Source organism: Enhydra lutris, unplaced genomic scaffold, assembly GCF_002288905.1.
Source record: "Enhydra lutris kenyoni isolate GAN:26980312 unplaced genomic scaffold, ASM228890v2 scaffoldscaffold37, whole genome shotgun sequence".
In the NCBI taxonomy this organism is placed as follows: Eukaryota; Metazoa; Chordata; class Mammalia; order Carnivora; family Mustelidae; genus Enhydra; species Enhydra lutris.
In genome coordinates, this window is record NW_019154121.1 from 1,236,890 (window position 1) to 1,308,978 (window position 72,089).

A 72,089-nucleotide genomic window follows, 5' to 3' on the forward strand; every position below is an offset into this window, starting at 1 on the left:
ATGCTTTCTCTCCACCTATTGAGAGGATCATAGGGTTCTTATCATTTGTTTTATTAATATGGTTTATCATGTTGATTGATTTGTGAATATTGAACCAACCTTGCAGCCCAAGAATAAGTCCCACCTGATTGTGGGGAATGATTCAATTTCTAGGTTTTGTGGAGAATATTTGCATCCATGTTGATCAGGGATATTATCCTATAGTTCTTTTCTTTTAGTGGAGTCTTCAGTTTTGGAATCAGGGTAATGTTGGTCTCATAGAATGAGTTTGGAGGTTTTCCTTTCATTCCTATTTTTCAGAAGAGTTTGAGAAGAATAAGTATGAACTCTTCTTTAAATGTTTGGTGGAATTCCTGTAGGAAACCATCTGGCCTTGGACTTTTGTTTGTTGGGAGATTTTTTTATTATTAATTAATTTCATCTGCTGGTTACCAATCTGTTCAAATTTTCTATTTCTTCCTGTTCCAATTTTGGTAGTTTATGTTTCTAAGAATTTGTTCATTTCTTCCAGATTGCACAGTTTGTTGACATATAATTTTTCATAATATTCTCTTATAATTATATGTACTTTGTGATGCTGGCTGTTATTTCTCCTCTTTCATTTATGATTTTATTTATTTGTGTCCTTTCTCTTCTCTTTTTGATAAGACTGGCTAGGGGTTTATCAGTTTTATTAAGTTTTTCAAAGAACCACCTCCTGATTTCATTGATCTATTCTACTGTTTTCTTAGTTTCTCTGTCATCTATTTCTGCTGTAATCTTTATTATTTCCTTTCTTCTGCTGGTTTTCTGGTTTCATCTGTTCTTTTTTCTTTTCTTTTTTTTTTTCTAGCTGCCATAGGTGTAAGGATAGATTATTTGAGATTTTTCTTGCCTGTTGAGGTAGGCCTTTATTGTTATATACTTCCCTCTTAGAACTGCTTTTGCTACATCCCAGAGGTTTTAGACTTTTGTGTTTTCATTTTCATTTGTTTCCATGTATTTTTTTTTCATACTTTCATCTTCTGGTAGCCCATTCATTATTTAATAGCATGTTCTTTCATCTTAGAGCACTTGTAGTCTCTCACATTTTTTCTTGTGGTTCATTTCAAGTTTCATAGTGTTGTGGTCAGAAAAGATGCATGGTATAATCTCAATCTTTTTGTACTTGTTGAAGCCTGATTTGTGACCTAGTATGTGATCTATTCTGGAGAGGGTCCCTTTTGCACTTTAAAAGAATGTATATTCTGCTGCATTAGAATGAAATATTCTGAATATACTTGTTAAGTCCATCTGGTCTGGTGTGTCATTTAAAGTCATTGTTTCTTTGTTGATTTTCTGCTTAGATGATGTGTCCAGTGCTGGAAGTGGGGTGTTAAAGTCCTCAGCTATTATTGTATTATTATTATCAATGAGTTCCTTTATTTACTATTAACTGTTTTATGTATTTGGATGCTCCCAAGTTGGGGGCATAAATATTTGCAATTGTTAGATCTTTTTTGTTGGATAGTCTCCTTTATTATGATGTAGTGCTCTTCTTCATCTCTTGTAACAGTCTTTGGTTTAAAATTTAGCTTATCTGATATAAATATTGCTAATTCAGCTTTTTATTTTAACCTCCATTTGCATGACAAATATTTCTAAATCCCCTCACTTTCAATCTGCTGGTGTCTTTAGGTATAAAATGAATTTCTTATAGACAGTGTATAGATGGATCTTGTTTTTTATCCATTCTAGCACCTTGTGTCTTTTTATTGGAGCTTTTAGTCCATTTACATTCAGAGTAATTATTGATAGGCATGAATTTAATGCCATTTTATTACTTGTTTTGGCATTTCTGGAGATTTTCTTCATTTCTTTCTAGTCTTTGTCACTTTTGGTCTTTCCTTCCCACTCAAAGAGCCCCCTTTAATATATCTCATAGGGCTGGTTTAGTGGTTATAAACTCCTTTAGTTTTGTTTGTCTAGGAAACTCTTAATCTTTGCTTCTGTTCTGAATGATAGTCTTGCTGGGTAGAGTATTTTTGGCTGAAGATTCTTCCCATTCAGCATGTTGACTATATCATGCTACTCCCTTTGGCTTGCCAAATTTTTGTGGAGAGATCTGCTGCTAACCTTATAGGTCTTCCCTCGTATGTTAGGGACTTCTTTTGTATTGCTGCTTTCAGAATTTTTTCTTTTTCACTATATTTTGCAAATTTAACTATAATATGTCTTGGTGTTGATTTATTTTTGTTGATTTTGATGGGAAATCTTCATGCTTCCTGGATTTGAATGTCTATTTCCTTCCCCAGATTAAGGAAGTTTTCAGCTATTATTTCCTCAAATAAACCTTCTGCCCTCTTTTTCTCTCTCTTTTCTGTGACTCCTATGGAATGAATGTTTTTACATTTGATGTAAAATGAGTTACCCAAGTCTGCTCTCGTGATCCATAATTTTTCTTTCTGTCTTTTGCTCAGCTTCCTTATTTTCCATAATTCTATCTTCTATAACACTTATTCCTTCCATCCTTGTCATCATTACATACAGTCAGTTTCAAATCTCAGATATTACATTTTTCATTTCTGCCTGATTGTTTTTTAGCTCTTTATCTTTGTGGTAAGGGTCTCACTGATGTCTTTCATGCTTTTTTCCAAACCCAGTAAGTATCCTTATAATTGTTATTTTAAATTCTGCATCAGGCATATTATATCTGTTTTGTTTAGATCTCTGGCCATGACCTTTTCTTGTTCTTTCTTTTGGGATGAATTCTTCCATCTTGGCATTTTGTCTAGGTGTCTGTCTTCTCTGTGTTAGATAAGCCTGTTATGTCTCCGTTATAGATAGTAATGGCTTTATGAAGAATAAGTCATATAGTGTCCAGGGCCTGGCACTTCAAGGAATGTCTCTGGTGTGCACTTAGGTTAGTCATCTGCAGAGGTTCTACTTGCCTAAAGTGGGTAGTGTTTGGACTTTGGCTAGTGTGTGGTGAGTTTTAACCAGTCCTGCTCTGGTATGCTTATTAAATAAAACCTCATGCTACTTCTGCTAGAACTGAAACCTTGTAGAGCTCTGTGGTTGGTAGATGTGGTGTGTGCAGAAGGTTCTGTTGGTCTTCTGGGGAAGGTTCCTGCTTCACTGTTCCATAGGCATACTTTTTTTGGGGGAAAAAAAGCAGTATCAGCACAGCACAGGGAGGCAGGACTTGGTATAATTAAGTTAGGCATCCAATGTTGGTGCTGTGCTATTTACTGAAATTGGTTTATGTTGAAGGGTGGGAGCTGGGAAATGGCATCAGCCAACTCCTTTGTCCCCTGAGAGGGGACTCAGTATTTGTTGCTCTCAGTGCTTGCTGCTTCACACTCCCAGGAGAGCAAATAATTTTCCCTTGTGCATTCTGGGCATTTTTCAGATTGTTGTTTTCATGCTGTCTGCCACTGGGTTGCTTGGCTGCCTGGAGGAGCACACTGCACTTTGGGCTCTATCCCAGAGAAGCCAGCTGACTTTTAATATTCCAAACTTTAGGGGTCTAGTGTGGCAAGTAGCTGCACTGATTCCCTGGGGGAGGGTCTTGCCACATTGGGACAGATGAAGATTTGAGAAGGCAGATGTCCCAGAGTGCAGGGAAATGGGATTTGGAGCAAAGCAGGCTAAACAGCCAGTTTCTGATTTAGTGGTTGTCTGCAGGTGTCTCTGCATATATGCTGTGTGACAGGGAAGGGAAATGGTGCCTGCTGGCTCCTTTGTCCCCTGAGAGGTGACTCTGTGAAGGTCACATCTCATAGATGCACTCCCAAAGGAGGGAACAATCTCTCCTTGTGCACCTTAAGTGATCCTCAGATAGTGCCTTTGGCCCCTCAGTTGCTTGCCTGCCTTCTTTCCAGGGCAATGCCTTCAGGGCTGTATCCTTGCCAAGTCTCAGACTTCTAAAACTCCAGTGTTTGAGCCCGGCTGACTGCAAAATCTCACAAAAATCAGTCTCATTTTCCCAGCCAGTGGCTTTGGGAAAGTGCTCTCATTGTGCATTTCCTTGTACAGTCCTCTCTCTCTCCCCTTCTCTGTGACCAGGGCTCCCTCCCATCCATAACATCTGTGATCAATTTCTCCTTCAAACCATGTCTCCACACTTCTTACCTTCAGTTTGTTCTGTCAGTCCTCAGGTTGATTTCTTGGGTATTCAGAATGATTTGATAGTTATCTAGCTGTATTCAAAGGATGAGGCATGCCTCGGATCCTCCTATTATCCCACTAACTTAGCTCCAAGTTTTTGGTTTCTAATGATCCTAGTTTTGATTTTTTTTTAAATAATTTTCATGGGCCACTGAGATCTGATCAAAGGAAAAGATGAGGCTAGTCTGTTTGTAAATGAAGATAAAAGAAGATGTAGGGAAGATGATGAAGAACTAGAAAGGTGGTAGGCAAATGGACCTGGGAAACCAATTTCATGGAAGCTTTGTTCCTTTGGTGAGTCAGGCGAATAAACCTTGAAGACCTCTTCCAGGGCCATCGTTCATGTGCCTAGGAAGCTCAGGTTTCTGAATCATTAGCAGTGATATCACCCAGAGCACCAGCATTCAGGCTTATCTGCTACTCTTTAGTCTCCTTGCAGAAGACCACCATCCTTAGGTTATGGTGCCACACAGCAGCCTGCCTAGAGCTGTGAAGTTTTGCCCGGGCTCATACAACAAATGTTCACGTTTTATGCCCCAAGAAACTCACAAACCCCCAAAAGAGGACCTCATCTAATAGGGATATGGTGGAGATACATTCCTGCACTTGTTAGACAAGAGAGGGAGGCAACTGTTGCACACAGTGGATTGGAGACATATGAGCTGGGACATTCAGTGACACCCTTGTCATGATACTGTGAAATAAGCATGAGGTCAGAAAGGGGTTCCTGTAGATGTTGTGGGGAAACAAGAAGGCAAGTATGGATTGGAGATAGATTATGAAGGAAGAACAGGACATTATGACTGCTAAGGCATGTAGGCTAAGGGAGAGAGGCCTCTAAGAGCACTTCTAGGTTTTAATCCTGTGTGATAAGAAAAATATTTTAGAAACACTGGGAAATTTCTTTTTGTGCATCCTCTTTGGGATGTATGTTGTCAGGGCCAAAGAGGAAATTTGAGCTCCCCTGGAACTCAACTATCTGGAGCATCCTTCCTGTTAGCTAGTAATAGGACATTCTCAGCAGTGTAAGCCTTAACATTTGTTTTTACTACCCTTTGCTCACCAATTGTTTCTGAAAAGAGATCAATACAGGCTTCTAGCATCTACTTGCATACTTACATACTTTTTGTTAATGAAGTAACTTGGTACCTGTTTGCACAAGGACAGCCAGATTCTGAAACCCTAGTGATGATACAACAACCCATATTTTAGAGACAGAATAAGATAGTGAGCAGTAGTAGTTAAGAGTGTGGCTTCCTCAGCAGACTTAAACTCAGACCCCAGCCATGTGGTTTAACTGGTTTGATGCCTCCAAAAGCAATTCAATGTCTCTATGACTCTGTTTCTTCATTTGCAAATAAGTTTCTTGGGAGGGTTAAATATGATACTCTATGAGGTGTTGAGCACTCTATCTGGCTTATGGAGAAGGTTTAATAAATATTGTTATTAATTATGGAGCTGCTTTAATACAGTATATATTAAAAGTAAAGGGGCCCCCATGCCATTAAAATCTCCAAGCTCATCATGCTACTAGTACTTGGTTTTGGGTTTCCCACTATCTTCTCTCTTTTCTTGACTTACATATTCAATATGTATATACATTTTAAATTACATATTCAATAATATTCATTGAGCAATTATTATGCTTAAACTAAAACTAGATAATGTAGTGAAGAATAGTTTATAATCCTATATTTACTTTATCTCCGTCAAGCTTCAAACTACTCTTGGCAGTTGACAATATCTTGAGCATTTTATACCTGATAACCGTAAAAACTTAGAGAAATTAAGTGGCTTGACTAAGGTTATACAGAGAGTAAGTGTCAGAGCTGGGATTCAATATAATTTGTCTGATGCCAAGTCCCACTATACCAACTTGACTTTCCTGATGTCACTGTAGGAGGTTTGACTAGATGATGGTTTGAATACTTCGAAAAAAAGTTCATTATTTTGATGTCATGTGGCAATAGTGTACATCATAAAGAGATGTGCTCGAAAACAGTTTTCAAATTTTGACTTTGGTTCTTTAGAATTGGTTACTATAGTGAGAATAGCTTTTTGTCCATTTTATTTCCCGTGGATACTTAATTTTTTCCCAGATATTTATCCTGGATACACAAAGCCACGTGTTTTGGGGGAAGTGGACTCTGTTCCATCTCCAGAGGTTTGCCTGGTTGATCTTAGAGGGGAAACCTTATTGCATTTGCTAGTAACTAGTTCAGCACTGAATAAAGGTGACCTAATGAAGGCTCAGACTTGAGGAGACATTTGGCTCTCCAAGACCCAGAAGATAATAATAAAACATCATGAAGAAAATAGTGCAGGGGCACCTGGGTGGCTCAGGGGTTAAAACCTCTGCCTTCGGCTCAGGTCATGATCCCAGAGTCCTGGGATCGAGCCCTGCATCGGACTCTCTGCTCAGCAGGGAGCCTGCTTCTCTCTCTCTCTCTGCCTGCCTCTCTGCCTACTTGTGATCTCTGTCTAATAAATAAATAAAATAAATCTTAAAAAAAAAGAAAAAAGAAAATAGCGCATAGAGCAAAATTTGGCAAAAATTATAAATGACAATTTATAAAAATGTTTTTAAGGTGTTTCTTATGGATCATATTTTTTATCTAACCTCCTTTAATGGAGTAAGTTACTGATATCCTTTTAAAGTTAAAATTGACTTGTTGAATATGAATCTATTACAAAAAAATAATTCCAAACTTTGCCATCAGTTTGGAATTTGTTTTTTATTTTTCTCCTTTTATTTTTATTTATTTGTTTTTTAAAAAAGATTTTATTTACTTATTTGACAGAGATCACAAGTAGGCAGAGAGGCAGGCAGAGAGAGAGGGGGAAGCAGGCTCCCTGCTGAGCAGAAAGCCTGATGCAGGGCTTGATTCTAAGACCCTGAGATCATGACCTGAGCCAAAGACAGAGGCTTTAACCCACTGAGCTACCCAGGTGCCCCTAGTTTTGTCCTTTTAATGAAAACTTGTTGAAAGGTTATGGTAAAGTTCTTGCTCCCTCATCTCTGCTGGACTGTGCTATCAGCTTTTACATCAAGCATGGCCACTGTTTGGGCCCATAGAGATGAAAACCCTTTTGTCAGATGTAAACTGTCTTCTGGTCCAGGGAATAATAACTGTGTGGGTTCTGTTAATAAAAGTCTCTAGTTTAGTCTGTTATTGTGGAATGGTGTTTTCATGGAGTACTTATTTTCAACACCCAAGAAATCAGTAATAATGTCATTTTAATAGCTTCTTTTTATGGCAGATGCCATAAGCATATTTCCTTCCTCTTCTAGCACACTGCCTATTATGCAGATACAGCTTTAACCAAACAAAGTTGTAAGAGGAATAAATAAATAATTTTACATTTTTCTCATAGGACAAATGACTAAATGTTAATTTGGAACCTGGCAAACTTGGCTCGCTTGTTAGAAAATTTTAGAATAATGTGCCCCCTTACTGCAATTCACTCCATATATTCTATTTTATATGGCAAATCCCCAAGTGAATAAATGAATTGTGCTTCCCCTAATGCTATTTTCTGGAAGACAGGAAATTTAAGCATGGCAGAGGTAGAAATTTAGTGCTGCTTTCACTTACTGAATCCCATTTTTCATTTATATATTCCTACCATCATAGGTTGAAATGATGTTATTTCTACAAGTTTGTCTATATGATGACCTAAGATATCACCTCTGATGTTTCATGAGCCACTTTATTCCATGAGATTTAATGTGTCTCTATTTTATTAAGTAGAGATAGACCTGGATACTGGTAGTTGTTGAGAATTTTGGGGGCATATTGGCATACTTGCATTAAATTTACTCTTTTCCAAAATGGAATTGTGTTATTTTCTGATTCATATAAAAATATTTCAAATAATGAGGAAATAATTCACATTCAAATGCTAAATGGGACAAAGTAGAAGTCTGGTAATTTCACCACTAATGCTCCTATATGGGCTCAGAATTCTTTTTCTTTTTTATTATGTTCAGTTAGCCAGCATTTGGTTCATCATAAGTTTTGTTGTAGTGTTCAACAATTCATTAGTTGCATATAACACCCAGTGTTCATCTCAACATGTGAAAAATTATTTTTCAGTGAAGATTTATTGAAAATCAATTGTGTCAGGCTGTTCTCTAGGCACTGGGATAACAACTGTGGAGGGGAAAAAAGCCCATGTTCTCAGGTAGCTTATATTCTAGTTAGAAGAGAAAAATGATACATTATTAGGGGTGACTGGGTGGCTCAGTTGGTTAAGTGTCTGACTTTGGCCAGGTCATGATCTCCAGGTCCTGGGATCAAGCCCTGTGTCCTGTTCCATGCTCAATGGAGAGTCTGCTTGTTCCTCTCTTTCTGCTCTTTCCCTTGCTCATTGTGCTCTGTCTCTCAAATAAATAAATAATTAAAAAAGAGAGAGAAAGAGGGTATATTAGTAAACTCAAAAATATATTACATGGCACCTATGCTTTGGAAAAGGTAAACAATTGAAAAATGGTTATTTGTGGGAAGGTGTGGTTAATTTATATGGACTAATTGGAGAAGGCCTCTCTGGTAAGGGGACACATAAAATGAGCAATAAGAAGTAGATTTGACAACTGAGGGGGACTGATAGTTAGTATACGCAGGTGTAGCCTACCACTTTTTTAGTCCTGATTGGTCCCTGTTTCATACTTGTTAAATATTTTGAAAATTCGTCCTGAGCATGATGGTATTAAAAAAAGGAGCAAAAGTTACTAAAATTTTTTGACAAGAATATTTCTTTAGAAGAACAAGTGAGCAGTTGCTAAATTATTTAAGGAACAAGGGGAATTTGTTAGATATGTGGGTATGAATGTAACAAGGAAATACAATGATGGTATGGTTTAATAGCTTGACCTTCATAATAACTAAAGTGTTTTATAGAGGTGGCCAAGACAACAATGCTTGAGCGGCAATGGAGAATAGACAGCCTCACCACCTCTAGACCCAGTGAAACAAGTGGTGTGGGAGAGAGAAGATGGCACTTGAGTTGGCTACATGCAAAGAAGTATCCTTAGAGGACAGCATATTTTGTTAGGATTGGAGAATCTTACTCAATCTTCTACTGTTTGTAGAAGTTAAAGATAAAAGGGGTTTTGTCAGTGACAGGTAGAGAGACCTAGAGAGCATAGTAGATGGTCAGAGAGGTCAGTGAGAGGTAGAACCTTCAGTCAGATTAAGGAGATATACAGATCCATGTGAATAAGAGCCCAGGTAATGGGGCATCAACTAAGGAGTGCTCAGGGTTGGGTTTGAGGTTTCCTGAAGGCTTATCACCCTGAAGGTGGGGAAGATGGAAAATCATAGTTTCTCGGCAAGGCATAGTTCTCCTGGATTCCTGGTTCAGTTATGGTAATGGTGGAATGGAGGGAGAATATGCACTGTGGCATCTGTAGAATTCATGACTGTGGGCCACTCTCTGTGAACTCTGTTCAGTGCCATATAGTGGGTACCCCACAACCAATTTATCAGAAAGATTCCATATTTCTGCTTCAACCATCCACATAATACCAAAATATCTGAATCAAAATGGAAAATTTCAACTAATTATCCAGATGGTTTTCAAATATTCAGATGGTTTCTTTATTTTGGACAAATCTTTTGTATAACTATTACTTTTGATCTAATGTGCTTGATTTTTTTTTTTTTTAAAAGACATGCCTTTGCCTGTTTTGGCTAGAATTATATATGCCTGGTATTCTGTAGATATTAAATACCATTTTAAAAAGGAAGAGAGGCAGATCTTACATGAACTTAATTCTTAGATGTGATTAAATCTCTTCAATTTATATAAACTTGTTCAAATGGATCAACATAGACATTGTGAAAGAGTTGATCATGAGGAACCACCCTTGCTGGACAAGTGAAGTTAATTATTTAACACCTTTGCTTGATATATTAGGTTCAAGAGCATTTGGGGAAAAGAAGAAAGAGCATTATATAGTAGAAGAGTCCCTGGAATGGATTTTAATCCCAATGATGCAGGGTGGTGGTTTCTCAGATTAACCAATGATTGTATAAATGGAGAAACAGATGTGGCCAAGGCCACAAATCACATAGTGGCAAACATGGGACCAGATTCTGCAGATATAGAATCTTGAGTTTTGTGTTCTTTTGATATTCAGAGCAACAATTTCTCTAAAGCTTTGTCAAATATCTTCCATTTGTTCATTGTTTTGTTACCTGGTGAAATTTGAACTGGCCCCTGACATGAAAGGCAAGGAGAGACTGAAGAAAGAAGCAGACCATTCTAGATTGGTAAATTGCAGATTTAAAAAGCAAGGGAATTTAAAAGACAGTCTGGAGTGCCCACATGACAAGTAGATCTCTGCACCCATCTGTTGGAAACTTAAAATTTGACACCGAGGTCTTAACTGTATTCATTGATGTGTACCATCCAGGTGGTTTCAAGAACATATTGCTCTTTCAAGGCTGTATCCTGGAAAAGAGCTCCCACTGTGAGAAAGTGAGTGGAACATATATTGTAAGGACAGGAGATGGGATGAGGAGCTTCTGATTGCCTAGATCATATAATGGTGATCAATCAAAGGTCATGTCCTCTCGATGACCTTCTCCAACCTTATCTTCAAATTATTTCTATTACAACAGTAAGACAAAACCACAGAGGTTGAGAAGGCTAAGCCTCAGGGTATTTTGTAGAGAGCCTTGCCAACAGATTTGAGTCCCTCTCCTAACAAACTCTGTTCTGAAAACTGGAGTGAAAATCAGCAAATTGAAGATTAAGTTGACACTTGCTTAGTAGATACTATATTTCTTTCCTTCTTAGTTGCCTCAAGTGCCAAATGAATGGATGAGAGCAAATAGTCTCCAAAATTTCTTTAACCTGAACTGTAGATAACCCTAAAAATCCTAGGAATCCAGAAAAAGATCTTCAGCCTTGCAGATGATGGGCCAATAAGCATCTCTGAAGTGTTTTACTGAAAGTGGGCCTTAAGTTGCAGTCTGTGAGTAAATGAATTATTAAATAGTTATACCCTTTGCTGGAATTTTATTCATGCATATGTATTCACACAAGTGGTTCATATACACCTTAAGAATAAGAAAGAACACATTCCCTATAGGTTTAACTTTTTTTAGTGTTATTCCACGAAGGAGACAAAGGCAGATTACTTATTCTGCAATTACCATAGGTGGAAAGCTATCAATAAAATTCTGTGCTTTCCCCAGTGGTTATGCAATCCTAATAATTAAATCTACACATCTGCTAAATAACAGCAGATTCAAAGTCTAGCAATTTACATAGAAGAAAACAGATGCCATTCTGGTATAATCTCTTCACTTTCACCATGAGTGCTGTGAATGCTGCACACCCCACAGTGATTAATCTATCAAAATACTCTACTCCATTTACTCCATTTTATTACATCCTGTGTCACAGGAGATGGAGCAGCTGTTTCTGGATAGAAAGCAAAGAACTGCCACAAAATAAAGCATCCTCTGAATAGGTGCAGCAAACCAATGTTCTTGAATTCTTAGAAAAGAGAGATCAAGTGTTTACAATAGGGTGATTTTTCTGAAACTGCAGTGGAACTACTATCTCAATCAATAGCATAAGCAGTGAATGACCTGATACATACAATGGATAGGTGCATTTTTCCATTCACTAAAAAATACTTCTCAATGGAATCTTCTCTTTTGGAGTTGAAAACCCAAGTTCATATCCTTTCTTAAACACAGAAATTTGGTTTAAAAAGAATTTTTTTTCCTAATTAACTTGCCATCAAGTAAAACCTCATCTTAAAGAAAAAATGCAATATGTAAGATTATTCAAAATTCTGGAAACCTATGTTGAGAGGTTTGGGGAAGAAAAAAGTGTTTATCATTCCAGCAAAATTTACTTAGCTATAAAAATTGTTGTGAAAGAGATCATTGAAAATTTTTTGGGATGAATTACCAAATGGATTTTCATTCCTGCAAATGAGATATAGAAAAGGTAGAAGGTGGAGAAATTTTTAAAATTATGCATATTTTAAATTCATTCTTAGGAGAAAAAAACATATCTCATGAGAGGAACAACTCTTAAAATTTGGTGGGAGTAAGAATCTCTTGGAATGCTAAACCCTCCAGGGATTCTAATTCAGAGGATCTGTGATAAAGTTCAGGAATCTAAATTTTTAAGATCCTGCTGGTTAATTCTGATGCAGGTCATCTTTGCACTATTCTGAGAAACACTGTCTAGATAATTGCTCAGATAAACATTTAACAGTACTATGTATCATGTAGTGTATACACATAGTAAGCACTCACCATATGTTTGAAGAATGAATGGAACAAGTAAGAACTCGATCTTTTAAGTTAGACATCTGTATTTAGGTCCCGGTTCTTCTTTTTGCTAGCTTTTTCACTTTAGGTTGAATCTTTTTTCTCTCTTAGTCTGATTTCTCCTCCAGTTCCCCAAACCTACTCCATCTTCATTTCAGCTGATGATAACTTTATCTTCAGAATTGTTAAAGACAAAAAGTCTTGGAGCTGTAGTTGATTCCTTTCTTTATCTCAAACCAAAACCAGATCCATCAGGACATCTGTATCTTATTTCATTTTTTACCACTTCCACTGTTACCATTTTGATGTGAACTACCATACAGTAAAAGCCTATCTGATTTCCCTATTTCCACCTTTATCTCCTTATTTATCTATTCTTTATAAGGCAGGAAGAGCGATTCTTTTAAAATATGGGTCTGGTCATATTATTCCTTTGGCCAAAACCATTGAGTGGCTTTCCATCTCACTCAATGAAAACTTGGAAAAAGCCAAGTTTTCATGATCTACGAGACCTATGATATGGTCTCCATTTCTCCTCTAATCTTATTTCCTTGTCTCTATTCCCATCCATCCCAATTGGTCTCTTTGTTATTCATAAAATTAACATGACTGCACTGACTATTCCATCTACCTGAAACACCCTTCCTCTAGGTATTCTTTTTGATTTCTCCATGAACTTAATCAAGTATTTTCTCAAAAGTCACCTGTTTAATGAGACCTCCCCTGACCATCCTACTTCAAACTACAACCTCTACTTTTTCCCTTACTCTCCCTATCTCCCTTCCCATTTTATTTTTATATAAAGCATGTATAATTCCCTATGCTATATACTTTACTTATTATTTCTATTGTTAATAAAGACAACTGGAAAATAATTTCATATAATATATAACTGATTTTTCTCTTTCTTCAAATTGATTATAATAGGTAACATGTAGAAAGGGCTTATAATGTGCTAAGCTTTGTGCTTTATATACCACCTTTTAAAATATTTATGAATGACCACAGTGAAGGTATAATTATTATCACCCCTATTTTACAAGTGAAGAATAAGAGAGGCCAAGTGAGTTGCTCAAAGTCACACAGTTATTCAGTTTTAGAATTGGGACTCAAGAACAAGGAGCATTCTGCAGACTCTGCTTTCTCAATGCCTTGGGCAAAAAATCACTTGGAGTCACATAATTCCTCAGTGACTGGTTGTGTTCAAAATACTGGTTGTTTGATAGCTTAAAATTACTTTTAAACACATGTGTGTCAGATATGGTTGGCCCTTGATTCACTTTACAGATAGTCCATATCATCTTCTATTTTCTCTGTTCCTATATCCTATCTTTTAAATTGCTAAGTATTTATCTCTATTTCTTATGTTTTGACTGTTAGAGGCTAATCAAGTGCATGCCCTATCTGAGAAAAATTTTCATAAGTATATTATAGGCCTATTGAGTGCTTCCAGCTTGGTCCATTTTCTTTTCTTCTATAGAAATAACAGCTTGGCATCAGATAAGCTTTCAAGGAGACCCAAATGGTGAATAGTAATTTTAATAGATACATTGTTCAGTTTTAAGAAGATATAAGTCTGGTCATTAGTGAAAATCAGGAAATTGCTTTACTGTAGTGAAGTACTATCAAAAGACCACTTATGAATTTTAAGGATATTACTTTTTCAATTAAATTTAAGTATTATAATGAATGAAGAGAAAGGCACACCCACTCATAATTGTAAGAACTTATGTAAAGACAAAGATGAAAAAAACCCATAAAGATTATCAAAGTATTTGTAATTGCTATAAGTAGAAAACTTAAGAGCTCAATGTAAAGGGTCAGTACTAAACGACTGCCATTATATTTTAACCTAGTTTGCCTGGGTTATTTTTAATCTTTTGACTTATATTGTGGAGGTGTGTTATATACTTAAGATCAAATCTTTTATTGAGTTCAAATTCTAATTGAGTTCATCAGCGATTATGGGAGTACTCATAAATAATATTCCCTATTTTCTGGGTTGAGGTTAGGATTTTGAGAGTCCATTAATAATTTTTTTTTTATATTCACTATAGTTGGATAGAATCAAGGTTAGATTGTCCTGAGGAAGAGAGGAAAAAATGTGAACTGACTTTGGGATAACTGGAAGAAAGTTAACTGAAAGACTATTGTCATAGCTCTGAAAACTGAATAATTGACTACTAAAAACTATAGACTTCTTTTGATTTTCACCTTTGATTTTAATAATTATTTTGGAACTTGAAGTCACCTCTGTGAGTATGTAATTATATTCTACGGTATGAGATGTGACACCTGATGGGTCTTTTTAATCCATGTATGAATATATGTAAATTTTTTCAGCATTTTCTTTTTTTTTTGGTAGATTACTCAGTATTATCTACAAAATGGAAGTTATATTGAACCCCAGAATATGAATTTACATTTAAAGCTGGGTTCAAATGAGTTATGAATATTACTGTGCAATGGATAATCTTTTTGCCCACCTGACATTCATTTATTCCTGTTTTCCTTCTTCTAATGGAAACTTAGTTTGAATATCAACCTCATTCTTCTATAACAGGGAAAGCTTACTCTGTTACAGGGAAGGTAGATTCTCATTAGTATAAACTATATAGTATTTGATCTTCCTCTGAAGACTGATAGCAGCTCAAGGGTTGATATATGACTTATTTTGACCACTCGGGTTGTAGAAAGGGATGGGTATTCTCCAAGTGTGAGGGAGGCCTTTCTTTTTCTTGTTTAATATGAAGAAGAAAGCATGAAGTTCTAATGGTAAATATAGCCAATTTGGAATCATGAGAGCTAACTCAGGATGAAGCTGGCACTTATGGTCGTTGAGTAGAGGGAAAGACACAACCTTTATCTTTGATAACAGAACTGATCTGTCTGATTGAACTGGACAAAGGGAAACATACCTGTTGCTTCCATTAATTTATATAATCAATATCCTAATTGTTTTAACCAGTTTGAGGTTATACTACATGTTATCTTTGCAACTTATCTTAGTCAGTTTGTTATAGGCTGCTATAATAAAACATCACAGACTAGGTGGCTTAAATAACAGATTATTTCTTTCTCACAGTTCTGGAGGTTGGGAAGTCCAAGATTAGGATGGGATGATAGTAGACTGGGTTCTCAAGAAGAGCACCCTCTTTCTGGCTAGCACATGCTTCCTTCTTACTGTATCCTCACATGCTGGCAGAAGAAGAGCTCGTGCCTCCTTCTTTTTCCATAAAGGATGTTATTCCCATCATGGGGGATCCAATCTTTATGACTTCATCTAAATCTAAATACTTCCCAAAGGCCCTTCTTCTTAATAACATCACAATGGGGTCTAGGGCTTTGATATAAATTTTGGAGAGGCACATTCAGTCTATCACATTCTGTTTCTGGCTCCCCAAATTCATTTTCTTCTCAGGTACAAAATACATTCAATCCATTCAATAGCCCTAAAAATCTGTACTTGTTCCACTATCAACTCTAAAGTCCAAAGTCCAAAGTCCAGAGTTTTATTTAAATACACCTAAATTAGATCTGAGTACAACTCTGTGACATCTATCTGACTCAGTTGGTAGAGCATGCAACTCTAGAGCTCAGGGTCATGAGTTTGAGCCCCACATTGGGAGTGGAGCCTACTTTTTTTTTTTAATGAAAAGAATAAAAAAAGATATAAGTGCAGCTCAAGGGATGATTGATCTGAGGGAAATATCCTCTCCAGCAATTAATCTGTGAGATCAAATGAGTTTTGATCCCAAATATAATGATAAGACAAGGATAGGTTAGGCATTATTACTTCAAAAAGGAGAACTCAAGGCTGGAGAACATACCTCTTTGGTTTAGTGCTCTTCCTTCAGGACCCACTGAAGTGGTAGTCTTGCCCCTGTATTTCTGCCTGATGGGGGGCCATGCCTCCAAGTTTCTGCTGGACTGGGTTCAGTCCCCCAAGGCTCCTTGCAGCTGTGTCCCCACAGCTACAGGGAAGTTGCCTTCTGGCCTGTTGAAATTGAGTTGATAGCCCTACACTTAGAAACCCAGGAGGGAGTTCTGATAATCTTTGAAATGCCTCAGGGGTCATTCTTTCCTTGTCTTGAAGAATAGAGCTTGTTTACAGCTGAATAGCTTTATAATCTGGTCCTGTAGTATCTAAAGAAGTCTGACAGTTTTCCTTCATGCTGTAGACTATTTGTGTATCTTTAAAATTTATATGGGACACCTGAGTGGCTCAGTCAGTTAAGAATCTGCCCTTGGCTCAGGGTCCTTGGATTGGATTGAGTCCCGTTTCATGTTCCCTGCTCAGTAGGGAGTCTCTTTCTCCCTCTGCCCCTACTCCTTCCTCTGCTCATACTGGCACTCTCTTCCATGCTCTTTCTCTATCAAATAAATAAATAAATAAATAAATAAGTCATTTTAAAAATTATATGTTGGGAGTCAGGAGGGAAGATGGTGGCATAGTAGGAGCCCCTTGTTTCATCTGGTCCCTTGAATTCAGCTAGATATCTATCAAATAATTCTGAACACCTGTGAATTCAACCTGAAATCTAAGAAAAGAATTGCTACAACTCTAGAAATAAAAAAGCAACCACTTTTTGCAAGGTGAGAGGTGCAGAGGTATGAATCTGAGGACTATATGAGAAGATAAACCATGGGGGAGGAAGCCTCCTTAAGCTGGTTATTAGAAAGTGATGTAGCAGCTGAGCACAAAATCAGAACTTTTAGAAGTCTGCTCCAGTGAGAGACATCCCTGCCTGAAAAGTGATCAGGTGGCAAAGTGGGACAGAGTCCTAGGTGGGACAGTGTGGTCTCAGGATCCTTAGGTTCACAGGAAGAATGAGGGTGCCTGAGTGTGACAGAGTCCCCAAGCATTGGAGTGGGGAAGCTGACTACATTTAGTAAGCCCCAGAGTGGTCTCTCAGCTAGGAGTTGCCTTAAAACACAAACTGCTGTGCCACTGGGTGACTACTCTCCAAGCAGGGGCCTAGCAAGTGACAAGTGCTAGGAAACCCTGCTCCTTCCCCTAGGAGGAGTGGCACAAGTGCCCATAGGATTGGGCAAACGATCTCAGAGCAGGTTCTCAAGAAGCAGTGGGGCTCTATGAGACACTTCTCCCTCCCCTGGGAGGATTGGTGTGGGTGTACACTGTAGGAGTCTATGGAGTTTGGTGCACATAAAAAGGATTGGCTACCTTTCCCTGAGGATGAACTGAAGAGTGGGGTTCATGATCATTCAGCTCCACAGCTAGAGATCTGGGGGGGGGGAGGGCTACCATTTTTTTTTTTAATCCTCTAAAGCAGTGCAAAAAACCTTCAGGGAACAAAAGCCACATAGAGTGACTCAAAGCAGCCTACACTGAGCCCAGTCCCCTGGAAAGGTGTGGTGAAACTCTGCCCAGACAAAGACACCTGAGAATCAGTGCAATAGGCCCCAGAAGACCAGCAGGCTCCTCAGGCAAATACCAAGTTTATAGACCACTGAGAAACAAAAAAAATCTCCTGCACTAGGGAAAGTGGTATATAGAATTAGAGATTTTTTTTTCTCATGAGTCTTTAATCTTTCAGTTTAAAATTTTCTTTATCTTTTTTCTTTTTTTCTTTCAACTAGTTTATGATTTTATTAACTCTTTGTTTTAAAATCATTTTGTGAGTTTTGTTTTTACATTTACATTTCATAGATATATTCTTCATTTTTTACTTCCTTTCATTGTATTCAATTTTATTGAATATTTATTTATTGAATTTTATTGAGAAAGCTTTGCTTTCTTTGCAATTTGCAGACTTAGTGTCTTCTAACAAACAGAGGAAAATACACCCATGATGGAGTGGATCACCATTTGTCCACCTGTGAGATTATATTCTTTCCCCACCTTTTTTTTTTTTTACCATTTTCTTTTTCTTTTCTTTTCTTTTTTTTTTTATTTCTGACCTCTTCCAATTTGTCTAGCGTGTATTTTACTTGGGTCTTGGTTGATATTGTTGATTTTATCCTCTCCTTCATCCATTCTTCTCTGGACAAAATGACTAGAAGGAATAATTCACAACAAAAGAAAGAACTAGAGCTAATACTGTCTGCTACAGACCTAATGGATATGGATATAATATGTCATAGCCAGAATTCAGGATAACAATTATAAAGTTATCAGCTGGGGTGAAAAACAAAAACAAAAACATAAAAGACAATAGAGAATCTCTTAGTATAGAAATAAAATTAATCAGGCCAAAATTAAAAATGTTTTACCTGAGATGCAGTCTAAAATGGATGTTCTAATGGCTAGGGTAAATGAGGCAGAAGAGAGAGTCAGTGACATAGAAGACAGGATGATGGAAAAGAGGGAAGCTGAGGAAAAGAGAGCAAAACAACTAACAGACCATGAGGGGTGGCTTCAAGAAATCAGTATTACCATAAAGTGAAATGATATTAGAATTATTGGGGTCTCAGAGAGAAGAGAAAGAGAGAGAGGGGCAGATGACATATTTGAGAAAATCATAGCTGAGAACTTTCCTAATTTGGGGAAGGAAACAGGCATTCAAGTTCATGAGGCACAGAGAACCTCCCTCAAAATCAATAAAAATAGATCAACACCTGGACATATAATAGTGAAGCTTGCAAATTTCAGAGACAAAGATAAAATCCTGAAAGCACTTGAGACAGGAGGTCCTTAATCTACAGGAGTAGGAACACTAGAATGGCATCAGACTTATCCACAGGGACCTGGCAGGCCAGAAAGAGCTGGCGTGATATATTCAGGGTACTAAATGAGAAAACCATGCATCCAAGAATACTTTATTTAGCAAGGCCATCATTCAGAATGGAAGAGAGATAAAGAGTTTCTAGGACAAGCAGAAACTAAAAGAATTTGTGACCACTAGACCAGACCTAAAGAAATATTAAAGGCAATCCTATAAGCAAAGAGAGAGCCTGAAAGTAACATAGACCAGAAAGAAACAGAGGCAATCTACAGAAACAGGGACTTTGTAGGCAGTACACTGGCAGTAAATTCATATCTTTCAATAGTTACTGTGAATGTAAATGGGCTAAATGCTGCAGTCAAGACAAAGGGTATCAAATTGGATTAAAATAAAAAGCAATACCCATCCTTATGCTATCTAAAAGATACTTATTTTAGACCAAAACACACCTCCAGATTGAAAGTGAGGGTGGTCATAACAAATAGCATGGAGGACAAGGGGAGATGGAGAGGAGAAGGGAGTTGAGGAAAATTGGAAGGGGAGGTGACCACGAGAGACTATGGACTCTGAAAAACAATCTGAGGGTTTTGAAGGGGCAGGGAGTGGGAGGTTGGGGGAACCAGGTGGTGGGTATTAGAGAGGGCACGGATTGCATGGAGCACTGGGTGTGGTGCAAAAACAATGAATACTGTTACGCTGAAAAGAAATAAAAAATTAAAAAATTAAAAAAAAAAAGAATTATCATGGACTGTTTGTGAGACCACAAGTTGGTGCAACCACCATAGAAAACAGATTGGAGGTTTCTCAAAAAATTAAAAATGAAAATACCTTGCAATTCAGTAATTCCATTAGTGGATATTTACCCAAATAAAACAATAATTCAAAAAGATTAAAAAAAAAAAAAGAAAGTGGGGATGGTGGTGGAGAACCATTTATCACGCAATGAACCTCAAAAGAAAGCTAGGGAGCAATCCTCATTAGATAAATTAGATTTTAAGCCAAAGACTATAGTAAGGGATGAAGAGGGACACTATATAATATTTAAAGGGCCTATCCAACAAGAAGAATTAACAATTATAAATATTTATGCTCCTAACATGGGAGCAGTCCATTATATAAACCAATTAATAACTAAGTTAAAGAAACACATTGATAATAATACAATAATAGTAGGGGAATTCAACACCTCACTTATAACAATAGACATATAATGTAAGCTGAATATCAACAAGGAAACAAGGACATCAAATGACATACTGGACCAGATAAACTTCACAGATATATATACAGAACATTCCATCTGAAAGCAACAGAATATACATTCGTCTCCAGTGCACATGGAACTTTCTCTAGAATAGATATCTATTGGATCACAAATCAGGTCCCAACTCATACCAGAAGATTGGTATCATTCCCTGCATGTTTTCAGAACACAATGCTTTGAAACTTGAACTCAATCACAAGAGGAAAGGATCTGTGCCCTAAAACTACAGAACACTTGTGAAAGAATTTGAGGAAGACACAAAGAAATGGAAAAACATTCCATGTTCATGGATAGGAAGAAAAAATATTGTGAAAATGTCTATGCTACCTAGAACAAGCTACACACTCAAAGCAATCCCTATACAAAATACCATTGACATTTTTCACAGAGCTGGAACAAATAATCCTAAAATTTGTTCAACCAGAAAAGCCCCCAAGTCACCAGGGGAATGTTGAGAAAGAAAACCAAAGCTGGTGGCATCACAATGCCGACTTCAAGCCATATTACAAAGCTGTGATCATCAAGACAGCATGGTACTGGCACAAAAACAGATACATAGATCAGTGGAACCAAATACAAAACTCTGAAATGGACCCCCAGTTCTATGGTCAACTAATCTTTCACAAAGCAGGAAAGAGTATCCAATGGAAAAAGAACTGTCTCTTCAACAAATGGTGCTGGGAAAATTGAATAGCCACATGTAGAAGGATGACTCTCAACTATTTTCTTCCACTATACACAAAGATAAATTCAAAATGGATGAAAGACTTCAATGTGAGACAGGAATCCATCAAAATCCTTGAGGAGAACACAGGTAGCAACCTCTTCAACTTTGGCCACAACAACTTCTTGGTAGACATGTCTCCAAAGGCAGAGGAAACAAAGGCAAAAATGAACTTTTGGGACTTCATTAAGATAAAAAGCTTTTGTACAGCAAAGGAAACAGTTAACAAAACTAAAAGGCAACCTACAGAAAAAGAGAAGATATTTGCAAATGATATATCAGATAAAGACCCAAGTTCTATAAAGAACTTATCAAACTCAACACCCAAAAAACAAATAACTCAGCCAAGAAAAGAACAGAAGATATGAACAGACATTTCTCCAAAGAAGACATCCAAATGGCCGACAGACACATGAAAAAATGCTCCAAATCATTTGCCATCAGGGAAATACAAATCAAAACCATAGTGAGATACCACTTCACACCAGTCAGAATGGCCAAAATGAACAAAACAGGAAACAAGAGATGTTGGTGAAAATGTGGAGAAAGAACACTTTTACACCAATGGAGAATGCAAGCTGTTATAGCCACTCTGGAAAACAGTGTGGAATTTCCTCAGGAAGTTAAAAATAGAGATACCCTATTACCCAGCAACTGTACTACTAGGTATTTACCCCAAAGATAGAAATGTACTGATACAAAGGGGCACCTGAACCCCAAGTTTTATAGTAGCAATGTCCATAATAGCCACACTGTGGAAAGAGCCAAGATGTCTATCAACAGATGAATGGATAAAGATGGTGTGGTACATATTTATAATGGAATATTACTCAACCATCAGAAAGGATGAATACTTACCATTTACATTGATGTGGATGGAACTGGAGAGTATTATGCTGAGTGACATAAGTCAATTAGAGAAAGACAGTTATATGGTTTTGCTCATATATGGAATATAAGAAATAGTGCATAATGTCATAGGGGAAGGGAAGAAAACTCAATGGAAGTTATCAGAGAGGGAGAAAAACCATGAGAGACTCTTAACTATAGGAAACAAAGGATTTCTGGAAGGGAAGTGTGTGGGGAGATGGGGTAGGTGGGTGATGGGCATTAAAGAGGGCACACGATGTGATGAGCACTGGTGTTATACACAACCGACTAGTTATTGAACACTACATCTGAAAGTAATGATGTATTATGTGTTGGCTCATTGAATTTAAATAAAAAATAAAATAAAATTTATAAGTTGAAATGTAATCCTCAATGTGATAGTATTTGGAAGTGGGGGCCTTTGAGGGGTGATCATGACTTTGAAGTCCTCATGATGAGATTAGTGTCCTTATGAAAGGGACCCCACAGAGAGTTCTCTCTCCTCTTTTGCCATGGGAAGTTACAGTGAAAAGGCAGATGTGTATGAACTAGGAAGAAGGCCCTCATGAGACACCAAATCTGTGGGTGACTTGATCTTAGACTTCTCACCCTCCAGAATGAAGAAATAAATTTGTATTGTTTTTAAGACAGCAAGACTATGGTATTCTGTTCTAGCAGTCCAAACTAAGACACTTCACTTTGTCTCATTTATTTCCCCTTCAGTTCAAACTGGCAGTGTTTCCCCTGGGATGACTGATTAGGTCTGTGGTTTACATCTATGCTAATCTTATGAAATGCTTGTTCAGCCACACTCTTGGTATTCTCTGAAATACAGATAGGTTGAGACTTTTCTAAATCTTTAAGTTCTGGTTTCTTTTTGCTTAGCAATTCTTTCTCAAATTTCTTTTTCTTCTTGAAATTTACTGTAAGCAATCAGGAAGAAACAAGCAAGTCCTTCAATACTCTGCTTAAAAATTTCCTCACTAAATATATAGTTTTATCAAAAGTGCCACCCTCTACAAAAGACTAGAACACGAACACAGTTCAGCCAAGTCTTTCACTACTTTATATAAGGATCAGCTTTTCTCCATTGTCAAGTAACACGTTCCTCATTTCTATCCAAGACCTCACCAGAATGACTTACTATCCATATGTCTCCCAACATTCTGTTCATGATTATTTATGTATTCTCTAAGAAGATGGAAACTTTCTGTATAGCTCTCTTTTCTTTCCGAGGTCTCACCAGAATCACTTTAACAGTCTCTTCACAACAATCTCTACTTTTTCTAGCATGTCTCACAAAACTCTTCTAGCCTCTATCCATTACCCAAAGCCACTTCTACATTTTTAGGTACTTATTAGAGTAGCACATCATTTCTCAAAACTGATTTCTGCCTTTGTTTGGGCTGCTTTAACAAAATAACATAGACTGCGTGTCTTTGACAACAGACATGTATTTTGTCGAAATTCTGGAGACTGGAAGCCCAAGATCAGAGTACCAGCATAGTTGGGTTCTGGTGTGAGCCTTCTTCCTGACTCGCGGATGCCACTTTCACACTATGTGCCACATGGCCTTTACTCAATATATGCACATGGAAAAAGAGAGGAAGATGTAGAAGAAGAGGGAAAGGAAAAGAGTGGAGGGGGGAGAAAGAATAGGAGGGAGGAAAGAAGAGGGGGAGAGAGAGAGAAAGAGAAAGGGAAGGAGAGAGAAAGAGGGCTTGCTCTTCTTATAAGGCACTAATCCCATCATGGAGATTCCATTCTCATTATTCTTCTAAACCTAATTACCTCCCAAAGACTCTACCTCCCAATATAATTACATTGGGGGCTAGGACTTCAAAATACAAATTTTGGGAACATGCAATTCAGTCCGTAATACAACCAAAACATCATAATAATTTTTAATTTACCAAATTAAAGATTACATGTTAAAGTTATAATTAATATCTCCCTGGCCAACAAAGATCATTTCATAGTTGGTTTGGATTCTTATTCTGCAGTTTTTGGTGGCCTAAAATCTCCCCTCAAGATTTCTGCAAATATCTCAGAGGCCTAATAATGTTGCTTTTATCTCAGAGGCCTAATAGTGTTGCTTTTCTGGCTAAACAGCCTTCTGGTTAAGCAAATGCATAATGTTTACCACCCCATATTGATCCACATGAAATGTCGTATCTTTTTGGTCTTTTCACAAAAGAATTCATTTACTATTAATTATAGACTTTAATGAGCTTATATAGACTTTGATAAAGCTTTCATAGAAGAGATGGAAAAGGAGATTGCATTGCAGCCATGCAACCAGCTTAACAAATATTTTATAACTTTTGACAAGTAGTTTTTGTCTTTGGGAGATGTATGGTAATTACATGCAAGTGTAATGTTTGAGAGTGTGTGTGTGTGTGTGTGTGTGTGTGTTTGTGTGTGTAAGTATGTGTTAGTATGCAGTGCTTGGTCCATTAGTTACCTACTAGAAAAGATTGGTCAGATTAAATACATTCATATGCAGTTCATTAACAAAGTTTGAGAGTGTGACCTTATTTGTAGGGTGCCTTCATCAGTGTGGATTGCCATAACAAAATAAAACAGACTGGGTAGCTTAAAAACAGACATTTATTTCTCAGAGTTCTGGAGGCTAGGAAACCCAAGATCCCAAGATGCAAACTGATTCAGTTCTTGGCAAGAACACTTTTCCCGGCTTCTCTCTTTATTTTCACATGGTAGAGAGAAAGAGAGATTTTTTTCTCTTTTCCTCGTCTAATAAAGACACTAATCCCACTTGCATGACCTCATCTAAACCCAATTACCTTCCAAAGGCCCAAACTCCAAGTGCCATCACATTAGGAATTAGGGCTTTACCATATGAATTTTCTGGGGACATAAATATTCAGTCCAAGACAGGAGGCTTATGATTGAATTTGAATCTTGGATTTTCAAAGCCACCTACCATTGTCTGCATGACCTGCTATGTCATGGCCATATCATCACTCATCTTGTTGGAATTCCCTCTACTACCTCCCACCCCTCTAATTATTACAGACTGCATTCAAAAGAATTGGAGAAGAGGGGTATCTGGGTGGCTCAATGGGTTAAAGCTTCTGCCTTCAGCTCAGGTCATGATCCCAGGATCCTGGGACTGAGCCCTGCATCAGGCTCTCTGCTCAGCAGGGAGCCTGCTTCCCTTCTTCTCTCTGCCTACTTGTGATCTCTGTCAGATGAATAAATAAAATCTTAAAAAAAAAAAAAGAACCGGAGAAGAGTTCTGCACAGTTTAGGGGAAGGGGACAGGGAATGGATTCTACAGTAAGATAAATTCTTGTTTGCAAGCAGTAGAGTTTTCTGGAAGGTAGGAGGTCTGCCTGGGGAAGTTTAGATGAAGAAGCACTTGGAGGAGAAAGAGCTAGGAGGAGAAAATAATTTTTATCTTTGTAGGCTTAGCTAGAGGTTTTTCAGAGAACAAAAGGTAAGAGTGCTACACACTGTACTCTCCAGCTAATATTTGCAGAGAGGAGATGGTGTCCAAATAAGAGTCAGTGTCAAAGAGTGCCAGATGAAGAGCAACAGCAGAGAGGTGGCCCGTAGCTAACCTAGGAGAAACTGTTGCCCCAGAGGAGTTTCTGAGTAGACAGCTCGGGAGAGCCTTAAAGAAAGCTTTCACTTTTTAGGGTATTTTAAAGAAAGATGGACCTTGAAATGAGGGGTGGGGTTGGGGATGGATATCAGTGCTTGTGTTACATTTATATGTAAGCTAGGTGTGTCAGAAGTCCCCCCCATTTTAGGTCCTGAAGCAGAGAGTCTTTGTAAACTTATGAGGCAAGTTTTACTGTGACCAACATTCAGATATTTTGCAACCTTCAAAGAAATGAAGGAAAGGATACTTTAAATCATTCTAAACTGTAATGCAAGTCTTTCCCTGGGAAAACTTCCCATCTCCTCACAGGAGGTATTGCAAACTTGAATGCCACCTGAGCTTTGCTGAGAAGCACACTGAGGATATCTCTACTAGATCGTTTCAGTACACCTTTTTTTGAAAGATCTAAATAGTAAGTTTTTTTAGGCTTTATGAGCCATACTCTCTCCTACACAATACAACTCTGCTGATGTAGCAGAAAATAGTTATAGACAATTTATTAAAAAAATGAGTATGGTTGTGTTCCAATAAAACTTTATTTATGGGCACCGGCATCTGAATTTCATGTAATTTTCATGTCACACGACATTGTTTTTAAAAAATATATTTTGGGGATGCCTGGGTAGCTCAATTGGTTAAGCATCTGCCTTCAGCTCAGGTCATGATCTTAGGGTCCTGGGATTGAGCCCCGCATAGAACTCTACACATTGAGCCTTGCATGGGACTCCATGCTCAGTGGGAAGTCTGTTTCTCCATTTCCCCTTGCTCCTGCTTTCTTTCAAATACATAAATAAGATCTTTCATATATGTATGTGTGTATATATATACACACATATATATTTCAACATTAAAAAATATAAAAACAACTTTTAGCCTGTGTGCCACCCAAAAATAGATTGCAGAATGGAGTTGGCCCCTAGGCCATAGTTTGCTGATTCTTGTATTAGACATAATAGATAACAGAGGACAGTGGACCTTTTTCCTGTGAAGAAGTGTGAATACCAATCTTGTAATACAATTTCAGCCTCTTCGTATTTGAAAACAGCTTCTCTTAACTAAATGACCTGTAGAGTATATCCTTCTCACAAAGACAGGCTGAGAAAACACAGGCTAAATAATTTTCCTCTGAGAAAACACAGGATAGTCTGGTAATGAGGAAAGGACCTTTTTCCTTGTTTTCTTTCCTTTTTTTTTTTTTTTTTAAATTTTGTCCTTTGTGAAACAGAAGACCCCATTATTATGCTGAGAAGCATTTTGCTGTTTCTCACCAGACCTGAAACTTGGCTGAATCATAAGAAAAACCATGCTGATTGTCAATGGTTGTTCTTTTTGGCACTAGGAGGAATGGTGCCAACTATGATTAAATTATTTTGATTATTGGCTTCCAATTGGTGAAGACAATGAGAGGTGATTCTTGCCAATTCATCCTATTGCATATAAAATTGTTTTTGCAAAATTAGCATTATATTGAACATGTTTTGTAGCCTGTTTAAGATAAAAAACACTTGACAATATAGCCAACATTTCCTCATATCATTGATAACATTATTTTAAATGGCCATGCACTATTTCATAGGTGCTAAATAATTTGCCTTTTAAGTAGTTGCCAATCTTGTAACATTATAAAAAATTATATAATGAAATTTATTTTAGATAAATCCTTGTGCAGCTTCATGGTTATTTTTTTTAGGATGAGTTCCCAGAAATGGATTTGCTTGAGTAAGCATATATTGAAATCTTTTGAGAAGTGCCACAAAAATACACTCTAAAAAGAATCACCTCAATTAATTTATATTCCCCTCAGCAATACATGAAAGTATGAAATTCTCTGTACTCTTGCCATTAAAATTTTAATTTTGGAGGAAACATAAACACTTAAATAAAACTTTCTATCTATGTATTTTTCAATATTGAGAACATTTAATGGGATAGGGACACTGTCTTCTTGATTTTTTATTTTCAGCTCCTAGCACAACACTTGGCATATAGTAAATAGTCAATAAATACTGAAAACAGACAATATTGTCAATATCTAGGCATATACTTTACATACTTCCTTCAATTTTTCGGAATGGTTACTTTGTTACAAAATATGATTTTGTTAAATTTGTAAGATCTGCTTTTTCTTTTTCTTTTTTTTTTAAGATTTATTTTTTATTTATTTGACAGAAAGAGAGCTCACAAGTAGGCAGAGAGGCAGGCAGAGAGAGAGAGAGAGTGGCAGAAGCAGGCTCCATGCCGAGCAGAAAGCCTGATGCGGGGCTCAATCCCAGGACCCTGAGATCATGACCTGAGCCGAAGGCAGAGGCTTAACCCACTGAGCCACCCAGGCGCCCCAAGATCTGCTGTTTCAAAGCTATCATTGTTAGTATACTTTTTCCTAAATATGGCTTAAAATGTAGAAGAAAAATGAAATAAAATAGTATATGGTTTCAATTCCCTCTTTAGAGAGAATATTTTGCTTCTATGACCTTTAAAATCCAATTATGCAGATTATTGGATCAAGGAAATATATCTTTTATTTGGGATATGTGTATATCCAAAGACTTAGAAATCTTTTCATTTTTTGGATACTTAACACATGTTGGATAACAGCAAAATAAATGACCTTGAACAGATCATAAATAGAAATATCTTTGTTGTTGATTGAGTGTAATTAAGAATTTGCTATTGTAATAGTAGTTGCAGCTGTGCATTCAAATGAAGAAATGTCTCCAAGGGTACGATTCTCTCTCTGGTTTGATACCCTATTGCTACTTGATTGTCTCAGTTGACTTACAGACCCTGTAGTGTTGAGTAAAATAATTGTCTATTTACGCAGGCAAAGCAATTTCTGACTCCAAGGTCACTTGCGGTTTATAGAGAAGAGAACTTTTGAAGTTTTACAGAAGCAGCAATAAGGTGAGAGCCATGGGAAGGAATAATTGATTCTCTAGACAGAACACTTCCATGAGATTCTCCAAATCTGTTAGGAGTTTTGTAGACTTAAAATGTTTATCTCATCTCACTGAAGAAGGCATTATTGTTTTGTTAACTGATGTTTGGCAAGCATAAGAAGAAACAAAAAACAAACAAAAAAACCAAAAACCAGTACATGGTCTTTTCTGACCACAGTGGTATGAAACTAGAATCAATAGCAGGAAGAAAGCTGAAAAATTTACAAATATATGGAAATTAAATAACAAATTCCTGAACAAGTGTGTCAAAGAAGAGATCAAAAGGGAAATTTAAAAAATACCTTGAAATGCGGGGCGCCTGGGTGGCTCAGTGGGTTGGAGCCTCTGTCTTCGGGATCCTGGGATCGAGCCCCACATCGAGCTCTCTGATCAGCGGAGAGCCTGCTTCCCTTCCTCTCTCTCCGCCTGCCTCTCTGCCTACTTGTGATCTCTGTCTGTCAAATAAATAAATAAAATCTTAAAAATAAATAAATAAATAAATAAATAATATCTTGAAACAAATGAAAATGGAAACACAAAGTTGCAAGCTTATGGGATGCTGCAGAAACAGTACTAAGAGGGAAGTTTGTAGCTATAAAAGCCTACATTCAGAAAAAAAAAAAAATCTCAAAAGAAATCCAAGTCTACCTTTATACCTCAAGGAACTAGAAATTAAGAACAAACTAAGTCCAAAGTTAGCAGAAGAAAGGAAATAACAAAGACCAGAAGTCACTCTTTCTAGCAGCCAGCCTTATTTAGGAAGCTCGATATTCTAATACTGGTCTCCTGGAGGTTGTAACTTTCTAGGCGATCACTTTGGTTTTAGCCTCAAGGAATAGTGGGCGAGGTCCAGAATTCAAATAAAAAAACCAAAGTTTTTTCTTAAGTGTGTATCAAGTTCATTTTATGTCAAAACTATTTCATTCTGATGTGATACTATTTATAGTTTTTATCATTCCACTTTGCTAGATATATTTCATATACCTTGCTGCAAAGATATTCATGTGTTTTGTTATGGGGTTCCCTAGACCCTACAGGGGATGTTACATAATTACAACAAAAGCATAAATTATAAAAAAGGCATAAATTTTGTTTCTTATATTTGAAAAAAAATATGAACTCTGAAAAACATGTTGTCTTAGGTTTTAGGACTCCAGATTGGATGTTTGTTGGCTTTCTTGGAATATCATCTCTTACCTTAAAGTTCAAGACTGAGAATTAGAATCTTAAGAAGATAGGAAGATATAAATTTTAAGAATAGAAAAGGCTTATTTGCTTTCCCACTCTAACTTACTCCCATCATCCAAATGTGGATATACTAAACTGTCCATGATAATAATAGGACTTTTAGAACATATGGTTGGTATTGGCTTCTTCTGAACTAAAACTGTGCTTGACATCAGTTGTTGCTGGGGGAAGTGAGGTTAGGTTTAAGGCATCATCCAGAAGCAATTCTGTCATTGGAACAAAACACTGTATCTCTGGAGCCTATCCAAGACTATTTTTATGTAGTCTTTTTTTTCTTTTCCTACTTTCAGAAGCAGGGGCATGCTGCTTTCTAGTCCACCTAGGAAAAATCCCTTGCATTCATTTACTTTGGTAGCTCATGCATTAGAAATTTAGACTCACTTTGGATTGGCTGTACTATTAATTCAGCTCTTGAAACCAAAACTAGTATCTGGGCAATATCTAATTCAATGACTTAAAATCAAACATAGGAAACATTATCAGCTTAATACCTGGTATTTCAAAAGGATCAAGACACCATTCTTTGGAAAGGTATTTTAACTTTTGAACCTCAATTTTCTTATCTGTAAATGGTATGAATAATTATAATCCACCTTTAAGTTGCTGTAAAGATTAAATGAATTAATATATACTAAGACGTTGGAATAATGCTTGGCACATATGAGAGATGATGAATCACATTTCTTACAACTTCCAAACTTGTCAGATTTGCCTTTAGCATAAAGTTACTTCTACCTTCTCCTTATATCATGGGATAGCCCTCCATCATTGTAGCAAATGAGTCCTTCCTTTTTTTTTTTTTTTTAAGATTTTGTTTTATTTATTTGTCAGAGAGAGAGAGAGAGCAAGCACAGACAGACAGAGTGGCAGGCAGAGGCAGAGGGAGAAGCAGGCTCCCTGCCGAGCAAGGAGCCCGATGCGGGACTCGATCCCAGGATGCTGGGATCATGACCTGAGCCGAAGGCAGCTGCTTAACCAACTGAGCCACCCAGGCGTCCCTGAGTCCTTCCTTTTGTCCAACCAAACTTTCTCACGTTCTGAGATAATTTTCTCTTGCTTTATTAGTTCAGTTTTTCTTGAATTTAAATGCACTTACCTTGTCTTTTCCACATGTCCTGGATTCAACTTTATTACCAAAAATATTTCAATTTTGAATATTTAATTATAGAATAGAGGCTTTTTGTTCTTATTTAAAAAAAAAATAAAGGATCGTAAGGGTGCCTGGGTGACTCAGATCCTGATTCCAGAGTCCTGGGATTGAGCCCTGCATTGGGCTGCCTGCTACGGGAAGCCTGCTTCTCCCTCTGCCTCTGCCCCTCCCTTTGGTTGTGCTGTCTCCTGCTCTCTCTCTCACTCTCAAAAAAATAAATAAAATCTTAAAAAAATAATCATATATCGTTAGTAAGCAGCAACTTGTTGATAATATTTTGGAGGAAATAGGACTTTTTTGATGTCTTAATGTGCTGATGAGTTAAGGTTGGCTCTGACTACGGGATTGCACTGTGTTTTTGACCATACATCTCAGATGATTCCTCCTTATATTTGTGTACTGATATTCTGTATACAGGGTTTCATGGTATACAGGTCTACATGGTAAAATGGATCTTTACTTCTCAGATGAAGGAATTGAGGGCTGGACCAGCTGAGTAATTTGTCTAACTGAGTCATTATAATACAGAATCTGAACTCCCTAGCCTTATGACTCCAAGTCCTGGGGCATGCATTTCTTTATCAATTTTTTCTTTTCATAGAAGAATGAAAGTTGATAAATGCTAATTACCTAAAAACTAAGGAGGTTGTGGTATACTATGTACTTTGAAATAAAATTCTAAGTATTTTTCCCAGTAATCATCCCAAGTACATTCCTGTATTTGAAAGCTATAGTAATTTCCATCCCATATTAAGACATCGTAGGAGGGAAGAGTTTGTTTATGTTATAGAAAATGTAGAAAAGTGAACACCTGCAAGACAGTATAAACACAAATCTGATAGCTCTATTCATCAATACCAGTCTTTTGGTAAACTCTTCAATCTGAAGGGGAGAAAAGTTTTATTTTTCTTAGAGAACTATTTTTTGGAATTTATATTATTGATTTTTCCTCTATCCACAAAATGAGCCTAAGTAGCATCTCATAAAACATAATTTATGTATGTAGATACATTGCGGGGTTTTGCCTCTTATACCTGTGCTCAGAGGCAAAGGTACCTTAAAATTATTAACAAGAATTTATGAACTTCCTGCCCTGAGCACCTCCATCAAATGGCCCAGCACAGCAGTGCATCACACTGATGAAATAAGGTAGCTGACCAAATGAATGTTTTGCTTTACACTGTTTTCCTAAGGATGGCTGAAATAGACTACTTTTTCTATTGCTGTGTTATAAAATCTTTACTGAAGGACACTCAAAATTCCATTTAAGGTGTAGCTGTGGAAACAGAGAATGGAGGTTTTACTAATATAGAGAGACTTGATGTTGTTAAATGTAATGTCAAAATGAACTAATTTTGAAAAGTAAAACTCATGTTTTTCAGGGTCATTCTGCTGTCAATTCTGCTTACTAAACTATATTCCCAGCCCAAAATATAGATTATTTGAGGACAAGTATTAGGTCTTATTGATCTCTGTATTCACAGGTCCTAGCACAAAACTTGTCACAGAGTGAGTATTTAGGAAACACTTGCGAATGGATATAGTCCAAAATCAAAACAAAACAAAACAAAAAAACTCCAGGATTTGATAAAGCTTCTTATTTTAAAAAGTGATTATAGGGATGCTTGGATGGCTCAGTTGGTTAAGTGTCTGCCCTCAGCTCAGGTCATGATATCTGGGTCCTGGGGTTGAGCCCTGCCATTGGGCTTCTCTCTCTCCCTCTGCCCCTCCTACTGCTCCTTCTCTCTCTCTCTTTCTCACATAAATAAATAAAATCTTCTAGAAAAGTGATTATAATAATATTTCTTTGTACAGCAAAGAATGCAAAGTAAGGTTCTGAGGAGGCAAGGATAAGAGGGAAATATTGATCCAAAATACATGCAGTATTCTGTTAAATCACAGAGAAGTATTTAACCCAGTTTGGGTAGAAAGATGTGTGGTGTGTGTTTGTATGTGTGTGTGTATGTGTTGTCTCCTGAAGAAAGTGATACTCAAGTTTTGAAGGATATAGAGTCACTAGCTAGATATAGAAGGTAGAAAGGTGTATATCATTGTAGGAACAGCAAAAACAAAGAGGGGCAACTTAGCACAATGAAGGAAACCCTCTGCTTTCTTGTCATTTCTCTCTCTCCACACTCCTATATATTATTTCCTCATCTATTCATCTAATCTTCAAGCATTTTGTATGTGTTTTAATCTCAAACATTTCTACATTATTTCTTATTCTTAGTTTTATTTTTGTCATAATTCATACTTTTAATCCTTAATTCGCTCTGTTACATTTTGGTTTTTATTTAATGGGTTTTAGCTTTTAACAATAACCTTTTATGTCCTTTACTCTTATGGCTTTGATCCATTAATCCCATTGACCTTTATCTTTAATTTAATCTGTTTTATCTATTATTTAAAAATTCTTAATCTCTTTATTTATGTTCACGTGCTCATTCTTCATTTCTAATTTCTATTTCTCTCCTAGCTCACTCAAAATTTCAGTTTTAATCTTTCCTAATTTCGTCATCCACTCTTTATTTTTTTTAATACTATTTTTCCATATCTCTTAACAACCTGTTTTAGTTTTGTTTGCTTTCACAGTAGCAGCAGGAAGCATGGCCATGACGGTGACAGCAAGAACATACCCAATTACTGGGGAGGCTGGCAGCTTCCTCACCAGCTGTGGTGACCCCACTCTAAACTCAATGAACTATCATTCCCACTCTCATACACCTCTTCTTGCAATCCCAGCTGTCTCACATATCAACAAATGCTAGACTGGAGCCCCAAACTACCTTATGTTTATCCACTGATTACCTCACTTTAAACAATCATTTTTCTATGAACTGAAATGTCTGTGAACACTGTTCAGGTTAACATCTCTAAATGCAGAGTTCTCTGTCATCTGGCCAGCAGTAGAACTCTCATGTATTGTAAGCAGTAGACTCACCCTCAGGTCCTTTCAGGTGTGAAAGTGTGAAGTCTAATGTTCAGTGGGAGAAATGAAATTGTGCATTAGGGATGTGCTCTTTGGGCTGCAGAGTTTAACTGGAAAAAGATGCCCAGAGTAGACTGTAGTGGTGTCATCCTGAGAGTTGCAGAATGAAGTCTTCCACCTGAAACCATGCCCTAGAGGGTTAATGAGGTTCAAAATAGTAGAAAATTTAAAGCTTGTTTTTCAGAGATCTCTTTCTCTGTAATCAGCTATTGTTTCTTCACAGACTCCATTCATAAATCCATTAGCTCTGTCTACACAAGCCTGGACTCCAGGTCAACTGATGTGTTTTGGTCTGTGAGCAAATAAAACTTGACATTCCTTGCTCGAGATAAGAGCCCAAGACCCCACCTATTTTATACCCATAGCCCATTTTCCTTGTCCTAAGATAACCTCCTGATGTTAGAGACTAAATTTTGCTTTGTTCTGATGTTAAGGCTCTCCCCAAAGTGAACATGGCATTTATGTTATACATATTTACTCAATGTATATGTTCCATCTTTTCTCATGAATAGACATACGTTTCCTAGCACTTTTTCGTCAATATGTATGTAACCTCAACTCTTACACTTATTAAAAAAACTTATTCCTAACCTCAGTTAGGAAGACAGGTTTGGGAATACCCCCTTTTCTTCTTATTGAGCTGCCCTTATGATTATAAAATTTTCTCTGCTTCAAACCTGGTGACTTAGAGATTGGCTTACTGTGCATCAGACACATAACTCTGATTTCAGCGTTAGGAAACACACCCACTGCTTGATGCCATGCTTTTGTTCATTGTCTCCAGGCACTGCCCTCCTGTGTGTTGGGATTGGAACAGAGAGGAATGGAATGAAAGAGAAAATAATAGACTCTTACCTACATGAGTCTGACTTCCTATGCCTCTCCTAGATTTGTCATTTTTGCTTTTATAAAAGCTCTTTTCTTCATAAAGTTAATTTTCTTTGAGTTCCTTCAGGCTTGTGTGTGTGTGTGTTTATGTGTCTTATTTAACATACCCACATCTACTCCAAAGTTATAGAGATAACCTATATTTTCTTCTGAAAGTTCTAAATGCGTAAAGTCACAGAAGTTCAGAGAAGACTCTTTTATCAAAACTAGCACCCTCATAGGGAAAAAGTAGAACCTGACACATAAGATATCTGAGTAGATGTACTTAAAATCTTGAATTTCTAAATTTTCCTGAATCCTTTTGGTCTACAAAAGTGGCCCCTTCATCCTTTTGGAAGATACAGCCCCCACTCCTTACTTGGAGACTATGCAAAGTCCTCCAAAGAGGCCAATGCTTTGTCAGTTCTTCTTGGGAACTGACTTCACTTCTCTTGATCACCATATCACTCATAATGTAAAATCTTAGCATAAATTGACTAAGGAAATGTTAGGACTGCTAAGAGCAAGATTACATACTAAAAGAGCTATAGTACCTGGTTAGCATAAACTGGCAACAAGGAGAATTAATTCTGAGGATACTGAACACAGGGGGCAATTATAAAGCTGGTTAAGAGAACAATGTCTATCTAGGGCACTCTATGCATTGAATTCCTGGCTTGGACTATGGGGGATTGCTATAACGCGTTGCTGGGATGGCTCTTGAATACTTGGGAAAAAAAACAATAACTCTCAAAAATAAAATAAAGATGCCAAAACTGCTATGGATAACTGTGAAGGAAGCAATGAAAAATCTCAGAACACTGGATATGCTCAATTGGGCCCTTTTGCCGGTAGTTTTCCTTGGGAGGGCCCAAAGATTACTCCCTTTTTCAAGGTGGTAAGGAATGTACTAGTGAGGGGACAAACATGGTGAAAAGCTCAGGAGTGGTTCATGTGGTTGGAAATGATATTATAGTAAAGAGCTCCTTAGTAATAAAGGGTGGGGGGTGATAGGAACCTGGAATAATTGAGGACAGGTAGCAACACTTCATTTTCATAATCAAGGTGGGCAGCAAGGTTGGAGTGGCAATTAGGGGGTTTTGATTTGAGGGTTACATGAAGATGACTCAAAGAACGTTGTTTTCCTAGAATCAGGATAGATGGGCAGTCAACAAGGGCACTGCTTAATGAATAGAATCAAAAGAAATCAAGAAGGAATAAATAGACAGCTGAGGTGAGGCTTCCCAATGGCAAGTCAATGATTCCTTGAACAGTTTCCAGATACGAGCCAGTTTTCATACTCATAATTATAATGAGTGATCATATCCTTTGAGAAAGGACTCTGCAATATCAAGGCAAACTTTCCCAGGAAACCCAAAGGGATTTAGTCATCTACGAAGGTAATTGTTCATTGGGGAAAGTTTTGAGAGCTGCTGTATGCAGGGTCATAGTTGATGCAAAGGCCTGGGAATGTAAATCATTCTCATGGCATTCCTGTTAGAGTAAGAGCACTATGTCTTGTTTCTCATAAAGAGGTTTTAGATAGATATTAAACATACCAGTCTCACAATTTTGTGTTTTAACTGTTCAGTCTAGTACATTTATATAATAAATCATAACAAATTATTACTCATATACTTGTATTCATTTTTACTATTTTATTTTGCATGATTTAGTTCTGCTTTTCCCCTTAATTTTTAATTCTTTTCTTCTTTTGCCTATTTCTCAATCAAGTAGTTTCTACCTTGTTCCTTTTTTCCCTATACTATTTCAGAAACCATAAAACCTTTGTATTTTCTCAATAGTTTGCCTATACTTTTTAGTATGCATATGCTAAAATGTTTAAATAATTTTACCTTCATCTTAAAACAACTTAAAACATTTTAACTCATCTTGCTTTCCCCAACTGTACATTTTCTCTCCTAGGATTTTAGTTCTTTCTGTTTTTTAAGTTCACTATTAATGCTCATTTAGATTTATCCACACATTTAAAATTTTCTTTCTTCAACATTGTTCTTCTATCTTAGACCTCCATTCTAGAATGTTCTTTCTTAGGGGTACATAATTAAAAAGTTTCTTTAGGGAGGATCTGTTGGTAGTAAATTCTTGGTTTTGTAGAGAAATGTTAATTCTTGTTCTTGAGCCATATATTTGCTGAGCATTCCATGCTATGCATGTATATGTGCACACATACAGTTTTTAATTCCAGATTTTCACTGAGGAGAATAGTGTGATATGAACATTATATTTGCTCCCAAATAATCTCAAAAATGATTTAGTGGCTACTTAATATTCTATTTTATGGAGAAACTATGATTTATTTAAATCATCTCCAAATATTTATTATGTAAGTAGTTTCCAACCTTTTACTACTATAATTAATACTGTAGCAAACATTCTTGTACATAAATCTTTGTCTTTATTTCTGAATGTTTTCATAGGGAATATTACTAGAAGTAGAATTTATGGCTCAGAATATCTCAGCCTTATCAATTCAATTTAATTTTATTCCTCCTCCCATCATACATCTCCAATGTGGCTTCAGAATTACTGTTTAAATTAAAATTCTTACATCAAAGTAAAACCTGCATATGATTAAAACATCAAATAGTGTAGAAGGATTTAAAATGAGAAGAAACAGACCTCTAGTCTATTTCTCTCCTGGAACGGCTTTTAATTTTTTTTGGTGATAATTCTAGTTACATCAACACTTCAAAATAGTTTGTATGTTCTAGTTCAGCACTAGTGCATATCTTTCCACGTTCTAAATGAAGATTTTAGCACCTTTACACTTTGTTCCTTCTTTCCTTTTCCAAATCATCTCCCAGTTTTTGCTTGCCATAAATTTACATTTATGCTTTCAAGATTAATAAGCTATGCATTCTGTTTTGTAACCACAGCCAAAATATTCTTGACACTGATTCTAAATGTTGAAAACATGGTCATGACTGTATAAATGTTGCTTGCTGTAGAGCTAAGCAGTGTGCTATGATATATTGATTCCCCTTGGGTTTCCATCTCTTCTGCTATGCCTTTCTTCTCAGGGTTTTTTTTTTTTTAATTGCCCTTATCCTGGTTTTAAATATTGAGGGACCCCAGAGTTTATTCCTTAGTCTTCCGTCTATTCTCCTCTTCACCTGACTTTCTTCCTAGGTTATTCCATCCAGCACCATAGATTTAATTATGTCCAAAGGCTAATGAATCTCAAGAGCTAAATGAATCCCTTTAGTCTTTACCTCCTCCTGAGCTCTTGGCTTGACATATTGACGTATTCATTTTTACTGGTCATTTTCAACTTAATGTGTCTACATGCAGTTTTAATTTTATTCTGAAACTATTCCTCAACTTCTCTTTCCCTCTTCAGTGAATGGCATCACTCTTTACTTAGCTGATCAAGATGAAACACAGTAGTAGTTATTTTTGATGTCTCCTTTTTTTTTTTCCTACATATCTGTTACAGCAATAAAATATACATGGTCTGTGTATATCTCTCTCTGTCCATTGCTACCAACTATCATTTATTGCCTTAACAATTGCAATAGCCTGTAACTGGTAAAGACCTTTAAAAATCTGATTTAAAATATAAATCAGATCATTTAACTCTCTTGAATTAAGACTTTTTTCCTCAAGACTATTTATTTGTTTGAGAGAGAGAGAATACAAATGGGGGAGAGAGGTAGCAGGGAGAAGGAGTGGGAGAGAAGGAATCTCAAGCAAATTCCACACTGAGCTCTGAGACTGATGCAGAGCTTGATGTGGGGCTTGATGAAGGCCTCCATCCCACAACCTGAGATCATGACCTGAGCTGAAATCAAGAGTCGGAAACTTAACTGACTAGCCATTCAGGCACCCCTGGAATTAAGACTCCTGCTAGTTTCTTAGGCTAATACCCCCATTATTAATGATTGTGTAAAAGATTTTCCTTCCCTCCCTATCTCTCTAGCTTCATCTCTTGCCAACTTCCCTAGGTTGTTTTTCCTATCTGAACATTCCTCTAAAGAAATGCAGCTGAAAATTGTAAGAAAAACTATTTGAGATATTTCTTCCAGAAAGACAAAGATATGATGGGAATTATTTAATAGGAAACTAGTCAACTCAACTCAACCGTTTACTTCAATATTTATCCATTATTATTTGTTATGTTCGGTTCCTCTAAAGATAAATTGGGCAGAACCTTAGGAAGTTCATTATCTGGTGTGGAAGACAGATCTTTTAATAAACAATGCTAAATAAAAGGTTTCCAGAATATTGTGAAAGTTGCTAGAACTGGTTATAAATGTCTAAAAAATATGAAGAAAATACTATTTTTTTCTATTTATTAGTTTCAAAGAAAAACGGAATAGAAAGAATAAAGGGTAAAATCAGTAGGCATATTTTCAGCATTGACTCCTTATGCTGTTTATGAAATTCCTATGTTTGAGAGGAGGAGAATTTGAGGTGGGCCCTGAAGCATAGATAGGAGTTTATTGGCAAGGCAAGGAAGGGAATCTCATTTCATGGGGAAGACATAGCAGGTGTCATGGTATCAAGGGGAAGAAATCTGAATTTTTTTTATATATTAGGCTTTTTGTTTATTCATTTGTCAGAGAGAGAGAGAAAGAGAACACAAGCGGGGGGTGGTGGACAGAGAGAAACAGGCTCCCCACTGAGCAAGGAGGCTGATGTGGGGTTCTATCCCAGGATCTGGGGATCATGACCTGAGCTGATGGCATACACTTAACTGAATGAGCCACCAGGCATCCTGAAATCTGAATATTTTTTGGAGTACTAGAAATTGTTGGTAATGCTGAGTTAGTTTAGAAACTCAGAATTCTGGGGGCGCCTGGGTGGCTCAGTGGGTTAAAGACCCTGCCTTCTGCTCAGGTCATGATCCCAAGGTCCTGGGATCGAACCACGCATCGACCTCTCTGCTTGGCAGGGAGCCTGCTTCCTCCTCTCTCTCCCTGCCTCTCTGCCTGCTTGCGATCTCTGTCTGTCAAATAAATAAATAAATAAAATCTTTAAAGAAAAGAAACTCAGAATTCTGTTCCTTAAATAACTAACTGGCTGGATATTAAAGTCATCAAATGGGATAAAGAAGTCAAGAGAAAGTGTAGGTTTGGTGGGGAAAATAGTTTTTAACATATAATTTGAGGTAGTTGAGTGCCAGGTATACATATTTGGGGATGTGTGATAGAGGGTGCTTCTTTAAATTTTTACAATTTTTAAAAGATTTTATTTATTTATTTGAAAGGGAGAGAGATAGAGAGAGAAAACAAACATAAGCAGGGGGAGAGGCAGGCAGAGGGAGAGGGAGAAGCAGACTCCCTGCTGAGCAGAGAGCCTGACTTGGGGCTCCAACGAGCACCCTGGGATCATGACCTGAGCCTAAGGCAGGCAGTTAACTGACTGAGCCACCCAGCCATTGCCCTCTCCCCCACCCCCAGGGTACTATTTTTAAACTAACACAGAGAGATTTTAGGAAGAAATTCTATTTTTCACTGCTAAGACTAGCATTTAGCTTCTCGCAGAATAAAGGGTTTAATTACATCAAATACTAAGTGAACTTGAACCAGTCCTGGAGATCATTACATTTGTAGTTTTAAAGAAAGTTTATTATTAGAAGTAATGATTTGTAGATAATTTTCTGAATACTTAGATATGTTTCTCAGGTTTCAACACACTCAAAAAGTCATTACCTATTTTTAACTCTTTATCTCTGCTATAATCATATGCTATGGTTTATTAATGGAAAATTTTAGCTATTAAATAAGAATCACTCAAAAAGGAGTTGCTAATAAATTTATATTATGTATTTATATTTGGAAAGATCATAAATATATTTTCAATTTTTTAAATTAGTAAATTTCCTTTTTTTTTTAGATGAAAAAATCTCAAATCAGATAAAATCTACAATTACTATTGAGATAATTTCATTGCTTGGGAAGTATTGAATCCTCCCTCACAGTGAATGTTTAAGCTTTGGTGGGTGTGACAGTTATTGATTTATTGCCTTTCAGCTCCACATTCATTCTCACATTTTGCTCTTCAACTTGCTCTGCTCGAATGGATGGAATTACTTAAACCACTTCTCCTTTACTGTGAACACAATGTTAAGCTTCCTCAGTAGAGGGTGCTACCGGGATATTGCAGGAGAATGGGACATCTCATGGGATCCAGAGGCTATACATTTGGTCAGCCATGTGAATGTGAGGATATCCAGTGATGCCTTGCCCAGCCATGCAGATGAACCACATGACTTCTCTGAGATCGTAGTCCTGATCCAGCAGCCTGTCAGTCACCTTTCTGCAACTTTCCCAACAGAGACAACACCTTCTCCAGGCCTCCTGCCCATAGTGGCACCTTGACTTCTTCCATATGCAAGCTAGCCCACAGACTGGAGCTCCTCTGTGTCTCAGAAGATTGTTTCATTTGCCCAGTATGTGGACCAGCTCTGGTTTGGGCAACACAGAGAATTTTTCCACCATCTAATGGATTGCCACCAAAACTCTTCTGAAAAGGTCTGAATCCTCTCCTTGGGGGTGGGTACCTTCATCCAGGTTTGTCTTTATTTGGATATTTTCTGTCAGCCCTAGTGTATCCTACAGAGTTTTCCTTATATCTTATAGTATCTATTTTATTATTGCTTAATGATTCTTTATAATAAAATTATTTTTGTATTATTTATGGTTTCTGCCTCCTATATGGACCAAGATTGAAACAGTTGGGAAACAAAATTTGGGGGCCAATAAAGAAAATATTTAAGCATTAGATTCTTTGAGAAAAGAATTGATTTGAATGATTGTTTCTACCTTCTTCTCATACTAAGCCCATGTGTTTTTCTGAGTTTCCTTTTTAAAATAATGGAATCAAATATTGCTTTGAGAGAAGCATGGTTGGCAATTGATAATAGCTTTATTTACTATGGCCACAGAAATCATCTGCACTAATGAAAATTAATTTGAGAGAATTAGAGGATTGACTTATTTAATGAAGCTACAGGTAATTGTGAATTTCTTTAATGAAATTCATGTTTCATTAAATTCATGTAATGATGTTAGGGAAGTGAGGCCTGTTAATATTTAAAATTGTATGTAATGGACATGTATGTCCTTTAAAAGAAGAAAATCTTACATTCTCATCAATTCCCTTACATCTGAAATGAATGTTTTAGTTTATACTTTTCCTAATTACTAGAGCCTTGTTTACAGATGTGATGTGAGTAAATTCACATAGGATTTATTTGTTTACTCTGGCCTCCTTCAAAACATATGAGAAGTGTGTAAGCTGAATTTAAATAATTGAGCTGCTACTATGTGCCAGATGACTATATTTTATTTGATGCTTATATCAATTATGTATTGCTGTAATAATGTTGAACAAAATGCTCCCTACAAAACAGTGTTTTAAAACAATAATAAAACATTTAGGTCATAGGTCTATTGTTTTGGCTGGACAGAACAGGATATGGTTTTGGCTAATTTTGGTGATCTATCTGGGAGTTGACTAGGTGTTGGATGACCTAAGATAGATTTAGCAATGGTTACTCAACTCTGTTCCATTTGTTTTTAATTCTTCTAGAAGATACTGAGCATGCTCTTAGGGCGATGGCAGAGAATAAAAGATACAAATGCTTTTTAAGATTCTGTTTGTGTCACATGTACCAACATCCTACTGGGCAAAGCAAGTTGCATGATTTATTTGTGTGCTAGGGCTGATTAGGGGACTTAAAAACAAAAATTTATTTTTTACAGTTCTGGAGTCCAAGATCAAGGTGTTGGCAGTTTTGTTGCTGTTGTTGTTGTTTGTTTGTTTGTTCCTGAGGTATCTCTCATTAACTTGCAGGTGGCCACTCACTTTTCCACTGCCCTCGTGTAGTCTTTCCTCTGTATGTTGGTATTCCTGGTGTCTGTGTGTCCAAATTTCCTCTTATATGGACACAGGTCAGTTGGATAAGGCCAACTCTAATGACCTCATTTAACTTAGTTACCTCTTCACAGGCCCTATCCCCAAATATAGTCATACTTTGAGGTATAGGACTTAGGGATCCAGCAGATGCATTTTTAGGGGAAGACACCATGTAACCCAAAGTATATGAACAAGCCCAGAAACAAGAGTGGGAAGTCCTAGATACAAGGCAATGCAAAGAACTGGAGGTGTTATATCCCTTAACTTACCACAATGCTAACAAAAGCCCCTTAGTGACATGGTTATTACAGATGAGGGAAAATGAAGTCTAACTGATATAAGTCTCCACATGTTTATATTTTTTATCATGTAGAAGCATTGATTAACAGAAATAAGATACCCAAAGAAATAGTTGTACTTTTAATTTTCACTTATTCATAGTAGTATAGTGGCTAGGAATGTGAATTCTTGGCAATAGACTGCCTGAATTCAAATCTCACTTTCTACATTTACTGGCTATCACCCCTTGGATGAGTTATTTAACTCTTGTGTATCTTACTGACCTGCAAACTAAGAATAAGAGTATTACCTACTGCATAGTATTATTAAGGGATTAATTCTTTTAATATATATAAAGCTAGAATGCTGCCTGTTATATAGTAAATGCTATAAACTGTTTGCTACCAGAAAACAACAATTATAATAACTTTTTCTTGTTTAATGTATGAGTTTTATTAAACATTTTTTCCAGTTTTATTAAGAAATAACTGGCATCCATGTCTGCATAAACTTAATGTATACAGCACGATGGTTTGACTTACATGCAATGTGAAATGATTGTGCAATATGTTCAGCTAACATCCATTATCTCATACAGATGTAATATAAATGAAAGAAGAAAATTAAAAAAAGATTTTGTCCTTGTGATGAGCCCTCTTCAGATTTAATCTTTCAATAATTCTCCTATATATCATACAGCAGTATTAACTAGCAGTATTAACTAGATGTTCTGTTGTTGGGCTCATAAATATTTACAGTTGTCATATCTTCTTGATGGACTGACCCTTTATCATTGTGTAATGACCTTCTTGGTCACTTTTCACCATTTTTAGTAAAGTGTATTTTGTCTGATAGAACTATAGCTACCCTTGCTTTTTTTTTGGTTACTGTTTGATCGAAATGACTTTTTCCATCCCTTCACTCTCAGGGACTCTCTACATGTACCCTTAAGGCTATAATGAGTCTCTTGTAGGCAGCATACTATTGGATCTTGTTGCTGTTATTATTTAAATCTATTTAGCCATTCTCTGTCTTTTGATTAGATAATTTAATCTGTTTATATTTAAAGTATTATTGATAGGTAAGGACTTAATATTTCCATTTTGTTAATTGCTTTGTAGTTGTTTTGTAGATCCATTTTTCTTTGTTTCTTATTCTGCTGTCTTGTGTGTGTGTGTGTGTGTGTGTGTGTGTGTGGTGCGTGTGTGTGTGTTTTGATGTCTTTGGTTATATGTAAGCCTTGAATTTTTTATCGTGTTCATTTGTATAATTGCTACAGGTTTTTTCCTTATAGTTACCATGAAACTTACATAAAATATCTTAAACTTGTAACATCCTATTTTAAACTGATAACAACTTAACTTCAATAGAATTCCAAAACTTTATACTTTTATTTCTTTTCCTCCTCACAATTTTTGGTTATTGCTGTTATAATTCATATATTTTTATATTACATAACTAATAACAGATTAGTATAATATGGTTATTTTTACTATGTTCATTTTTTTAAACTTTTAAACTAGAGTTGTAAATGAATTATATACCATCATTACCAAATTACAGAATTCAATTTGACTATATATTTACCATTATTAGTGAGTTTTACTCTACCTTTTTATGTCACTATGACATTATTTAGGATTCTTTCACCTCCACTCAAAGAACTCCCTTTAGCATGTCTTGTAAGGCAGATTCAGTGGTCCTGAAATCCCTCAGTTTTGTTTGGGAAAATATTCCCTCCTTTATTTTTAAAGGAGAGCCTCACTGGGAATAATATTCTTGGATAACCATTCTTTTCTTTCAATATAATGAAAAAATTATCCCATTCTCTTCTGACCTGACCTCTCCTGATCAATTTTTGTTGCAAAATCTACCAATAGTCTTATGGGGGTTCCCTTGTACATAACTTCTCTCTTTTCCCTTGCTCTTCTTACAGTTATTTGTCTTTGATTTTGGATTGATTATAATTCGTCTCAGTGTAGCCCTAATCAGATTCACTATTTGGAATCCTTTGGGACTTAAGGAGCTGAATGCCCATTTCTTTCCCTAGGAGAGAACTCAGGAAGTTTTCAGCCATTATTGCTTTAAATATACTTTCTGCCCCTTTCTTTTTCTCTTTCTTCTGGAGTGACTTCAGTGTGAACATTATTTCTTTTCATTGTGTCCTATAAGTTTCATAGGCTTTCTTTACTTTTTCATTCTTTTTTTTCTTTTGGCTTCTCTGACTGTATAATTTTTAATGTCCTATCCTCCTTAATTTTTAATATCCTCCATTGATTCTTACTTCTACATCATCAAGTCTACTTTTGAAACTCTGTATTGAATTCTTATTCAATTATTGTATTTTTCACCTATAGGATTTCTGTTTGGCATTTTTTGATGGTCTCCATGGCTTTCTTGAATTTCTCACTTTGTTCATGCATTGTTTTTCTAATTTAATTTAGCTTTTAATGATACCTCATTCCTTATATTAGTTTCTGTGCATTTGAATAATTAGGTTCCTCTTCCAGACTTTACATTGCTTTGGCAGAGATGACTCTTCACCAGTCAGGCCAGTTTGCGTTTCTGGGCATATCTTTTGGTAATGTTCTTGGGCAGGTGTGGCCTGCTATTATGTTCTATTTTTGGGGTGAGGCAACTGTTTGAGGTCTGAGGATGGTAATGAGAAGGGTGTGTCACTAGGTGAGAACAGTTGGATAGGACTTCTGGCTTAGTTCTCCACCTAAGTGAGGTATAGGATGGGCTCCGTGGTTGTCTGACTTCTCTACTCAGGCCTGGCAGGAAGGAGCAGGATGGAACCAAGGCCTGTATAGCTCATTATTTGGGGAGCTAAATCAGTCAAGAGTGTGCACTGAATTCCCTGGTCTTGTGAGACTACTGATTTTGTTTTGCAGATGGGGAAAACCAAAGGCTATGTTCTCTGTTTAAGTGCCTCTGTAAAGCAGAATTATAACAATGTACTCTGGTTAGGTTCCCTGGTTGGGCAGGTGGGAGGTGGTATTTAGTAATGAGGTGGGCTGCACATTAACCCCAAGAAACAAAGGGAGGCAAAGAAAGACCCTTCCAACCCCAACCCACACAAGGTGAAAAGGGGACACAGGAAGCCAGGAGAGGTGAGGACATTTTCTGTCAAACCAGGTGAAGCCAAGGAAAGGTGCCAAAAAAAGGTGACCAGACCAAAGACCAAGAGGCAAGACTGAGCAAGGCCAGGAAGGTCTTCCAATAGCCAGAAAAGGCCACACAGGCCCTTCACAGTGCCTCTGGCTCCAGTGGGAAATCAAAGGTCAAAGGCAGAAGAAGCAGCCAAGATGGCGAGGCCCACAGAAAACAAAAACTGGATGTCAGAGTTCAAAATCCATGGTTCCAAGAGCAAGAATCGTGTTTCTTCTCCAGACTAAAAGAAGGAAAACAAGGTCCCTAAAGAGGTAGTGGCCCGAGCCCAAGACTGCTTTTCCTCCTGGGATGGTGATTCTAAGATGGTGCCTGAACCCCTGGCCAGGTAGACAGAAATCTCCAAGCCCCTGAGAAACCTGTCATTCCTACCAAGGCCTTTCATCCACGTTGACTAGTAAGAAGGCAGAAACTGAAAGCTAGAGTTGGGGTGGAGAGAGACTGAGATTCTGCTTGAGTTTTTATTCTCTAACAAACCGTCACTCTATTTCATTATAACCTATTTATCAATAAAGCACCCTCCCCCAAAAAAGATAAGCATCTCTAAGGCTGGTAAAGCTCCTTCATTCATTATCTTAACTCAGGCTAACTTGTGCCCCAAGTTCTCTAGCTGAACAAGTCCACTGGCTTTGCTCTGCAAACTGTCAGCTCTCCTGCTCCTTTCTTGGCAGAAGCACCACTGGACCCTATAGCTCCCAGGTGTTCTTGCCAGCCCTTCTGGTCAGATGGGTCTGGGAACCACACTCTGAGTGGGTGAGGCTATATCTCAGCCCCCTTGTCTGAGTTTGAAGGGGACGGCTACTCCAAGCAGCTCCCAATTTCCCAGACAGCTCTCCAGTTGGGGTGAGGGGCTGAGAGCTATCCATCCTTAACAATGAATTGATGACTCTGCCTGTGCATACCATGGAAATCCTCCACACCTGCTACTGGCTTTGTTCTGGGGATGATCATGTCTACCCACCCACTTTTCAGCTTGAGCATTGAGTTACATGGCTTCCAGGAGCTCCCACCTGCCCCTATGGTAAGATATACCCAGGAGACATTTTCCACAGCTGGTGAGGCTGTGCCTTAGCTCCTTGACTATGTACACTGGGTTCTAAGGCTTGAAAAACCACTTATTTAAGTTCTAAATTGAAGAGATCTGCATCTTGCCAAGTTCCTTGTCAGAGAGTTCTTCCAAAGTGGTTCTCAGGGGAGAACCAAAGTGGTTGGGATTACTAGTTGGGTCAGCAGGCATAAATGCAGTCTCCTAAGATCCTCTCCACTTCTTCATTGTAGTCAGATTTCCAGTGGTTAAGCCCCATAGATTCCCCTGCAATCCCCATGTGGTCTGAAAGTGTAGTGACTTCTACAAAGCAATCCACAATGCTGAGGCCAGGTTGTCCCCCTGGGTTCAGGGGAGACCTCTCCTCAGGGTGCTGCACTGGTCTGGGGGGAGGGGCAATGTGTTCAACTTGTAGCTGCTTCTCTTACCCTTCTAATTCAGTCTGCCTGGGTCTCTGGGGGTGAGGGCTACGATTCAGCTTACCCTCATGTTCTCGGATCCTCTCAGGGGTATCTTGTTCTTGAATAGTTGTTAGTTTTTCTTGTGAGGTGCAAAATCAGGAACCCTGCCTATTTTGCCAACTTGGTCAGAAGGTATACAATATAATTCTTCTATATATATATATATATATATATATATACATAGAGAGAGAGAGAGAGAGAGAGAGAGAGAGATTTTATTTATTTATTTGAGACAGAAAGAGAGAGCACAAGGAAGGGCAGAGGGAGAAGCAGATTCCCCCTCCAAGCAGGGAACCTGATGAGGGCTTGATCCCAGACCCCTGAGATCATTATCTGAGCTGAAGGCAGATGCTTAACTGACTGAGTCACCCAAGGCTTCCCTGGACTATTTTCTAAGCGGCAAACTGATTTTTCAATTTATAGTTTCTCTCCTTCCCAAACCCACTTGACGTACTGAGGACAATTTTATCATGTTACTCCACTGTTAGCCTTCATTAGCTCTCTGTGGCCTCAATGGCAATATTCCAACTCCTTGTATTTTAGCATACAAAATGGTACACAGAATGATTGCCTCATTTCCAACTTCTTTTATTTTTTAATCATGACTTACATATTCCTAGCACCATTATTTTGCTCACATATATTTCCCTACATGAATTTCTCCTTCCATTTTGTCCACTTAGAAATCTTTCTTTATGTTAGGATTTGGTGCCTGTGGATATATGTCTGTTTTTTTGATTCATCACTTTTCCATGTTATCTATTGATTTTTTGTTAGAGATGATAAAAACTTGCTTTTAATATAGTTTAATATAGTTTTGTTTTATTGCAATTATTGTAAAATAATAATTAGTTGTTAAGTCTTTATAATATGCTTATACATATGTTACTCACTGTTGAATGTTACCATGGTTATGCTTCCTTTCCCTGAAGATAAGAATAATTTCCTTGCTTATTCATTTACATAGTTTTCTTTGTACCCATCACTAATTCTTCTCATACCCTTCAGGAGCTTTATGGTGTAATTTCCCAAAATCCATTTCTTATCTTCAATCAGTTTCAATTACTCTTCCTTCTAAACAAGTTCTAGACAGTTCTCTGGTCTAGGTGGAATTTTCCCTATGCCTGCTGAACAGCTTTTACCTTAGACCTCTCTTTGCTGTCTTCCTTTAAATTCCCTCTGCTCTTCTTCTAGATAGGGCCCTGGTCACTAAGACTCTAAGTAAATTGTTTCTATATGCTTCTTTAGCATGAAGTTTGAGGGTGAATAAAATCTCCTGTAACTTTGAAGATTTTTGGTTGCTAAGTTCTGTTAAAGGAAGATTTTACTGCATAAATTTAGTATGCTTCAAAAATTGTGAACACAGTTTTCATTTAACAAAAAGACATTAGCTGAAACTGAGTTTTAGACATTTCATTAAAAAAGGAATTTAGAACTTGTAATCCTTCAGAATTTTTAGGTGAAGGAGATAACTTTTGATTTCTATAACCCTTTGTCCTCATATTACATAATTTTCCTTGTGGTAAAGATGAGATAGATCCTGTATTTACTTTAATGACTAGTGGCTAAAAGAAGCAATCATAAAATTCAATGAACAAAGGTAAGATTATTGTGGGACAGTTTCCTCTCCAGATCACAGATTAATAAAAAGAATATTTACTACCTACAGTTGTATCACCTTAGCCATGGATAGGCTGACTCTAACATTTTATGAGAGTATAAAATTCATTTTTCACCTTTAAGTCCCCTTAAGCTGTTCTCATTGTACAATGAAACAGCTGAGGGATGAAATGTGTTCAGAATCAGTATTTGTGCATGTGTGTATTATATGAGGAAAGAGGAAATAAGTGAGGTTTTTCTAAATGGTTTAAGTGCCCAACCATTATTTCTTACTCTTGGTCAGTTTCAATAGCCACCTCTGATAGTAATGTGGGTTTGGAGAAAAAAAGTATGGAAAATACATGTGTTTCTGTTTCTAAATCAATCAGTGTTATTTTATCTTTTGTATGCTCTTGCTAGAGATGCTTTTATCCTATAAAGAGATCTTTAAAATAAAACTTTGTAGAAACAATTCTAATTTTTTCTATCTCATGGTCTGCTGCAAATCAGTTGCATTTTGTGGTATTTCCCCTTCCCTGTCTTCCTCCCTCCCTGCCTTCCTTCATACCCCACCCTGACCTTTCTTTTCATTTAACAAATATTTGTAGAGGTTCTACTATGTGCCAGGTGATAGTCTATATGTTAGGGATATAATGGAGAGCAAGAGATGTCACTGACTCCAGGATTTTTATATTCATTTAAAGGCAAGGTAGAAGATTAGAGTGGTCAGGCTTCATAGAGTTCCACCAATTTTCCCTAAAATAAAAGTATTAGTGGCCATTTTCTGGACACCTCAAAAATTTATTGGTCTGAAAATATTCATCTGCCAGCTGAGAAATTCTTTGAAGTTTCTACTCCCTGGACTTAGATGACATTAAATTTTCATTCTTTTGTGGACTCTAAGGGATAATGCTGGGCTTTCTGATTTTCTATTCCATATGCTTTTGGATGGATCATCTCACACTCAGTATAAATACATAAGAACTTATCATCTTTCCCCTTACCTAGCATTTCTTCCAGAGCTCTCTATTTTTGCCAATCATCCCCATCACTAAGACTTGAAATTCCTTGCAATTTTACTGCAATCATCCTTGATTCTCTGTTTACCTTACCAGTTAATTTTTATTCATTCACCAAGTCCTGACTATTTTTCTTTCATTTGTCTGTTCTTTACCTCATCATATCACACCTATTATGTCTCTGCATCCAATTAGAACTTTTTCTGACACTAAATCCCAGCAGAAGTCCTCCTTCTTAAAGAAATTATCCAAGTCTACTCATGTTTAATTTTATGATCTCATCACTTGGTTCTATTTCTTCAGTTTTGACTTCAAACAGACCCAGGAATTTTGTCTCAATATTTGTCAACTCAGATATTGACATATATTCATTTACCCTCCCAGTAACCAAACTCTGGTCACATGCCCAAGATCAGCCAAATCTCCCAACTTTCTCACTTTCTGACACACCTAGGAATTTCTGCGTGGCTCCTGCTTTCTTGTCTTATCATTAGATGTTAACTCTTGTGTTATCCTATGGAAGTATAAGTTGCATGTTTTATAGGCAGATATGCTTTTTGATCCAACAGAGTATAGAGTATAGATTCAAAGGACTTGCCATGATGGTAGGTTAGGGAGTAATTCTGAATGGCTCAGTCCTTGAATAAATTGCAGAGTTGCAAAAATAAGTGTGATTATTATAGTGGTAGCTGCAACTCAAATGGTCATCTTCTAGGCATACTGTAGAAGGCATTTTTGGCTGTGACCTGATCTTTACAATACCTTCCCCACAGAGAAAAACAACTTACTCATGAATTTATTTACTTATCCAACATATACTATGTGTTAAGCAGGTTGATAGAGGCTTGACTTACAAGAGGAATAAGGTCTAGTCCCTTTAAAGCAGTCTAGGAGAAGAAAGGAGAGACACACATATACATAATTAAAATATATACTTCATAAGATTATTTCAGGGAGTAAATGAATAGGATATATTTAAAAGGCTTAAAGTAGTGCCTGGCAAACAGAACATACTGTGTAAATGTTTGCTATTAATTTTACAATGAACTTTAATTATGTTCAAGTGCTAGGGGACTACAGAGTTTCCTTTGCATGTAGTGTTTGTTCATTCACAGACTCACAAGGTTCCAACTAGCACTTTACACCAGTGGTTCCATGTTTATTCATTCGAAAATACTAATTTAGCATTTTTTTTTTATAAGCTAAGACTGTGCTAGGCACAAGGGAAAAAAGAAAAGTAATACAAGATCCTCAGCTTCAAGGTGTTTATATTTCTATTTGTCTTGCATTTGAATAATGGAAATATATGAACAATTGGACTCTCTACACTCCCTGATTTTTTTCTGCCAATGAGAAATAAATGTGGCCATTTGGATTTTGCTCAAAATAAAGAGAAATGCAGTAAAATTACTAGGAATGTCTTGGGCCTGAACACATTTGCATAAGTGTTCTGTACTACCTACATTTACAGGTTTGCAGCAGGGCTTCAAGTGTAACACTAAGCTCCAAAAGAGCCAGATCATCAGAGAGGATGTATTTTCAATTATCACAGGTTTTATTATTAAGTATATTTTTCTAAATCCTTAGGAAATTGGTGACCCAGAAATGGCTAATTTAATTAAGTAGAATATCCTAACTTAATTTATAAGATTTAGAGGAAAAAGCATGAAATCTGAAAACAGAAGATAAAGGGTCTAGCCATGTGGCTTTGAGTACATCACTTACCCCTCATTGATGAGAGGATTATGAGAAATATTATATTCTTCCTGAAATAGCAGGGACAGAGTAAATGTTAGCCATGGTTTAAGAGGCTATGGCTGTATATGTAGAGGTGCATTTCACCAGGCTGTGTATACATGTATATATGACCACTTTTAATTTGTATTACTTCACCTGATTCCATTTGAGAGTACTATTTCTTTGATATGTTACAAACTATTTTGTACATTTTTCTTGATGTTGACTATGGGAGAGATTGTGTTTACTTTGTCCTTTATTCATTAAGTTACAGAAAAAGCCATGTTCACATGTATTTGGTGGATATATAATAAATTCATAAGGAGCATGAATTCTTGGATACAGTGAAGTGTCCAGCATATAGAGAAATTCCAGTGGTTTCTAAATAACTCATCTGGGCTAGAAATTAATATGCTTCAGCTTCTTGGAGGTCAGTCATCTATTATAATAATGGCCATGGGGTATTCCTTCATCTCTATTTCATGCAAGCTTTCTTAATACCCTTGCAACAGTGAATTGTCATGTGACATACTCTAGGAGAGATTTGATATCAATTTGTCAAGGATGATTTAGGAATAATGAAATCCATTTCACCAAAATGTGGTGGTAGGGATGGCAAGCAATAGATGAGATGTTACGCTAGATGTTCCTTCTAACTCCACTTATTCCTTGACTTACTAAACAAGGACATTTCCTCTGTGAATTATATTGAAGGCCAGCATTTCCTTTAGCAGCTGTAGGACTCCCATCAAAATAATTTAATGATGGAAATGAAGCTGGCCTAATTGAATTCAGTATGAACTCAGAGTCATCACCTTAGGGTGGGTTTAGCCCTTATCACTTAATATTCTGCTCAACAGTTGGGCTTTGTGGCAAAGCCAGAGTGTTGTCATTGTGGGCTTTAAGCTTAGAGTTTTTTCTCTTTCATACAGAGGATGGGAAGTTGGGCATATGTGCCTGGAATGGAGAAAAATGTAGGCACTCACCTTGACCACTTAGGAGCTTTTAAAGTCTGACACCTCATTAGAAAGTAAAAATCAACTCAGCAGGTCTCAATAAAGCTGATTTCAAAACTAAAAGTCGATTTTTGGCTTTTCCTTCAAAGGTTCATGTTCCTTATTTAAAGAACTAAACGAGACACCTCACCCTATTCTCCTTAGGAAGTAGTTTTAATGAATATCAGTAGGTTTCCTAAGTCTCTGACATGGAATTTACTATAAATTGATTTTTAGAAATTGGATTCAAAGCTCTAAGGACAGAATTCCCTAACTCATAGCTGTGAAATACTATGCTCACCTCCCCATTTTCTGATCTTGCTTCATTTAACCAATGATGTTTTAAGGGCTAAGATGCACCGTTCCATTTCATTTCACTGGGTCTCTGAAAGACAATCTAATGTTAAAATTGGTCCATTATCTAGACTGGTTTAATTTGTGCCTTAAAATGACTTTGGAAATAAGTTTTGATTAAAAAGTTACACCAAAGATGCATTTTCAGTATCACAAAGCAAAACCTATTTGAAGTTATTCCTGCATGCCAGATTGAGCAGAAGCCTTAATTCCCCTCAGTAACTGTGTAGGCAAAAAAGAAATTGGGAACCTGGTGAATAAACAGGAAGCCATAAAAATCACAGACATCTTTGCTATCTGTCTTGTTTTTCCATCGAATTGATTGTGCAGTCAAAAATTACAACCACAATTGAATGTAAAGTATTTTAAGAATGAATACACACATCTTCTTTTTTTCTGAAATAACTATTAACAACCAAGAACATATGCTTCAGTGAATACTTTTAGTTGAATCATAAACTGCATCTCCAACAACTGACTTTTCAAAGCCAGTTGAGACAATTACACAGAAGATGTTAAAGCAAATCAAACTCTCACAGAGCCCATCTGTGCTTCCTAGTGAGTCTCCAGCTACTGCTTTTCTCCAGGTACTGTAAGCTGTGCATTTGCTGCCTTGTAAAGGGATGCCCTGTTCTTGTCTTCCAAATGTGAGAATTAGCCCTTTATTAGTCCTTATAAATTAAGAGGAAAAATAAAAGCTTTCTTTGCTCTTTTGAAAGTGGGCTGAGGGAATGTATTCTGTCATGGAGAAGTTGTTGAAGATATTCAATTTTGCAAAAACAAACAAACAAACAAAACTTAAGTTTATTTTATTGCTGGATATTTGCTATTGGCAATGATAGATCTGTCCTATATTAGGAGGCTTAGGGAGATAAGGCAATAATAGCTGCTAATGACAACAGGGTAATAATAAAACTGAAGAAAAAAGGTAGAGTTCAGTTTGGATGATGGGGGTGAATAGCAGGAAATAAGAGGTCTCTGTAGTATGCCAGTATAGTATACAGAATTAAAGCAGAGTTAAGAGGAAGCTGCAACAATGTATCAATTCAGTGCAGCAGAGCCAAGGTCAGGAACTTGAGCTCTATAAGAATGCCAGATTAAAATCTATTAGGGAGTCAGGAAAATACTTGTTGACTCTACATCCATTCACTTGTGCTGTTATGATGAAGCATCTTCTGAAGACCCAGCTCCCTTCCTCTTCAAGATGAGTGGATTTCTTGACATATTGGCAGTCTAGGGTCCTTACAAAATTTTAAAAGACTGAAGGACTACTTTCTTGATAGTTCAGGGAGGTGATTAATCTAAGTCAGCATGGGGACTAGTAAAAAAAAAAATCAGATTTTAAATTTAGTGCAAATTAATCTATGACAATTCATATGTAGCAAATTATCCTTATAGTTAACACAATTTTGTAAAATGGTTAAAAGTTGAGAATATAAGCCTGACACCAACATTTGCATGAATAAAGGTAAAATTGAAGCTGATTCTGTGACTTATGACTCTCTTATTCTCTTCCTGTTTTTCTTTAAACCCTGGCTCTGCTTCACACTTAGATGTCTGAGCTTTACCCACAACCCTACCTTCAGCCAACAACAGCCTCCGACCTTCTCCCCATGCACAGAGAGGCACACACCGACAGTGTGGTCTGTGCTTGAGAGGATGGAGCTGCAGAAGGAAATGTGCAGGCCCTGGAAGTGGATTTGAGGGCATTTAGGCAAGTGGGTTTAGTATTCAGAGGACCTGGAGTATTGTTTAGAATGGAAGAGTAGAAGGGGGTTTTGGGCATCGGGAAAGTGAGAAGGTGGAGAAAAGGCATTGGGAAGAGTTCCAGGTGGGAATGTTCACTTGGCCCCACAGATTTCTTGTATTAGTCGGGGCAAAAGACTGGAAAAAAGAGAGAAGCTTTCTGAAATGTGGGCCTTAGCAAAGGAGTGGCAATTGTGTTGTTCTATAGGTTGAACTACCTACTTACAAATTTCTCCTTGTTACCAGATTAGCAAAGGAAATCTTTCACAATATGGCCTCCTCTTCAGTGTCTTCTTCTTAATGTCTGTCCATCTTATCTTAATATCCAGTGACCTTAAAACTGTTTGGTGTTCATTCAAAACATATGGCCCTTCATTCTTTGTATCATTTATCATTTCCTGTGTTCTGCCTCTGGGAAAAAACCTTTTCATATCTAAAAATCTTCTAATAATTCTTGAAAACTTGGCTCACGTGTCACAAATTCTGTGAAAGCTTTTTTGGCTTCCTAAGAAAGATTTAATTGCATCCTATTTTTGGTGCCAAAGTCCTTTGTTTGTATCTTTATTATAGCACATATATTGTATTTTAATTATTTATTTCCCCCTCCCCCACCCTTTTCTGTCTCCTTGAGTCTTTAGTCTCCAGGAAAGTACCTGGCATATGATAAGTACATAATAATAGGTGTTGAGTTGATTAGTTCATTGGACTGACACTTCTCTTATCTCAGTAGGAAGTATACTTAAAATTTCCTGCCTAAATCATGTCTTTCCTCAATTTTTATGTCCTCTCCCCATTGACATCTTGTTTCCTAATTTCTATACTTCTCCCAGATCTACTCTGATATCTCTTCTCTGCCTTGTTCCTGTATTCATTTTAGGTTCCCAGTCAAATTTTTGACTTGTTGCCTAATACGATTTTACTATTTCTTTTCTCATGAGAAATGAGAGATAGGATTGAATTGATAAAGTCAGGCCAACTAATGGAAGAAATTTTAATGGCCTACCTAATGAATATATTATAATAGGGAAGTAACATAAGAAAGAGGTATTTGAGAAAGATTGATTTGACTGATTGATCTTAATATTAGTTGATGTAGCAAAGGTATCCACAGGTATATACCTTTCAGAGTTGCTTTTGGTGATGAAGAAAAAAGAGTTTCCTCCCTGAACCAAAGAATTTCAGAGCTGATGGGGCTTTAATAATCATCTGTTCCTACCCCTTTATTTAATAGCTGAGAAAATTAAAGCTCCAAGATGATAATAGTATATAGTGATTGAGACACAATTAAGACCTAGGCCAATTGACTCTCAATTCCTTATCTCTAAGTTTTTCAATGCTATCCAGATCCAACTGTATTTGTATTATATCTGATTTAATACACTGATTTGGGTATTTTTCTTTTTTGACCAAGCTTGAAGCTACCTGCACAGTTTAGTCATTTATTTATGATTTTTGTTAATATTAATATTAAAGATGAGGCCAATTACAAACATTGTGGTAAGCCTTGAGGATATAAAGACAAATAACTTTCTTGCTCTAAGCAGGCTCACAGTCTGGTGGTGGAGACAGTCACACAATAAAGGGAGGAATAATGTTTACTCAGCTTGAAAGATGGACAATGAGGCAGATTTTCATAAGAATATGGTCTCATATTTGGGTCTTAAAAGATACTTACACTTTTGGCACTAAAAGGAATGAATAAGGTGAGGTAGCTGACAGGGCATAGGTTTAAATCTCTGCCTTGAGCATTTGACTTAGGTTATCTGAGTCTCAGTTTCATCATGTGTTAAGTGACAGTAATAATGCTTACTGGACAGGGTTCTTATAAGGATTAAATGGGATAAACCATGTGAAATCCTCTTTCAGATACCTTTCCTTTCCAGAGAAAAGTATTCTGTGATCCAAGACACTATGGTGAGGTAGATGTTGCAGCCTAAGACTATTCTCATTCTGTTCTCCTTCCCAAGTTCTGGTCCATATAAGAAAGAAGAAACTAGAAAGTTAGGAAAAGTTAGGAAAAATGTGAAATATCAGTTTTACTACTGACATTTTAATACTAATATTTAAACTTTTAAAAAAAGATTTTATTTATTTATTTGAGAGAGAAAGAGAGAGAGAGAGAGAGAGAGATCACAAGTAGGCAAGCAGAGAGAGAAAGAAACAGGTTTCCCGTTGACCAGAGAGCCGAATGCAGGGCTTGATCCCAGGACCCTAAGATCATGAGCTGAGCCGAAGACAGAGGTTTAACCCACTGAGCCACCCAGGTGCCCCAATACTAATATTTAAACATGGATTAGAAAGCTCTGTTGCAGCACAGCTGGAAAACTGCAAAATCTCTTCGGATTCAGAATCTGAAAAGTGGCATATTTAAATTTTAATGGAAATATGATGAAATGAAAACAATCAGGAGGGCAGCAAGGGGTATATACACATATTTTGGAATGAATTGGCCACTTGGTACTACTTCTTTTTATTTTTTTTTAAGATTTTATTTATTTATTTGACAGAGAGAGATCACAAGTAGTCGGAAAGGCAGGCAGAGAGAGAGAGAGAGAGAGAGGGAAGCAGGCTCCCTGCTGAGCAGAGAGCCCGATGTGGGACTTGATCCCAGGACCCTGAGATCATGACCTGAGCTGAAGGCAGTGGCTTAACCTACTGAGCCACCCAGGAGCTCCGCCGCTTGGTACTTCTGGTATAGCTTGTAGTACTGTCAGCAAATATTTTATTTTCTTTCGCTTTTGTACCCCTCTTTCAGGAAGTTTTATACATTTCTGGTGTACAAACTTAGAAGTGAGCACACAGTTGGTGTTGACAATGAAGTATGGGAGGAAGTGGCATAGAATTTTTAAAAGCCAGTGTGGGGGAAGCAGCTCTTTCTGATCTTGGGTCCTGTCTCCATGCTTTAATAAACCACCATTTTACACCAAAGATGTCTCAAGAATTCTTTCTTGGTCATCAGCTCTGGACCCCACCCCACTGAACCTTATATTCCAAAACCACATCATATGGCGCCTGAACACAGGGCTTTGAGTCTTTACATCTAGACTCTGAGCTTTGGTGCAAAATGGAGATCAAAGAGAAGAGAAGAAATTCTATGAACAGAAAAGTGACCACTTCCTGGAAGGTAAGACTTGCAGAGAAGTGAATCTGAGGCAATGTATGGGAAGATAAACTGTTGGGGGAGGTGTCAGCCCCTGGCAAGTGGTAGAGCAGCAGAGCAAAAAATTGGAACTTTTAGAAGTTGGCTCCAGTGAGGGACATTGCTCCAGGGCTAAATGGAGGAGTGGAGCCCTTGCTGGGACAGTGTTGGCTCAGGACCCTCAGGGTCACAGAAAGATTAGGGGTGCCTGAGTTCAGCAGAGCTTCCAGGTATCAGAGCAGGGAAGCCAGCTGCAAAGAAAGGGGCTCTCAGCTCAGGGTTAACTTAAACTATGATCCAAGGCACAGTTGGACCACTGCTTTTTGAGCAGGGACCCACAAGTGGCAGATCTGGGGACCCCCTCCTTCCTCCTTTGGGAGGAGCAGCATGGAAGCATGCTGCAGGAATCTGCTGGGTTTGGAGACTCCAAATGGAGCCATGTGCCAGAGATAGAAACACTTGGTTACAGGCTTGGTGAGCACAGAGTATGGCTGGAGACCAGGGAGATGGGAGTGATTGACTGTTTTTCTCTGAGGGTGCATTGAGGGGTGGAACCCCGAGCTCTCAACTCATATGGAGCTGGATATTGGGAGGCTGCCATTTTCATTCTCATCCTCCAAAGCTGTATAGAAAGCATTCAGGAAACCATAGCTACCAAGAGCAAAACAAACAGATTATTTAGACTAGGCCATGGCAAGGATGGTGCATTTCCACCTCAGACAAAGACATTTGATAATCACTGCAACAGGCCCCTCCTCAAAAGATTAACAAGAATATCCAGCCAAAATCAAGTTCACCTATCAACGAAAAATGTGGAACCCCAGAGGTAGGGGAAGGCAACATATTGAATTCATGGCTTTTTTCCCCCATGATTCCTTAGTCTTTCAAAGTTAATTTATTTTATTTTATTTTTGTCTTATTCTATTTTTTAAAAAAAATTTCCTCTTTTTTATTTTAACATTTTTATCTATTTTATTTTATCAATACCTTTTTAAAAAAATTTAAATTTTCATTGTTATAGTCATATTCTATCCCCTCATTGTATTTGAAAGGAACTTATATTTTGTATACATATGGGTTTCTCTTTCATTAAAATTTTGGGATACAGTTTCTTCTAATAGATCAAAATATACCCCAAATCTAGTGCATGGCATGTTCTAGTCTCCAGCCTGATCACATTCTTTTTTTTTTTTTTCAATTGACTTCTTATATTATCAATTCCTTTTTAGAATCTTTTTAAATTTTCATCTTTACAGTTTCCATCCCTTCATTGTGTTTACCCTTATTTGTGTGTGTGTGTGTGTGTGTGTGTGTGTGTGTGATCAAAAATCTCCCAACAAACAAGAACCCAGGCCAGATGGCTTCCCAAGGGAAGTCTACCAAATATTTCAAGAAGAATTAATACCTACTCTCCTGAAAGTGTTCCAAAAAAATAGAAATGGAAGGAAAACTTCCAAACTCATTTTATGAGGCCAGCATTACCTTGATCCCCAAACCAGGCAAAGACCCCATCAAGGGAGAATTACAGACCAATATCCTTGATGAACATGGATGCAAAAATTCTCACAAAATACTGACCAATAGGATCCAACAGTACATTAAAAGGATTATTTACCATGACCAAGTGGAATTTATTCCTGGGCTGCAAGTTTGGTTCAACATCCGAAAATCAACCCATGTGATATAATACATTAATAAAAGAACAAGAACCATGGGATACTCTCGATAGATGGTGAAAAACATTTGACAAGTACAGTATCCTTTCTTGATCAGAACTCTTCAAAATGTAGGGATAGATGGTACATACCTCAATATCATAAAAGCCATCTATGAAAATCCCACAGTGAATATTATCCTCAATATGGAAAAACTGAGAAGTTTTCCCCTAAGGTCAGGAACACAGCAAGGCTGTCCACTATCACTATTGCTATTCAACATAGTACTAGAAGTCCTAGCCTTAGCCATCAGACAACAAAAAGAAATAAAAGGCATCTGAATCAGCAATGAAGTCAAACTCTTAATATTTGCAGATGATATGATACTTTATGTGGAAATCCCAAAAGACCCCACTCCAAACTGTTAGAACTCATAGCAAAATTTAGTGTCAGGATATAAAACCAATGCACAAAAATCAGTTCCATTTCTATATATCAGCAACAAGACAGAAGAAAAAGAAATTAAGGCATTGATCCCATTAACAATTGCACCCAAAACCATAAGATGCCTAGGAATAAATATTCTAAAGAGGCAAAGAATCTGTGCTCAGAAAACTATACTCATGAAAGAAATTGAGGAAGATACCAAGAAATGGAAAACTGTTCCATGCTCATGGATTGGAAGACAAATATTGTGAAAAATATATGCTGCCTAGAGCAACCTACACATTTAATGTAATCCTGATCAAAATGCTATCAACTTTTTTCAAAGAAATGAAACAAATAGTCTTGAAAAAGTTGGCAGCATCATAATTCCAGACCTCAAGCTCTATTACAAAGCTGTAATCATCAATACAGTATGGTAGTGGCACAAAAACAGACACATAGATCAGTGGAACAGAATAGAGAGCCCAGAATCTATCAACTAATCTTAGATGAATCAGGAAGGAATGTCCAATGGGAAAAACAAACAAACAAACAAACAAACAGTCTCTTCAACAAATGGTGTTGGGAAAATTGGACAGCCACATGCAGAAGAATGAAATTGGACCATTTCCTTACCACATACAAAAATAGACTCAATATGGATGAAGGACCTCAATGTGAGAAAGGAATCCACCAGAATTCTTGAGGAAAACACAGGCAGCAACCTCTTTGACCTCAGCTGCAGCAACTTCTTCCTAAAAACATCACCAAAGGCAAGGGAACCAAGGGCAAAAATGAACTATTGGGACTTCATCAAGATCAAAAGCTTTTGCACAGCAAAAGAAACAGTCAGTAAAACCAAAAGACAACCAATAGAATGGGAGAAGATATTTGCAAATGACATATCACATAAAGGGCTAGTATCCAAAATCTATAAGAAACTTAGCAACATCAACACTCAAAGAACAAAGAATCCAATCAGGAAATCAGCAGAATATATATACACAATGGAATACTATGCAGCCATCAAAAACCACGAAATCTTTCCATTTGCAACAACATGGATGGAACTAGAGGGTATTATGCTAAGCAAAATAAATGAATCAGAGAAAGAATTATCATACGATCTCTCTGATATGAGGAATTTGAAGGCAGAGTGAAGAGGATGTGGGGGGAAGGGAGGAAAAAAATGAAACAAGATGGGACTGCAGAGGGATAAAAACCATAAGCGACACTTAATCTTAGGAAACAAGCTGAGGGTTGCTGGTGGGGAGGGGGTTGGGAGAGATGGGGGTGATTGTGTTATGGACATTGGGGAGGGTATGTTCTTTGGTGGGTGATGTGAATTGTGCAAGACTGATGATTCACAGACCTGCACCCCTGAAGCAAAAAAAAAAAAAAAAAAAAAAAGCCACCATGGGATTTGCCATATTTTTCTTTTCTCTGCCACCATGACAAACAATAATCCAGATATAGGCTGCTCCATAGCTTAGGTCCTAGAGTGAAAATAATGTGTAGCAGAGCAGTGGCTGACCCCTGATAGATATACATGTATGTTATAAATCCCTAAGATTAGGTTATTTGTTATTGCAGCTAAACATAGCCTGACCTCACTCATCAGTAGTTGTAAAATCATACCATGTAAGCAATTATTATTTCATCCAATAGGTTAAGCTTCTCTGTTAATTCTATACTTGTTCATATTTTGTGGGTTCAAAGGGGAGCTCCATATAAAGCTGTTCAAATGATCATTTCTGAGATTTTGCACATCAAGGATTATGTATGGCTACTCCCCATCCATCAAAACAAGAAACTGTGATGTGAATGAAGGTTGAATCTTTTTTCTATTTTATCTAATTTTTTGAGATTATTTTTCACACTTTCTTGTGTTTTCTGTATTTAAATTTTTTTCTAATGTGCAACATGTAAATTTGTGATGTTTATGCTGTAGATTTTTGCCTATGACTTCTACTGACCAAAGGCAAGGACCCCGTCTACTATCTGCTGTGTCCCCTGCCTTTGTTACACCAAAGTAACTGCTAGAAAATGAAAAATGTAGTCAAGTGAAATTTAACACCCAACAATTTTTAGGAAAAAAGTTCTGATTTTGAAAATTTGAATGTAATTGTCCTATTAATAGTACATTACAGGGCACCTGGGTGGCTCAGTGGGTTAAAGTCTCTGCCTTCGGCTCAGGTCATGATCCTAGGGTCCTGGGATTGAGCCCCACATTGGGCTCTCTGCTCAGCAGGGAGCCTGCTTCCCCCTCTCTCTCTGCCTGCCTCTCTGCCTACTTGTGATCTCTGTCAAATAAATAAAATCTTTTTAAAAAGTATGTTAGAGTTGTTTAATATAAATTTGCACAATTAATAAATGATGATATACAAAACAGCTTTTATAGCTAAATTGGTTTAAAGAATAGAGATAAGATTAATCTTGTCACCTTCAAACATAAAAAAAGTAAATTTTTACATCACTTTTCTAGATTATAATGCTAAACCAACAGAGCCTGTCTGTTGGTAAATAAATCCACCCTCTAACCAATAACAGCAATTGACTACGAGTTGTTCAAGATGCTGTGAGTAAATGCAAATAAAAGAGGAAAGGCATATTTTCTTCTTGGTAAAATTAAATCTGAGATAAGATCATTTACATGGAAACAAGGTAATCTTCTGTAAATGGCATATATATATATATATATATATATATATATATATATATATATGAAGTTGCCAGCAGGGTTCAGAATTAATGGTAGGAAGTATTAAATGGGAAAAGGATTAATGTGATATTATAAAGTAAATGAAAAATGATCTAAGTTGGCCCCTGCATTGTTACCATATTCAAATTATATCTGAAGGACTGTATTACTATAATTAGGGAAAATCCCAATGGAAATTAGCAGACTCGGTATAATGTAAATGTTTTTTAATGACTATAGAGATCTTGTAAGTGATATTCTCATTAATGATGCTACCATGTAGACGAACATTTCTTGTCACACTCAACAAGATCAAAGTTCTGTGAGGATTGTTTCATTTAAATTTTAGTCTGTGAGGAATAAGAAGGCAAGACAATTAAGGACAACATGCCCTAATGTAGGCATAAGTGCCATTAACTACTATACTTACAAATCACTCTCGAAGAACATTCTTTTACCTTGCAAGGTTTGCATAATTTGAAGCTATGTTATCTGGTAGACATTTCTGTAATGAAGGAAATATCCTTTATCTGCAATATCTATCTCAGTAGCCATGAGCCACATGTGGGTTTTGAGCCAAACATGGCCTTTAAAATATAGCTATTGCAACTGAACAACTGATTTTTAAATTAAATTCTAATTAATTAAAGTTTAATTAGAATTTGAGTTAAAATAGGCATATGTGGTTCCAGTTTACTGTATTGGACAGTATAGTCTAGAGATATCTCTTATAAAAATTTTAGATTAAGATAATTGCCCAATCATCTTGTGTCATCTTTCCAAATCAGTTCTGCCCAAAATGGTCAGATTTAAAAGAAAACCAGATGTTATTTGTTTAGGTAAAAAATACTACCTGTCACATGTTCAAGTATATCCCATGTCCTAGATATGGTTAAATGATTTCCAAGGATGCTGACATTTAATTATTTTTTTTAAGATTTTATTTATTTATTTGACAGACAGAGATCATAAGTAGGCAGAGAGACAGGCAGAGAAGAGAGAGGAGGAAGCAAATTCCTGGAGAAGCAGAAAGCCCGATGTGGGGCTTGATCCCAGGACTCCAGGATCATGACCTGAGCCAAAGACAGAGGCTTTAACTCACTGAGCCACCCAGGCACCCTGCTGACATTTAATTCTTGAAATAACCTTGTGATTTCCATCTATCCAGACATCTCTATGATAGGCCTTATGATCCTATTCCTTCCCTATCATGGACCTTGATTTAGCATCAAAGACTTGACTGGGAATCCAACTCTCTCTGAAGTTCTTCTCTTTCAGTTAAGTCCTGTGACTGATTTTCTATGTCTGTCCTCTGGCTGCATGAGATGAGCATCTTTTTAAATGCTGCCCTCAGATAGTCATATTTTGCTATAAACTCTTGATTAATAGACTTGAACCTGTCATGTTCTTTCTTCAAAAAATCAGTTGCACTTAAGAACAACCACAAAGTTTTATAGTCCTTATAATTGCTGTTTCTCCCTGACCTCTCAAACCAAAAACATAGTACTAGCTAAGGCTTCCCTTGTTCCCGTGTCCCTTTGCAGTCCACAAAAGATGGAAGTCTTAACAATTGCACCTTTTTAGCATGGCATGAGCTATAAATACAACACCTATCATCACTGATAGGTCCTCATTGCCATCCAGTCAGTGACTGAACCATGCCAGAATCCCAGCCATAGTGTCTGCTTCTTAGAATCACGTCAAGTACTAGCTATGTTGGGTAAAATATCTTGAAGTAGAACCTGAGATGAAGATCCTTGTTTTAGTGATTAATTGGAGGAGGAAGTAAGTGAGCAAAACAGGACTAAACAGGAGGAAAGTGAAGCAAAAATGAGACTGACTTAATTTTTATCCCTCAGGAAAGCTTCAGCACATCTATTATAGCGCAGAGTTTGTACCAAAGAGTTTGTCCCACCTTGAGTGAAGAGGGCTCACCTTTTATATTTCTTTGTTTTCCCTTTTTTCCCGCTAGCATTAAGTGAGGTCTGTGCTGGCTAGTTTCCTTCTCTGGTGAAGATATCAGCTGTGACTTGTTTTCAACCAATACTCACAGCAGCTGGGGTTGGGGTTGAGGGTGTAGTATGTATACCAAATAGTAAAAGTGTTATGAAAAAGACAGCAACAGCATCCACTACAGTAAGAATGGCATAGGCACATATGCTTCCTTGGTAGAGCTGAAGGCTTAACCAGGGGCTGAGAACTAAATGCTGCCTGCACAGCATGATTCCTTACACATCATCACATGGTTATGTGAAAAAATTAAGTAGACCCATTATTTTGTGGTACTACTTGTAAGTGGATGATTACAGGAAAATGTGAGGAGGTGCTTTCAATGTGACATGAATCTGTGCAAGCAGAGAAGGAAGAGACTAGAAATGGGAAATTTAAGAAGTTCATGGAGAAGTTAAAATGTGTACTAGAAATTGAGAGATAATGAGGAGTTTCTCAGGCAAATTTACCTAGTTACATAGCAGTCAGGTCCCTCAATACTAATATATAAACAATGGTTTTTAATTCTAGTAGGATTTAAAGGAATGCTTGGATTAAGATCTTACAAAAGCTATTGGATATAATCCTCCCATTCCAGTGATCTGTATTTAACCCTCTGATTCTACAATGCAGTGTGTTCCTTTATTGACTTGAACAGAGATTATTAGGCTAATATTTGTTCAATATTAATATTCAAAGGTACCTCATGTGACCCAAAAGCCATTTTACACAAGAAACTCATGCCTATAACTTATAATAGGTGGGTGATTTTTGAACTTCTCATCAAAGGAAGGTAATTTGAATAATGAACTTTTATTTTCTCATGAATCTGATTCCTTGGACTTAGCTGAGAGGTAACAGAATTCTAGTGTGACGGATTCTCTCCTCAGAGTTTGAGGTGGAGTTTTGTCATAGACAAAGAAAAACTATTATCAATTCATTTAAAAAAATTAATTGTGAGAGTGTATATAAAATAGCTTCTATAGTAGTATGCTTTGTGAGTTCCCTCTGCGGTTAGCTATTTATCATTCTCAAAGATGTCTCTTTTCCATTTTCACTAACAAGGTGGCTGATTGGATTTGTTCATTAAATGGTCAAAGTCAAAGTCCATCTTTGAAAGCACTGTTAGATTTAATTGGGGAGTATATTAAGGTTTGAATCTGGTAACTCAACTTTAAAAATGAACATTGTCCATCAGATGATCTTTGTAGAGCAAACAGATGAATGCAGATAGTAAAGCAAGAGTATGTATTTTCCTCTTTGTGTTTCTGGTGTACCTGGAACACTTTACCTTACTTTCTTTTAATTTATTATTATTACTTTTTTTTAAAAAAGATTTTATTTATTTACTTGACAGACAGAGATCACAAGTAGGCAGAGAGGCTGGCAGAGAGAGAGGAGGAAGCAGGCTTCCTGCCGAGCAGGGAGCCCGACGCGAGGCTCGATCCCAGGACTCTGGGATCATGACCCAAGCCGAAGGCAGAGGCTTTAACCCACTGAGCCACCCAGGCACCCCTTTATTACTTATTTTTAATGAGACTCATCTCCTAGGACTGACTCAGGGACCCACAGAAAAAGGCATGTTAAGCAATTATTATATCATAATGCTGTTTCTTTCAAAAAATAGGATAACACTGCTATATGCTAACTGACAACATTTTCTGCTAGCTTTAGAAAATCTTAGATGATCCTTTACAAGTCTCAGCTAAACTATCACTGATGGGAAAACATACTGGTTGTATTAGCTGCTGTCTTATAGGGAATAGAATGTACTTTGAACCAACTGTGCTGCCTCCCTCAATTCTTAAGTTTTTAATATGTGGGAATGGAGATTATACCTTTTACCATTTTACCTAATGCCCACTCTTTAATATTTTTTCTTCCCCTTTCAGAGACTTTGGGAGTGGTCGTCCTTTCTGAGTCTTATTTGGTAGTTCTCCCTCATCTTTCTAACATCTGAATTTTGGAGTACCTGAAGGCTACTAAATCTTTTGTTCTCTTTTATCCTTTAGCCACTGCCATTTCCAAGGTATTCTCATTTAGTCTTATAGTTTTTAATATTTCCTAAATTTTGATAATGTACAATATATATTTTTAGCCCTGGTTTCTAGACCTCTCAAGCACTAGATTTTATATCCTTTGGTATTCCTACTTGGATATTTAATAGTCACTTAAAACTTAGCATGTCTAAAATTGAACTCTTAATTCTTTACCTCTCTAAACAATCTACTGCCCCAGTCTTTATCTAGTTACTGGCATACCCTTCACATATTTACTCAGGAAGAAAATATGGTGGTTATCCTTGATTCCTCTCTTTTTCTCACACCTTTTATAAAATTAATGAGCATTACTGCTTCTACCTTGAATATATATCTGGCATGCAACTTCTTTTCCCAACTCTAGTCTGTGTCAACATTACATCTCACTCAAACTACTCTACTAGTCTTTTCTGTGCTTCCATATTTGCCACCACCCTCCACAATCTATTTTTATAGAACAACCAGAGAAATTACTTAAAAGCATAATTCTATTTCTCTCCTTTTAAAAAAGTCTTTATAATAGGATGTTAAGAGAAGCGTTTTGACTGAGTCAATAGCCATCAGATAGCAAAGGGAGTTGGATGACAGAGAACGTTTAGATATTTCAAAATAACCAAAAGCAGTTACAGGATTCTAATATACATTACCTACATCAAGTGTAAAAATTTGAGACAAGAAGAATATTCATGAAGAGGATTTTTGAGGAGGCATGAAAAGAACTTGGCTATGAGTCCCACCTCCAATTATGTAATGAAGATACTCCGGTGAGACCATTCAGAGATCTCAATCTGTGATGCTTACAGGCTTTAGTGAAACTGTAGAATTGTTTTTTGTTTTGTTTTGTTTTGTTTTTAACTCCCAGCTGAGAAATATAAAGGGCTGCAGTTGGGTAGCCAAGCTGCTGATGCTGGAGTTAAGCTCATTGTTTTGGGTTTGGTCTGTGCATGCAGAATTCAACGCAGTAAAAGATTTGTGTGTGTTTCACATACACCAGGTGTAGGCCATGTAGGAGTAGAGCTGTCCTTAAGCGATTTTAAATCCTTCCCAAAAACATTACAATGAGTAGTGATGAGATTGAGGGGAAAATAACCAGCCAGAAGAAAATAGAATACAGAAATTGGAGTCAAATATATCTACTGTGTTCTCTGAACCCATGGAAGTGTGAATGAGCCAAAGAATGAGTTTTAAACCTACTAAGCTCAGAGAGCAGAAAGTCATTTTACATTAGTGGTGGTTAGTAAGAAGTTTCTTTTGTTTGTTTTTTCCTTCCCAGGCCCACCTCTTTGAACATGGTAGTGTCGGAAGGATAGGTTATAAAAAATGGAAGGGAGGAGGGACTTAAAACTTAAGTCAGATGAAAAGATGAGAAAAATCTGTGATAACCTTGAAGCATAGATTTCTCATTTACCAAAGGCCCCAACCAAGGATGAAAAAGATTTTTAACTTTATCATCATCATCATCATCATGATCATCATGATCATCTCATCATTTTTGAATCAGTTTGTAAATATCCATGAAATAAATCACTGGAATTTTTATTGAGATTGTACTGAATCTATAAATCAAGTTGGGATGAACTGACATCTTGATAATATTGAGTCTTCCTGTCATATTCTCCATTTATTTAGTTCTTTGACTTTGTTCTTCAGGTCTTTGTAGTTTTCCTAATATAAATCTTATACATATTTGTTACATTTATTCATAAGTATGTCATTTTTGGGGAGCTTCTATTCTAAATGGTATTGTGTTTTGAATCATAAATCCCACTTGTTTATTGCTGGTATATAGAAAGGGTGATTAACTTTGTGTATTAACTTTATCCTGCAAACCTGCTATAATACCTGAATAGTTCCAGGAATTTTTCATTGGTTATTTCAGATTTTCTACAAAGACAGTAATGTTATGTGTGAATGAAGGCAATTTAAATTTTTTTCTTAATTTGTATATTTTACTTCCTTTTCTTGTCTTATTGCATTAACCAGGACTTCCAGTACAATGTTGAAAAGGAGTAGTGAGAAGAAACATCCTTGTTGTTCTCAATCTTAGGGGAAAGCTTCTAAAGTCTCATCATTAAATGTGATGTTAACTGTAGATATTTTGGTAAGTATGCTTTATCAAGTTGAAGAAGTTATTCTGTTTCTTATTTAATTGAGAGTTTTTATAATGACTAGGTGTTGGATTTTGTTAATTGCTATTTCTGTATCTATTGATAAGATCATATGTTTTTTTTCCAGCTTCATAATATAATGAATTACATTAATTGATTATTGAACATTGAACCAGGCTTGCATACCTAGGATAAATCCCACTTATCATGGGGTATAATTATTTGTATATAGTGTTGCATTTGATTTGTAAATATTTTTGAGAATATTTACATCCCTGTTCATGAATGATATCGGTCTTTAGTTTTCTTGTAATATTTTTGTCTGATTTTGAATTAGGGCTATGCTAGCCTCATAGAATGAATTTGGAAGTATTTTCTTAGCTTCTATCCTCTGGAAGAGATTGTAGAGAATTGGTAAAATTTGTTCCTTAAATATTTAGTAGAATTCGCCAGTGAACCCATCCAGGCCTGGTGCTTTCAGGCCTGATGATATTAATCATTGATTTGTTGTCTTTAATAGAAATAGGCCTATTCTTACTGTTGATTTCTTCTTGTATGCATTTCAGAAAATTACGTCTTTCAAAGAATTAGTCCTTTTCATCAAGGTCATCAAATTTGTGGGTATAGAGTTGTTCATGGTATTCCTTTATTATAATTTTAATGTTTAGAAGATCTATAGTGATGTTACATCTTTCATTTCTATATTAATAATTGTATCCTCTCTTTTTTTCCCCTTAGTTATCCTGAGTAGGGGCTTATTGATTTTACTGATACTTTAAAAAAAACCCAGCATTTGGCTTTGTTGATTTTTCTGTATTGATTTTCTGTTTTCAATTTTATTGATTTCAACTGTAATTCTTATTTATTTAAAAAATTTTTTGGTTTATTTTGCATCTACTTTGCTTTTCCTCTTCTAATTTCCTAAGGTGAAAACTTAGATTACTGATTTTAGATCTCTATTCCTTTCTAACATATACATTCAATGCTGTAAGTTTATCTCTAAAGACTGCTTTTGCTCCATCCAACAAATTTTAATAGGTTGTGTTTTCATTTTCACTTAGTTAAAATATTTTTAAATTCATCTTGAGACTTTTTTCTTTGCTGTATGTATATTATTTAATATTCATGTATTTTGGGGCTTTCAGTTATCTTTGTTATTGTTCCTAGTTTAATTCCATTGTAGGCTCAAAGAAAGACATTGTAGGATTTCTATTCTTTTAAGTTTATTCAGGTGTGTTTTATGGCCCAGAATGTGGTCCATCTTGGAGCTTGAGAAAAGTGTGTATTCTGCTATTGTTGGATCATCATCTATTCTCTAGATTGTCAATTACATCTCATTGATTGATGATGCTGTTGAGTTCAACTATGTCCTAACTGATTTATCTGCCTGCTTGATCTATCCATTACTGATAAAGGGGTGTTGAAGTCTCTAACTATGATAGTGAATTCATCTGTTTCTCCTTAAAGTTCTTTTTGTTTCTGTCTCATGTAGCTTGATGTTGTGTTATGAGGTGCACACTATTCTTTTTAAAGTTTTTTGTTCTTCTTATTTTTTTATTTCCTTCCTTCCTTCTTCTTTTCCTCTGCAGTGTTTTGAAGTAAATCCTTGGCATTATGTCATCTTTTTCTGAAAAATTACCTAAAATAATGACAATATACTATCACATCTAGCAAAATTAGTATAACATATTTTATCTAGTCCATACTGTATTTCTTCTGGTTATTTACCAAGTATCATTTATTATAAATGTTTATTTGAATCAGAATTTGAACAATGTCTTTTTAATTTATTAATTTCTTACCTTTCATTTAAAGGGAAGCCCCCAATCCTCCCCTATTTTTTCAGTGATATCAATTTATGAAATAAAATGGATTATTATACTGAAGAGTGCCCCACATTCCATATTTGGCCAGTTATTTTTTCATGGTTTCATAAAGAGATTTTTCTATCTCCTTTTATTTCTGTAACTGATAGATTTAGAAATTGATTAAATTCAGGATTTTTTAAATGATGAATGCCTTGTGGTGACATTAGATATTTCATATTACTTATGAGGTCCTCAACATCATAAGATTGTCTCACTTGTAGTGATGCTAAAATTAATTAGTAAGATTAGGTGGCGAATTCCAAATCTTATTTGTTCTCCTTGTTCCACTGGGAACATTTTCAAGGTGGATCCTATCTCCATTTATCATGACATCATTTGTCTTTTTAACTTCCTTGCTTTCTGGCTCTACTAGATAATTCAGGCTTATCTTGTTTAATTCTTGCCCCAGGTCTCAAATCAACTATTTCTTCAGGGGGCCATGGTTCCCTTTAATAAAGGGACTGTCTCAGGCCAGATTCTCTAGTGCAATATAGATTTTGGTGCAATAGATTTTGGTGTAATCTTAGGGTAGCATGAGTAAAGGAAATAGAAAGTGAGGAAGGAAAGAATGGGAAGCAAGGTAAGATGATGTATACTCAGCTTATTGCTTTATGCTAAGCTTTGATGGGGCCACATCCTTGCTAAATACATCTGCAGTCATGTGGGATGTCTCCTGATAGGCTGTATGAAGAAATTACTTTTGGGGACACCTATAGTAGAGAAAATAGGGGAGTAAGTTCACCTGTTAGGCTCCATCTACTATTTATTCCCCATTAGTCAAAGTTCACCCCTAAGAATTAGTTTTTTGCACTTCTGTTCTGCATCCTCCAATACATTTAAGGCTTAGTTGGGAAGCCAGAACCTATACCCTGAGCTGTGACATTTGATCTACATACAAAACTTGTGAGAAGCATTAGGGCCCTAAAAGTATGCCTGGATGGCCTGGTTTTGAGAATTATACCCAAAGGTAGTACCGTGGCTCTGGGTAAGGGTATTGGTTGGTCCCATGCATTGGAATTGAGGGGACCTGAAGGAATTTAGTCAGTTAGGTGGCAGATGAGGCAGAACAAGCATCCCAGGG